The following is a 60,948-nucleotide window of genomic DNA, read 5'->3' as shown; positions in this document are numbered from 1 at the left end:
CGGGGCAAATGATAGAATCATAAGAGATGTAGAGGTGAAAAAAAGATACTTGGCTTCTCAAGGGTATTGTTCCAACACTTTTTTTTATCCTTGCAGATTCTTGTATAACAGCCTTAATTTGCTTAGAGTGCAGAGTGAATCTAAAATTCCTTTAGGTGTTTTGGGTCCCTCTTTGCTTTATGCTTTAAAGCTTCCTACAAATCCAATGAGAGATATATAACAGACATATATCTACAGGAATGGAACATAAGAATAGAGAGCTTACAAGCTCAGAAGTGCTTATTCTGTTATTATCCTAAACAAAAGGAAGATACTTCTGTTCTTCTTGTTTGTTCTGAGGGTAGAAACCATGGTTTTTAATGCTGATAGAGCCTTCATCCTTCTTATCTGCATTGGAATCTTAGCCGTTCAACTAGATAAAGTTACTGGCTTAAGAAGTATAGACCTTGCCCTCAAGCAAGGCCAAGAAGATCATTGGATATCAGCACAGAATCGACGTATTCTTAAGGTTGTTGCCACAGAGGGAATGAACACAGATCAGAAGAAGTCAGCACAAGTAAACAAGAAGTTCAATCCAAATGAAGCTAGCAAGCGGAAAGTACGAAAAGGATCAGATCCTATCCACAACAGGTCTTAATGCATTCTAGTTAGTCTAAATAGAAAGATGGTGAACAAGTTGACATCGATAGAAAGAATTAGCTTCTAGCAAAGAAGAGGAAACTAGAAGGTAGTGGATTCTTTCTGTTCTATCAGGAAACTTTCACGAGGGTCTGTTGGTTGGTTGATTGCTTCTTTCCCCCTTTTTTTCCTGGTTTTTTTTTTCCCCTTTCTTTTTCTTTTTTCAAACTTGTTTCAAGAGGCCTTTATTATAGAGAGATGTGTATAGTCAAGCTACTAGAGGAAGTCCTAAATGGCATGCAGTGAGCAAGCATCATTTCTGTATTGTAAGCTGAAATCATAATCATTGACTGACAGAAACACATTATAGTTGATGGTGCAGGCTCTCAACAGAGAAACATATATAGTTGTCATTCTTAAATTTCCCTTAATGGAAAATATTATATTTGTTTGCATTAGTACGACAGATTCTAGCAGATTATAGTGAAATTCTTTTGTAATTCTAATGCTCTCAAGAGTGTAAATGAGTATTTTTTACACGTAAAAATCATATTATCATACTCCAATTATCTCAAACTAAAAAGAGAACTCGAATTCTTCCACCCTCAACAAACACACAAATGCAGTGACACAGGCAATAACATTCATGATATCATTCTCTCAACATCCATCTCTTGAAAGGCTTTCAACTAAAATAGATACAAAATGATATGTTGTCCAGAGAAAAAGGTAATTAATTCTTCCTGGTTAATTTTCTAGTTTTTTTTCTTAATGAAACACTGCCTACAAGTGATATTAACTAGAAAAAAAGAGCAGCTCTTATGTCTTTCTACAGTTAGAGCTTACATCCCTGATGACTTTAGGTTAAATACTCACCATTTTTCAAGTTCTTTTAATCTTTCTCAAGAGAGCAATATGGAATTTTTTTTTCATATTATTAGATCTCCAGTAAAATACCTAGTTGCAATAGATAAATACAGAAATTGGCGTAGAATCTCACCATGATCTGGTCTGGCCGTAACCTCTAAACCACTGCATACTTAGATTTGTTCTACAAAACCAAAATCAGTGCAAAGATAATGAACTTCAAGCAGCCTAACATATCATCAAATCTTAGCTTATCTTCTTGGATGCTGACAACAGCAAAAGGGAAAGTAGTGGTGTGTGAGAGAAGCAATTTGGAGGAGGGATTCCAACCATTTTTATTTCACATAACTTGGGCGTAGACATCAGCTGAAGAGTTGTTTCAATGAAAGTTTTGGAGAAAAAGTGGTCGTTCTTTACCTCTTTGACAGATTACAAGGTTCTTCACGTATGTCTTGTCAATATGAATGACTATAAACAGAGGATATATAATCATAGGGAAATGATAATGACGATGATGATGATGATAATAATAATAATAATGATAATAATAATAAGTGTAGGGAAACACTAGAAGTGCAATAAAGATAACATCTTTAGCAATTATATAGTGACAAGAATGTTCCCAAGAGCATCTGCAGAAAGTGAGACATTGGGATTGGGTCAGGGGAGGGGACAAAGCAATATTAGTGGAAAGGTAAGGAGGCAGGATCATCAGAAAATTTTATCTAATGTAATATTTCAAACTTTTCGTTAAAATGAATACTGCAGTGAATCTATCTACTGTTTCCCCCCCCACACAACTTCTCTCTCTCTATGCAAGCCTAGAATTTTAACTATTTTCCCTAAAGCATGACATGACCAGGGTGACCTTACTCACCTTGTACTCCCATTTATACTGGCTCTACAATAGGAATTCATAAGGTGGCAGCTAAAATGCATGAATGAATATTCCCATTGTGCCCCATTCATTGACATTGACGCGCTAAATAACGAGCTAAAACAGCTTGCGATTAGCAGATAGAACATAGATGTTCATGTTTTAAAAAATCAAATGTAAAAGCTCTAAAGAAAGAAGGCCAACAACTTATACACATGCATCGGTGGTGGTGTGAGGAACTCTGAAATTATTTCAAGGAAAATTCAATCTAACACAGTTATATTTGTTATGAAAGCAACCAGATGTGCAGGGATGGCACTATGCTGTTCAACAACTCATTGATATACGTGATACCATTGGAGCATTTGCATAACAAGACATAAATAGTATGAGAAGAAACAGCCTATTCCTAGAAGTTTCTTATCATGATTTCACCTCATTACACTGGTTTGCTTCATTTTGGAGCTAGCAAATTATCTACTTACTTGCAGAATGAACTCAATTGTAGTGTGACCTCCTGGTGCAATTCCCATGTTAATTTTCCACATCATCAAGCAGAAACAATTGTTAAAAGGTTACAAGGCAGATTAAAGGACACTAGGCCATGAGGCCATACTAACACAACGGCAATATTTTGAACTCTTATGATCCCATTATGTTGAGCTGGGTTTCTTATTCTTGTTTTACATTCTCAAGTAGAATAACAATCCGGAAGTCTAAGTAACTCAGATGGAATTTGTTGCTAATCAAATCCACATTATAATTACCACATATATTAGAGAACTCAAACACCCTATTATAGCAAATTAATTAATTAATTAAAAAAAAAAAAAAACAAACAAACAAAGAGAATACACATTTATCATAAGAGCTTGTTCTCAAAAAATGAACCTGATCAACACTAAAGCAAACTCTCTAATTTGTGTGCACCTGATTAATCTTCAATCCCAGCATGTATTCATAAACATTTTCACGAAGGCAGAGTGACCCTTTGACCTGGAGATAAGAACCAAAGGAAAAATGGTGACGTTTTAGTCAACCATCTCAACCAATGGAGGAGCAATTTGCAGTGAAGTGGACAAAGGACAAAAAAATGACGGCAATTTTCTGGCCTTACCCTTTCACATCCTCTTGGCAGTTTACAATTTGACTTTTAATTACCGTCTATAATGATACAAGCATGAGAGATATAAAGTCAGTGATCAGGCAAAAGAGAAGGGGGAAGAAGGGTGGGGGAGTAAAAGAAGAACATATTAGCCTGAATCATCTTCAGATATATTTCCCTGCTGACATTAAATGCAGCCCTGCAAAAAATATGACGTCCAGACACAAGGCACTCACTTCCTCAAAATTTTCTTATGCTGAATGCACTCACTTCCTCAAGATTTTCTTATGCTGAATGTACGATTGACAACAGAAATTCGCTTCACATATTAATGAATTGTTGACAGTGTTCACCACTTAATAGTAAGCTCATTGTTAAGAGGTTGATGAATTCCTTTTAAATTTTATGCAAAAGACAAGGGAATGATTTCAGATTCACCAGATGTACACAATTTATTTCTACTACATGTCCAATGCTTCCATGGCAATGAATATATATACACCCCTTTATGGATGAATATCGTTACCATAATTAACAATTTACATATCTAATTCAAGAATACAACTCTAGTGGTTGAATAATTTACAATGACATAGACAGGACAGTTTCACCCACACCCAATCAGAACCTTTCCTACCTCTGTAATAAAACATTTAGTATCAATAACATAAGTGACCAGAATATTGTTTCATCACTTCCTCAAGTAGCAGTTATTTCTTCTAGTAGAGAATGTCTTTCAAGAATTGAAACAGTCTCTTCCTTAGCACTGGAAATACAAAGCAAAACATAAGCCAGTTAACCCTCATGGGCTTTATTAACACAGGTAGGATTTACATGAAAACTCCATGTTAAGAATTTCTGTACGTCACACAAAAGTCTATAGTTCTGCAGTAACAACAAATTCCATGTGCAAAACAAAAGAAGATATATTTACATATGGATGGGCGTTAGTTCATTACATATCTAATTATAACATTCATAGCATGAATTGTTGCTTAACAAATGAAACTTGAATTTCAGAACAGTTTAAAAAAAATTAATTATTTTTATTCATTTTTTTGAGCAGAGGACAGTATATTTCTCATGTTTCACTGTATTTTTCATATCAGAAAGCATCAAAAATACAAAATTCAACCATTTCCTTCCAAATATTTATAAATGGAACTTATAATAATATTATTATTCTTTTAACATATTTACAATTAGTAATGCAATGTTCGAAGAATGTGTTCACAGAATTATGAAGATGTATATTACAACTAATACACTGCTTCTACTAAACAATATTTATCAAAATTTTCTTCACAACATTCAGAGCTGTTTGATTCCAAAGCTATGATTATCATATTTCTCATTCCTTTTTTCTCATCAATTCACAATATGGGAAAGTGTTCTACTAACTCCTACCTTCCAGGTCTAAGAATCTTGTACTTTCCTAGCCTGGTGAGATCCACAACTGTTGAGCCTGCTCGACCAGATGGAAGCTCGCCCCCATCGTAAACAAAGTCACAGTGTTGCCATAGATTCTCAAAATCTTTGATGCAGACACTACTTGGCTGCCCACTCAGATTTGCACTTGTAAGGGCCAGTGCACTTCCTGAACCACGAGCAATAACCCTGATAAAGTTACAGTCAGGCACTCGGACTCCTATACTATCCAATCCTGGGTTCAATGACTTCTCAAGAATACTTGATTCTCCTGTACAAGATTCAAATATCTACTCTTAGATCACGTCATAGTTAAATCATTAACAGCTGAAGTCCAAATGTCTGAGTCACAAACCTCGCGTTAGGACAACAGTAACAGGCCCTGGAAGTAGAGAATCAAGCAAGCCATGTGGCAAATTGTCCGTGACCGCGAAGCGCTTTATATCAGATACATCCCCAACACATATTGCCAAAGGGCTTGTATGTATACGTCCTTTAATCTCATATATCCTATTAACTGCTTCCCTAGAACTGACACCACAAGAAATGAAGCCAAAATATAAATCCTCCAAAGTGATGAATGCACATACAGAATTGAGACGGGCTATTTTCCAAAACTGTGTAGTAAAGATGAATTTTCTTTCAAAGCATAATGATTAAGACACCAAAACAAATAAAAGGCTGGATGGACAGAAACTATATAGAAACATTCTTAAATGCATTCAATGTTTGCATATAGTTAAATGATTAAATTCACTCATTCCTAATGACATAAGCTTTTGGGATAAGTGATAATTTACACTACTATCAGAGCAAGTGGTCCTGAGTTTGAATCCTGTCTCCGCAACACCTCTCATAATAACACGTGAGGGCAGTGTAAGAATTATTTTTAAACTATTAAATTCACCGTTTCCTAAAAACTTAAAAATGATTGAATTCATCATAAAAAATTAAGCTTTTGGGTAAGTGATAAATTTTCAAATACAACCATGAAAATTCAGAATAATTCTATTCACCTCATATCCTTAAATGATTAGATTCTTCACCCATTTCTAAAAAAACAAACTTTTGGATAAGTGACGACTTATCAAACACAACAATCATGAAATTTCTTAATTTTCACAATAATTCTAGTCACCTTAAACCCAAGTTTAACAAATTCCGAAGCTAAAAAGACAAGAAACTAGAAACCAATACTTATTAGTTATATATATAACTATATAAGTCATAGGCAATCAGCAAGAGTACCCTGAACCAGTTAAAATTACATACCAAGCATCACAGGCGAATCCATAGAGTGTATCAGTAGGTACTGCAATAACCTTCTGAGCTTTAAGAGCTTCAATGGCCTCCTCAGCATAATCTTCTGTAGCAGGTCGAACCACACCCAACTTATTTTCAACACCCACATGGCAGTTCTCCAAATTCTGAGACATTTTTTTTTTATTTTTTATTTTTTATTACATAAGAAATCTATCTCACTGTGCAAAAATGGCGCACCAGATAAACACCACTTAATAAGTTCCACATGGGTTACAAAGCTCTTGTGTGTGTGTGTGTGTGTGTAGTGAAAATGTGGTAAAGAAAGGGGACCATAAATAATAGAGAAAGGGAAGTGACATATATTGTGGTGGTGGTTGTGGTTTTTTTTTTTTTTTTTTTTTTTTTTTTTTTTTTTAATTTTTATTTTAATTTTGAATAAAATTTTTTTACTTATTTATTTATAAAAATAAAAATAATTATTTTTTAATTTAAATTACCGTGGGTATTATTTATTTATTTATTTATATAGAATTATTGTTGGGGATTTAAATCTTACGTGTGTAGTAGAAAAGACCATAAGATACTAATTAATTGAAAAAAAAAAAAAAAACTCTTATCAAAATAAGGTAACTTTTTATATTTTTAGAGGAGGCAAAATAACATAGCTTAAGAGTTTATAAATTTTGATTTTTTAAAATAATTCCATAATTACAAATTTGAATCTAACATTCTCATTTTATAATGTTTTGTTTGCTAGTAAATATTTAGTTAAAAATATAATATTTTTAGTTAATCAAATCAATCTACAAAAATTTTTATAAAATATTTTACACATAAAATTTTCGTAAAACATTTTATATTTGCCTTTTTTGTTGAAAACATCAAGTTTGCCTCTTTCTTAAGGCTGATCTTCTGCAACAAAAAGAGTTAAAAAAAAGTTTCTTGCTTCATTACAATATTAAACTGTTGCAGCAATCACTCCCTCGTTAGATGTTCAACCAAACAAAATTTTATTGATTTATTTTTAAATTAAAAACAAAAATGCTTGTATGCCTAACTTTGGTTTTGAGGATCTCCCTTTAATTAGGGAAAAAAATAAATATATTCAACAAGAAGTAATAACAGTTATCATCTATAAAGGCTGTCTTAGAACAGACTCAAATTCTTCAGTTTTGGATGTCCAATAGATATACCTATTATTGATGGTTTGGCTCCTTTTCCCCCCTTTTTAATACAATACTTTTTTTTTTTTGGTTTTTGTTTAGTTGGTGGTTTTAACGTTTTAGAACTAAATTTTGTAGTTTTAAATTATACCGATATTATATGAACACGACAATATATGAGGTATTATATTTTTTTAAAAACTAGAGTATGGCAATGTGGAATATATTCGGACATATTTTAGGTTATAAAGTAAACCATTAAAATATTAAAAATCGTATCTAATATTAATTTTAAAATAATAGATAATAAAAAGGTAAAATGATATCCATAAATAAAAAACAAAAAAATAATAATAAAAAAGTTTTAACAATAATCTCACAAATAAATAATGTACAGTCCTATATAGAAATTAATGTATTAAATAAAAAATCTAAACTAAGAAATAAGAAGCCCAACCTATCAATCTGGAGTCTGGACCCATATCCAAAATCAAAAGTAGTGTCTCAACCAAAAAAGCCCAAATCAACGAAAGGTCCCAACGGTGCAAAACAGAACGACAAAGCTAAAACCTAAAACCAAAGCTTTAGAGAAAATAATATTAGGATCGGAAAACGCAAGAAGCAACGACGAGGTGCGCCTGCCACAGAGAGAGAGAGAGAGAGAGAGAGAGAGAGTCAGAGTCTCACCGCCGTGGTGGGTCGACGGTCCTTGGATCGCCGGAAAGAATGCCAGGTTTTTTCAACAGTTCTCTCTCTCTCTCTTTTTTTTTGCTCTGCCGTGTCCGGCCGTGTCCGTGCCGTGCCCAGAATAAAAAAACAAATTTTTTTTGGCTGGGTGCATATTCGACACGTTTGTATCCGTATCCGACCGTGCCGTGTACGTGTCGGACACGGGTACTTTGCCAATTTTACCGTGTCCATGCATTTAAATTTATCGTAATATATGTATAGTAGCATGCTTTTTAGGATTGTAGGCTAATTAAGTTGTTAATGTGGATAATAATGCGGGAATTGATGCTTTGTTGAGTTTGAATTTTTGTTTTTTATTTTTTGGAAAATACTAAAGCTTCAAACAGTTTTACAAATTTTTATATGATGTGGTTGACCGGTTATTAGTAAGTGAAAAAGTGATGGGTCCAAATGAGAATTAGTAAAAATTTGCCTCGGCAATAATTTGTGGCTGTACTATTACTTTTTTTTTTTTTTGTTTTTTTGTTTGGGGGTTAATTTCTGCTTTTGGCATAGTTCAGGATGGTAATGTATGATTGGTCTTGCCAGGGCATCTAGATGTCTATTAGGATCTTGAGAGCACAGAGGTTTCATTTTGTTGAAGATGTCTTTAAGTTCGAATAATACACAAGTAACTGAGGTTGGGAATTGTGGTGGCCGTCGAAATGATTCTTGTGATAATGAATGTAATGAAAGTTGTTTGAGAAATGAGGAGGATGAGGGAGTGGGGGAGGAGGAAGATGAGGAGGATGAGGATGAAGATGTGGATTTCAACCCGTTTCTAAAGGAAGCCCTTTCACCGGAAGCTTCTTCGAGCTTGAGCTCTGAAATTGATGGTTTGGATGGTGATGTTGTTGACAGTGGGGGAAAGACTTTTGATAATAGTGTGGGAGTTAATTTGTCGAAGCCAAGTAGTGCAGTGCAAAACTCGGCTGTTGGAGATTCTGAGCATGGCGAGGAGGAAAGTGTGATGCAAGCTTCGGTGTCTCTTGAAGGAGTGTGTGAGAAGGAATTGAAAAATTCTGTTTCCAGAAATCCTAAGAAGAGAAAATCTTGCTCAAACTCTCAACCAAAAACTGATACTGTTCAAACAAAGGACAATGGCAGTGAAAGTGATTATATTGATGTTTTGGTAGGAGAGTTAAGTAATTCAACACAATCCCAGATGCCCATAGTAGATTTAGAGAATGAGGATGCTATCTGCAAACGTACTAGGGCTCGTTATTCCCTTGCAAGTTTTACACTCGATGAGCTTGAGACTTTTCTTCAAGAAACTGATGATGATGATGACCTTCCAAATGTTGACGATGAAAAAGAATACAGGAAGTTTCTTGCAGCTGTTTTAAATGGCGGAGATGGTGATGGTCAGTCAAATCAAGAGAATGAAAATGTTGATGATGAAGATGAGGATGAAGATAATGATGCTGATTTTGAGATAGAACTTCAAGAGTTGCTTGAGAGTGATGTTGATGAAAGTCCTAGAGATAAAACCAGAAAGGAGTTTGGGGGAGCTGGGCGGCGGCCAGAGACTAGGCAGAACAGGTGCCAAAAGAACTCTTCCCAATATAAAAAGAAGCTTTCAGTACAGGCAAAGAGGCCATTACGTCCCCTCTTGCCAGTTTTGCCAAATGGACCAACTGCAGTCTTCCCTACTAATTGTGGGAAAACTTTGATGCCTCATTCATGCACAGCAGAGGATGGTTCTATAAATGGATTTACACTCCATCAAATAGGCCAGTTACATTGTTTGATACATGAACATATGCAACTTCTCATTCAAGTATTTTCTCTGAGTGTTCTTGACTCTTCTCGGCAACAAATTGCTTCCCAGGTTCGGGGACTGATTTTTGAGATACTTCAAAAACGCAATGAAGTATTAGCCTGGAGAAGTGTCCCATATCCTAGTATTTGCTTTAACCCTCCATATGTTTGCTCATCAGTGCCAGATGAACATCCCAAAGTGGCCCCAGCACGATCCACCTTAGAGTCATGTCCTCCATTTAATGCACAAAGTGTATGCTATCCTGTAAATAACCGGATGTTGGCTTCTCAAAACATGTCTCCTTCTAAAGGAAGATGTGTACGTGTTTTCAATGAGCAATTGGGTTCTTTCCAAAACATCGAGGACACCTTTTGGGTGCCTTCGATAAATGGTCCGGTACTGTCCATCTTGGATGTGGCTCCACTCAATTCAGTTGGGAGATATATGGACGATGTTTATACTGGTATGTTATGTGGAAGCTTTCAAGTGTTTTTCATGCTTTTACAATCATTTGCTTGTTCAGAAGTTTAACCTTTATATGCTTTGCCATTGGTATGAAATTCTTTTCACAGCTGTTCAGGACTATCGACATTGTCCTGTGAAATCTAGTAGTGATGCTCCCTTTGAAAGAGAACCACTGTTTCCCCTTCGTTCTTTCCCGTTGTATGCTGAAGCTAATTCTGAAGTTTTAAGGGGACCCATTACCTCTGCTGTTAACATGGTTTCATCTACACCCGGTCAACAACCGCCTAAAAAAACAATGGCTGCTGCACTTGTAGAAAGCACCAAGAAGCAGTCAGTTGCTTTAGTTCCCAAGGAAATTGTAAAGTTAGCTCAGAGATTTTTTCCTCTCTTCAATCCTTCATTATTTCCACATAAGCCACCCCCTGCAGCTGTTGTAAATCGGGTGCTTTTCACCGATGCAGAGGATGAGTGAGTTGCATGCTTTCTTCTCTGTTTGGTAGATGACTGTTTGACTGTTTTATTGCTGAATTGGGGGCTTTACTTGATATTGATTACCCACTATTTTCAGTTTTAGAATGCCTTCATTTTGAGGTGCATTGCTTTTCGTAGTTATACTTTTGTCATGGTATAAGAGAAAGACCCATGAAATTTAAATCTAGAAATCATCTGACTTTAGGTGTGGATATCAGTGGTACAGAAATATTTTGATAAAAATTATGGAGTTGATAGCATGTTAGGAATTTAGGATTCATTTTTTAAAATATAACATCTTAAATAAACAATTAAAATAAAAATCTTAGGATTGCTTTCTAACAGGAATCTCTCCTATGATTCGCAATTTTTGCAATCCTTAATGCCTTATTCACCTATTAGAATAGGTATATTGTTTGATACACTGGGAGATGAAATCATATCTAAAAGAAGCCTTTGCTGCATAGTCAATTTTACCAGGTCTGACTAATGGTGGAACAGTAGCTTTAAGATCTCCATACATGATTGAAGTTATTTCAAGTATACAAGTATGTAACTAACTAATAGTTTTTTTCATTTTAGTCCTAGGTGGGCCCTATTTTTTTTTTTTTTTGATAAGTTCCTAGGTGGGACCTATTTAATTTCTGTATATTTTTTTAATGGAAATTTCTGTAGTTGATGATGGCGTTACACATTAACCTTTATGTTGCACAATTGTTTCCTGTACGTACTTCCATGTGCCATGGTCCTAGCAATCTAATATCTATAATAACCTTATAAGGCAGGCTTGTGAAGTTTCACATGTTTTATATTGGGAATCAATGCAGGCTGTTAGCACTGGGGTTGATGGAATACAATACAGATTGGAAGGCTATTCAACAGCGCTTTCTTCCATGTAAATCGGAGCATCAGGTAATTCTAGACTATGAATTCCTATGATGCACAGGTACAGATACGAGTATGGATATGATACGGGTATGGGTACAGGAATACAACATTTTTTGAAAAACTTAGGGTATGATATGTTAGGGATACATGTATTAATAACTTATTAAGAATTTATATTATATATTGTTAAGCATATATCAATTTAAAAGCAATAATGGATAATAAAGTGAATCCATGGATTAAATGATGTTTAGAAAACAAACCAAGATCAAAAGAGTAAATAATAGATAACTAGGTAAGTGTTCAACATTGAAACCAATATATAAAACATATAAATAAAAATTCTTACAAGTTTGAGCTATCTCTCATTATTGGGGGTTGGATTAGAACGATATCCAAGTCATATCACGGGTGTATCCTAGATGTATTGGTTTTTTTTTTAAATGACTGGGTATGTATCTTAGAGGTATTTGGTATGATACCGGTACGATATGTATTGGAAACGGGTACGTGAGCAAAAGTGGAGTATCTGTGCATCCTAGATGAATTCTAAACACAGAATTTTTCTGGTAATCATTGTTTAGACAGAATTCTGTGGTTGCTTAGACATTTGTGTTTCTATTCCTCCTGCTCTTTCTGCAATGGAGGGAAGGAGCTCTTAATGGCAAAGGACATAAAAACAATTTTTTTTTTTTTTTGGTTTTCTTGTGTTCAAACTTCTAAGGGCTTGAAACTCTATTATATCAGTCAAAAGATGAAAGGAAATTAGTTACCTTTTTTTTTTTTTCATTGATAAGCTACACTTGCACCTAGTAGTTTTTAAACCAACGACTTCACCCTCCACCCATTCTTGTGGAAGGAGGAAGTACCATTTGAGCCAAATCTCATTGGCAAGAAACTAGATGCGTTGCAAGACTTAATTGAAATTATTGTTTGCTTGATGGCTATGGTAATGTGTTTTGTGAGTGTATTATGTCCCACAAAATTCTCAATTAAAAATTTAAATAATCTGAAATCTTATCCCTATCTTAAAAACCTGAAATCTGATTCTCACTGATTCCCGTCTGAAAAATCTTTTTATTTTTTTTAATTATATATATATATATATATATATAAAGAGAGATTTCAAACAACAATAAAATCAGAAGCAATAAATTCTGAAATAATTTTGGTTGTGTTCCCTGAATCAGAGGGGCTGTGCCAGTTATCCTTTTAAAAAGTCCCATTTCCAATCCTAGCTCTTTGGTTAACTAGTTTTACTAGATGTGAGTTTTTCTTACCTATGAGTCTTTGTGTGTATTCAATATCCTCTCTCTATGAGGAAATAAATTGTTTTACAGTACTACTTCTTAAGGATTAAAAAAGAAAAAAAAAACTTGATAAGAGATTAATATAGTCAATTAATTTTTTGGTCATTATGTACATTGTTGAATAAAGATTGCAGTTGGTTTTAGAGTTTCACAATCATGATGTTAGGGAGTTATAGTATTTGTTAGTTCGTTTAAGTTCGAAGGTTAGTGTCATGTTGGTTTGAGGTGTGTTGTAGTTCATCAACATAATTGTCATGATTAAGCAATAGTGGACTATTTTAATTGACATGTATCGCTTTTGTTGCAGATTTTTGTTAGGCAAAAGAATCGTTGCTCATCTAAAGCGCCAGAAAATCCCATAAAGGTATCTCAACAATCTTGAGCACAACCAAGATAAATTATAAATTATCTTAATCTCATCTTATTTCATCCTAATTGATAGTCATTTTAAGCTATTTTTTTAATTGGCTAGTTATACATGCACCCAATGGGTCTTGAACCCATGATTTTACCCTCCACACAGAACTTATAAGTGGTGGGGCTATAACTTTTTTGTTTTAATTGTATAAAACAATGCTGCTAATTTGTGGCTTCATCTTTATCTATCTCCAAAATTTATTGTTCTTGGTCTAATTTTTTTGATAAGTAATAAGAGTTTTATTGAAAAAAAAATTCTCTATGGTCATGATGGTGAACACAAAGTATCTTAAAACATTGCAAGAAGATTAAGTGGAAGATCCAAAAGAGTGGATATGCATTCTTTGACTATTCTACCAAACATGTCATCACCTTGATGGTTGAGAAAAATTTATGTTACTAGGATGTTTGAATATTTTAACTGGTGATTCATTGGTCTTATATCAGTTCAGGAGGTGATCTTTAGTTAGATTGTTTTGATAGATAAAAAAAAATATGCCATTTGGGTTATGTCCTCCTTTTGTTCGTCGGTAGACTTTTAATGTAGTTGTTTACTACTTCATGCAGGCAGTTCGGAAAATGAAAACCTCTCCGTTGACTGTGGAAGAGATAACTTGTATTCAGGAGGTAAATTCAACCTAGAGATTTTTGAATTTATTATTTTTCTTAAGAGGATTTCTGTTTGATTGATAGCTATGTGATTTACTATCTGATCCAAATATCCCAGGGACTTAAGGTTTATAAATTAGATTGGATGTCTGTGTGGCGATTTGTTGTCCCACATAGAGATCCATCCTTACTACCTCGGCAGTGGCGTGTTGCCTTTGGAACTCAGAGGTCATATAAGCAGGATGCAGAAAAAAAGGAGAGGCGGCGGTTGTATGAGTCAAGACGAAGAAAGAACAAAACTGCAGATTTGGCAAGTTGGCAAACTGCATCTGAAAAGGAGGTTTGTTACCTTTGATCTAGAAAACCGCATTGAAATTTAATTCTTCACATCTTCCCATTGCTTTTACACAATATTCTAATTAGTTTTTCATGGATCAGATAACTTTGTCTGAATTGCTGATAATAATTAAAACATGCATGCACAGCCGCAGACTATGTCTCATCAAAATTTGTGGTTTTCACTGTAAACTAGTTGGCCTCTGCTTTGAGTCACTTAGTGCAATCTTTGTTCATCACCTATTAAGCTTTCAAGTGTAATGGTAATGTTGAATAGAATGGGAAATATAGTCCATAAATGATTGAATTAGAAAAACAGTAACCATGAATTTACTTGCTAATATAATGCTTACTTGTAACCTTGTTAATGTGTAAATGTGTTCGTACTTGTATATGATTATGTGCATGCATTAGTCTATGCATTTGTGTGGTCTTCTTGCGCTGAGCACGCCTCAGCATTACTCGTTTTCATTGAGGTAGAACTGTAGAAGAGTTTGGTCTCAGACTGGGCTTGGCTCGTAAACCTTACTATAAAGCTTAGCTTCATCTCGTCAATGATAATTTAACTCTGTACAGTTGTACTTGCTACAGGATGATCAGGCTGAAAATGCTGGAGAAGATAATAAAAGTGGAGATGAGAGCACAGATAATGCAGGGGAAGGTTATGTTCACCAGGCGTTTTTAGCAGATTGGAGGCCGGATGGCTTCAGCCTCAATTCTTCTGCACTTCCTTGCTCAAATGTAAAAGACAAAAGCATTCCTGGGAATACACTATCACAAGAGGGTTCTCATATGAGGGAACAGCAAATTTATGATGGGTCTAGAGAGGCTCAACTCCAGACTGGTATCATGCACAAGTTTTCACCTTCGTCACAGTGTACCCAGCACCCTTATATTTCATCTCAGTTTGCTAGTGCTAGAAATGGTACAGCTAATATCATGGAGCCAAATCATCCAGCTTCTGGTATGACGTCAAATAACAGAAAATCTCAATTCTGGTTTCGGCCTTATCGTGCTCGTAAAAAAAGTGGTGCTTCTAATTCTCACTTAGTGAAATTAGCGCCAGACTTGCCTCCTGTGAATCTTCCACCATCTGTTCGTGTAGTCTCTCAGACAGACTTCAAAGGCTTTCAGTTTGGAGCATCTACCAAGAAATCTGTGCCTGGAGGTATTTGTAATTCTGGAATAGAAAATTTAGTTTCTGGAATTCCTCATGCTATGAATTTGGGAACCACCCATTTAGTAAAAACTGTACGGAAAAAAAATAGTCCACTGAAAGACAATGTTAGATATTCCCATATAGAAGAATCTGAAGTTGCTAAGAATAAATGTATTCCTGTGGAAAGACAGATTGATTCTGATCTTCAGATGCATCCTTTACTGTTCCAGTCCCCTGAAGATGGACATCTGCCCTATTACCCATTGAACTGCAGCACTAGCACTTCTAGTTCTTTCAGTTTCTTTTCAGGAAATCAGCCTCAATTGAACCTAAATCTCTTCCATAATCCTCACCCAGAAAACTATGTTGAAGGTTTCAATAAATCTCTGAAGTCAAAGGAATCTGCAGTATCTTCTGGTATTGACTTCCATCCACTGCTACAAAGAACCGAACAAGTATATACTGACTCAGTAAGTACTGAGAAAGCTTTTGATGCTGTCCAGACTGAGTCACTAGTAAGTCATGGTCTGGCTACTAGTGTTAATCCACCAAGTCCTATGGAGAAAGCTAATGAACTGGACTTAGAGATCCACCTAAGCTATACATCCAGAAATAAGAAAGGCATGGAAAATAGAGATGTGACTGCATGTAATCCAACTATGTCAGTAGTGGCAGCATCACACTCTGGGTCTACAACGAAATCCCAAAACATCAATGGCCCACATTATGAGCAGGATGATATTTGTCCCACAGTCAGTACTAAGCTTGTTTCAGGTGGCCATGGATTGGCAATACCAAGTAATAACATCAGCAGATATCCCATGGATGATATAGGTGACCAGTCTCATCCAGAGATTGTGATGGAACAGGAAGAATTGAGCGACTCTGATGAAGAAATTGAAGAACATGTAGAGTTTGAGTGTGAGGAGATGGCTGATTCTGAAGGAGAGGATGGATCAGGCTGTGAACAAATTGCTGAGATTCATAATAAGGTGACTCAACTCTTTCTTATGAGAAATGAGAAGCATGCATCTTTTTTTGTTAAGTGCTATTGCCCTTCCAAATTCTATATATTTGCAGACTGAACCTCATTTTACATAAAATTTTTGGGTTCCAAGGTAAAGTTTGACCTTTTATATCTTGAAAGCTTCATCATCATCCCTCACAGAAGAACTAAAACTACTATAGAATTTGCGTTCGCAAATTTTTCTAGATGATTGGTTAAACTGGGTTTCCCATTTCAGACGTTTCAGCCATTTTGCTCTATCTTTGGTCCATTTCTTCTTATAAAGTTGGCATAATCAGTTGAAAACAAAATAATTTCTATTAATCTTTAGTATGACTCTTCTGATTGAATAATTGTATATGATTGAATCCTGCTTTGGATAATTTGCATAGCTATAATAATGAAACTAGGACGATTCAGTTTTCATGTTAGGCAAAGATTCAAATCTAAGACAGCTAATTCAGCCCCAGCCATTCTTTCACTACTTAATCCAATACCCCAGGTGCCTCTTCAAAAATATATATTTATATATATATGGAGCTCACTCTAATGATGCTGCTTTTAATTGGCCAAGATAAATCAAATGCACCTTGTGTTTTGATTTTTGATATTGTAAATGTGCTCTCCCTCCTTTTCTAGGACTTCTATATTCTATCTTGGCCTAAAGCATATCATAGCGTTATGAACACTGGGTGGCTTTACTAATTTACTTTACAAATTTTATTTATGCCATGTTGACATTGTTCTGGTCTCTATAGTTTTTGCTATCTCACCATCTCTCTCTCTCTCTCTCTCTTCTTTTCTGTGAACTTCATTTATTTTTGTTCTGGGAGAGTAGCTAATTATTCCTGGATTTTTCTATTTTGTCTCCTGTTAATAGGAGGGCCAGAATATCGCTTTGGAAAATCTAGCAACAGGTGCAGCTAGTAATGATACACAATGCGAACCAAGGACCCATTGTCATCCTCAAGGCGATGTTCATGTCCTTGGAAAGGACATCACTCCTTCCCTTGAGTTGGGTTTGTCTAATCAAGGGATGGATGATTCAAGTAATTTTTCATGGTTGAGTTTAGATTCATGTGCACCAGATCGTCTTTTGAGCACAAAGCCTAGTCATGAAGAAAGTACAACCGGTGAAGGTCCTATGTCCAAAAATTTATCTTCGCTTCGTCCCAACAGATCTTGCAAGAAGAAAAAAACAAGCAACACAGATGTTACAGTGCAGAAACATGCTGTGGTCATGGCAAAACAGCTCAGCCTTGGTCCTCTGGCTACTCCCACAATGAAAAAATCAAGGAAGCGTGCATGCAGATCTAATACAAGTTTGAACATAGGATTGACTTTTGAAAGCTCCAGTGGTGATGGTAAAGATAGACTTGGTTGATTGCTGATCTGTCCATGCTAACCAGGGTTGGTTGTATTTCCTCGGATTTCGGCACCCAAGAGGTGTCGGAGTGGAAGTAGAGAGGTGAGGAAATTTGATCTTCATGGAGTCCTCATCTTCCCCAACACTTGAATTAGGGGATTCTGGTGATTCAAACATCTGCATACAAGGCTAGGATGAAGGTCTCTGTCTGTTCGGTGAATATTTTTGTGAATTGAATGAGAAACAGCAGGAGTGATTTGGGGAAGCTGGGGTAATGGGCTCTAGGTATGCATTTCACATAGGCAGTTATTATGTTAATCCATTGGTTGATGTAATAATATCAGTCAGTTTGTTTTGATAGTTAGGTTTGTGTACAGACATTTTGCTTGTATATTCTCCATTGATCTCTCATAACAATGAGAGTAGCTGTTTTTGCTAACATAATGTAGTTTCACGGAATAGCAGAAACTGTTTATAAGTCATAACAATCAAAGAAAATTTCACAGTTCTACTAACAGGTTGTAGTTTCTTTTGGTGTGTACTCTTGGTGGATTAGAGATGCACTTTTCCTTTGACCATTTGTTTTCAAGCTGCACTTTTTTATATTCATACCCTTGTATCCAGCCTTCAATCACCCATAATGCAGTGTCAGGATGAAATTAAAACAAAATGTGGGAAGTGTTTGCATGGTCTTATGAATTGATATTTACCCTAATGATACTTTCAAGATTCAAGACCATGGGTACAGAATTTTAATGCACATGAGAAAACAACTATGGCTAACAAAATAAATAACATAGAATTTCGGAATGCATGATAATTGGGTGGGCCACATGCATATATTTAATTAGCTCCCCATTACAAACAACACTTTACACCGTTTGAAAGTTCCCAACTCTGAATCCCTAGTTTCTTTTCAACAGTTTGTCTTGACTATACAAATCTCATAGTAACTACATTATGACAAATATATGCGCGAGGGAATATATATGGATAGCCAATTGTAGATAAATAAAAGCCATGAATGAAGAAGGAAGCTTGAGTATGGAAATTTTCAAATATATTGTTTAAGATAAAACTAGTAACACAATTTTGCACACAATTTACTGAATTAGTAGGGTGTGATAGTGAAAAATAAAAGTGATGTTAGTGGTGGGTTTATGTGAAAAGTGATTGTCCGCTACTCACAGCTTGCTATCTCAACAAACTATAGAAAAAGTTGTGAAATAAGTTATGTTTAGGATAAACTTGAAAACTTAATATATTAATAAGAAATGATAAAATATCTCAAAAAAAAAAAAATCAAATTATAATTGGGAGGGGGCAAAAGTTGTATGATCATTGTTAGTCTATTGGACTTAGATTTTTTTTTTTTTTTTTTTTTTTTTTTTAGCTGATCATTCGAACCCCTAGCCTTTTGCCTATGCTCGCGTGAGAAAGATTTACACAGCCCCTATACAAAATAATTAATCCAATTAGTCGTCCTAATTTACACAACATGCAATAGAATGAGGAGAAATACCGAAGCCTATGACACTCACAAAACCAATTGAGAAAATGGGTTGATGTATGATGAACCAAAATGATATTAAAGTTGTTATTATTATTATTATTATTAAATGCATTTTGAAAAAAAGTACAATTTCAAACCACAACCCCAAACCAAATAAAGTGGTCACTTTTTATTATAAAAAAAAAAATGTGGTCACTACCGAGCACATCTAGATCTAGTGTAGTGAGTTATATTGTGCTTATATTTTGGCCTTAAAAAAAAAGCATTTACCCTAAAAATGTTTACATTTTTGATATCCAACATTTTATATATTGAACTTACTCTATAAGTGAATATTTAATTTTAAGGGTGTAAAATTTTGGCATAGTTATTTAATCTACTCTGGATTTCTCTATTCCACATGACTTTTGATGAATAAATTAAATGCTAAATTGCTAATATGAACCTCTCTGTGCCATGTGTGGAGTCCATTTGGATCAAACCATGTTGTTTTCCTCAAATATCACCATGCAATGTTCATTGAAAGTAAAAATGACTGTCGGTTAGACACCTTAAAAAGTTAAAATATGAATCTCTCTTGTACTATCTCACAACTTCTTCGCAGTTTTGACATAATAAAATCTGTCATTACTTCCCTCAAGTTCAACTATCATGTCGATTCTCATGAACAAGAACAAGGATTCCCTTAAGATGAATATTTATCATCATTGTTTGTTAACAATTAATAACAGTCGTAGATTTCCCTGACATGAAAATAAAAAACAATAATATTGTAAATCTAAAATAGAAAAAAAAATTACGTATATAGCACAAGTATAATATGTTTATATTTTAAATTTTGAAACAAAAATATTGAAACATTTTCCATTTAATTTTTTGGATACATTTCCAAAAAAAAAAAAAAAAATTGGAGATAAATACAATGAAAAGAATGTAAATATAATAATAGATAAAAGGATTGTTCTTTTTCAGTTAGCTTGAGTTCTAATATAAAGGAACATATATTATTTCACATGAATTTTACCAACACTTTTTTTTTTTTTTTTTGGCTAAGAGAATTTTACCAACACCTAGATCCTCAAAATAACTAGAATACATTGCAATATAAATAAGGATTATGATTATGAATATGATGAGGGCCGTGCATGACGACCAAAGAGAGAACGTAGCTATAGGATATATAATTTATTTTCTAAAATATTCATGAAATTATATATTATGATTAGTCATACGTTAAGAAAAAAGTTTTTCTCATAAGAGAATTTCATTTAAATGTATTAAACTCTTAATTAAGAAATGTTTTTTTATATAACCCTTTACCAAACCAACAAAAGGGCAATAATTTTTTTCCCCTCTAAAATAAATAATGTCATGCTGCTTTCTTTTTTAAGTAATGAATTTTGTGTTCTATATAAATAAAAAATTTATATATTTTTAAATTAAAATTTTCATTTACTCATATTATGAGTCAATTTACTAGTGATAGATTATATTGGGGATTAGGTTTTTCCAATCATGATAGTTAGAAGGGAATGAGAAAATAGAGTTTCACACCATTCAAAAAATTTCAACTTGTAACAGTATATTTTAATGTAATCTTTAATCTCAAACCAATCAATTTCTTTTGAAGTATATAAAAAATGATTATGATCTCTCTTCTTAAATGCATTGCTTATCTCAATACATTTATAAATATATATCGAATCAAAACATACATTTCAGCATCAGAATCAGCCTAGCTCGTCGGATGTGGAGGCGGGAAAGGGGTTTTGGAATGGTATTTGGAAGCTGAAGGTCCCTAACAAAGTGAAACATTTTCTGTGGTGCGCGGTCCGTGAGGCGTTGCCCACTAAATGTAATCTGCACAGGCGTCAGGTATTAAGTTCTGGTATTTGTGATGCTTGTGGTGACTATGGTGAAGACGAGATTCACGCCTTGTGGTTCTGTGATGCGGTGAAGCCCATTTGGATGTCAGATGCTCGGTTTTCTTTTCTTCGTGCTCATCATTTTTCAAACTTTGGTGATCTGTTTCAGTTTTTATGTTCGCATGGATCCTCTAATCTGATTGCTCTGTTCGCTATGGCTGCTTGGGGTATCTGGGAGAGGTGAAACAGGGTGAGGGAGGGGCAGAAAACTTGGGGTTCAAATTTGGTGATGCACCGAGCTTCAGAGCTTTTGCAGGAGTATCGGGATGTACAATCGGTGAATCCACGGATGGCTGTCCGGAGTATGGATTTGCGTTGGAAGCCACCTGATTCAAGTGTTTACAAAATAAACTTTGATGGCGCTTTATTCCTAGAACAAAGGTGCGCCGGCTTAGGGGTGGTTGTGAGGGACTCGGCTGGGCTTGTCATGGCTGCGTTAAGTCAGAGAGTGCGGCTCCCAGGTTCGGCTGATGTGGTGGAGGCTTTGGCAGCTCGAAGAGCCATCTGCTTTGCTCAGGAACTCAGCCTTCACAATGTGGTGATTGAAGGGGACTCTTTGAAAGTTATTGAAGCCATTATCGATACTAGGCCAGTGCAGACTTTGTATGGACATATTATTGATGAGATTAGACTGTTATCTTCTTCTTTTATCTGTAATTTTTTGCATGTCAATCGTAAGGGCAATAAGCTAGCTCATGCCCTTGCTAGACGAGCAGTTTTATCTGCTAACATCGATGTGTGGATAGAAGAACTTCCACGGGATTTGGAGGATGTTGTTTAGTTTGTTTTTTTCCAGTAATAAAGTTTCATTTACCTTTTCCTCAAAAAAAAAAAAAAAAAAAAAAAAAAAAAAACAATGATTAATTAGACAGATTAGGAAAACAATTTGTTGATAATCTATTGAGATTATTTTCAATTATTAAGAGCACTTTCTCTACAAAAACTACAAATTTGTCCACCCAGAACTTTTAAAAAATAAACAAAACTTAGTAAAGTCTCATAATTCTACCCAATTGAGTCTATCTTTATTGCTAGTTATCTCTTATCTCCTATGCTTGGTCATCCATTTCGAAGGTCAAATTAAGTGCTTGATAACAAACCATAAAGGAATTTTGTTCTGAATTCTAGATCTTCATAAAAGGGCTCCTTGACTAGTCCACAGTCCAAATCTAATCCAGACTATCCAGTGTCCTTCAGTTTTTGGATAGCTACACCCAAATTATGATGAAAAGCAACAGAAGTGCCATACTGAACATATGGTATTAAATCTACAAAATAAAGAATACTTTCATAAGATATAGAATATGAGTTATGAAAATATCTATTAGAATTATATTGTACAAATGAATTAAAAGAAACTGAAAGACATCTCTAATTAAGAGGAGAGTCTGTAATATAATTAACCTAGTAAACATGGTGAAGGATGAATTATAAAGCAAAATCCATTCCACTGAGAAACCAGATAGCTATACATGGCTAAAATTTCCGGGTCAACTAGTAGGAACATCTCCATATGAGTGCCAAGCAAAATAATCCATCCTTGCATTCTTGAGGAGAAAAAGTGAGCAACAAATAACACCATGGAACATTAGTTTACCCAAATTTAAAAAAAAAAGAAAAAAAAAAGTGAGCAACAAATAAAGACCATGGGACCATCCAGTCTCTTCACTTCTTCTATTAGAAAACAAATAATTTTTTTCTTTTAACTATTTATATTTATGTACACAATTTAAGATTGAAATCAATATCCTAGTAAACACTAAACAATAAACATAGAGCATTGCATCAGTAGGTGTAAAAATTTATGTTAATCTTAGCATAATAATCTACTTCTTCTATTTTACATAAAATAATCACTTTTGAACAACACCTACATCATATCATCTATTTCTACTTCATTTATTAAATATTATTTTTTTATCAATTTTTTATTACTCTCTCAAATCATATATCTCTTTTTGTGTATGTAAGTAAAGAAGTACTAAAAAAATAAATTTGCATGCATATAGTATTCATGTAAATATACATGGTTACTATAGCTTATCATATTTTACACAAACTTTAAATAGATATGTGTTTCTAAAAAAACAGATTGAGGTGCAAATTTTTTGGAGTTGGATGTGCAAAATTTAACCATTATGCTATTATCCATTAACTTATGTGAGTGCTCAACAAAGATTGTGACCGTTAGCACATGTTTGTAACAGAGTTGTGACTGTGATCATGTATATATATATACACACACACCAAGGAATGAATTCACATGTCCAAGACATAACCGTCCTCTATAATAAGAAATTATAATTGGCTAAAAAAAATTTTAGTTCGCATTTTCCTTTTCTCGGTTACATGTTTTTCTCTTAAATGGATATAATGGACATTAGACATAATAATTTTAGCAATATCTAAAGCAAACTAACCAAGTAAGTAACCAAAATAAACGGAAAACTTCCTAAAAAAAAAAAAAATCAATTATGAAACAGAGAATAACACAAACATCCATATTCTTTACCTTTTTGCCAAATTCACCCATTCCAACTTTTGATCTGCATGTGCTTTAGATTGGCACTGAAGAACTCTCTTGGACTCATTTTCTTTCTTCTTCTGTGGTTCATCTTATTTCTTGGCCGCATTCTTTTACTCAAATAGTTAGGGATCTAAGATCAAATTGAGAAAATAAAGAAGAATAATTAAATTATCTCAAAATCATCAACTACACGTATCTACCAATGATATGTCAAATTTTCAACCAAACATAAAAAAGACAGGAAAAAAAAAAAAAAAAACCATGAGCTAAGGACTCACCTGAGCAAGGGAGCAAGAGAGCGAAGTGGCTGTTGAGAACAAAGGATTTTTACTTCCTAGAGGGAACTTGGCTCTATTTTTATTTTTATTTTTGATGAATCGGGAACTTGGCTCTTAAAATAGGGTAGAAAGTGAGAAATAACGCAAAGACCGTGGAATGGGCAAATAATTCAGGGGTGATGAGTGACATGTGTCACTCCTTCATTGGTGTTGGAGGATTGCATCTTTTTAAAGAGCTCGAGCTTGTTTGGTAAGAGATTTTAAACAATAGTTTTCAGTGTTTAAACATTGAAAACTTCAAACCAAAAAAAAAAAAAAGCGTTTGGTAGGTGATTTTATCCAGCTTTCAGTTTTTAAATAATATTGCTTAATAACACTTTTGTAAATATTTAGAAAAGTGTGAGATCTATAGATTTGACAATATCCAACCAATTTATGTGCCAAAGGCTTTGTAACTGAATTGACACCTCCCCATGCACAAAGTGATTGAGGGTCTAAGGGGGAAAGGATTCGAGCTGCGGGGTTAGCAGCATGTTGTAATTATTTCTCAAAAAAAAAAAAAAAAATCTTACCATTTATGTCAGAAAAGTTACATTTTTTCTTAAAAACACCTATACATACTAAACACACAATTATATTTTTTTCACTTTTGAAAAAAATGTTATTAGAAATATGATACCAAACACATTTTTTGCATTATGAGTATTTTTTTTAAAGAATAATTATGAGTACTTTAAACATGTGTGTAGGGACACGATTTTTAACGACCCAAGGATGACGTTGGGTTCGTATGTAATGGGCTCGAACAATATGATTTGTAGAGAATGGGTTTGAAAGGCTTGCCCTTAGTCGCCGGGTAGCGGTCTGGTCCTGATTTTATGGGAACTCATACAAAGGTGGGTTTGGCCAGAATAGCTAGGCTTTACATCGATATAGCTTGAGGGGTTTGGCTCCTCGGACTTATTCCGAGGAGCATCACATTCTTCCCCCTTTTCTTGTAGGGTCCTCCCCCCCTCTCTTGTCTCAGCTCTCTTTCCCTTTTATACTAGTATTTTCTTCCCGTTCTTCACCTATGTGTCAGTTTTTCTTTGATTGGGGTAATTACTCGTCTTATCAATCCATACGTTAGAGTGGTTGGGAAAAGCTGGATAGCATGGTATGAGTATGGGCTTGTCAGGCGCTGGGCTCCGCATTATGGTGTTGGCAGCTTTCTCCCTTGTACTGCTCTTGTACTGAGTTTGTTCTTTTCTTCAGGCGTTTTTATGAGATGTTGGACATGAGGTCGTCCTCGGCCACATCCTTGGGCCTTCAAGGAGCTTTCATTGCGCGTCCTCAGCAGTAGGGCTTATCGGACTGGGCTTTGGGCCCTTAACACGAAGTGGGCTGGGACCTCAGATTTCGGGCCCCACAATGTGTTTTCATAACACTTTTTAAATCATAGTTTTCACATAATTTTGAACAATAATACTTAAAATCTGCTACCAAATAGCCCCTACCTAGTTTTTTTTTTTGTCATTTTCTTCATTATCTCAGTTCTACAGTTTTTTATTTATTTTTAATAGTAATTCTAAGGATCAGTTTAGATACAACTTATTTTTGCTGAAACTGAAAACTGAAAACACTATAGCAAAATAATTTTTAAATATATGTATGGTGCCGTGAGACTTATTTTTAAGATATTTTTTTTGAATAAAGCAGTTGTAGGTCTCATGAACAGTGCATGAATAGTACTGTTACAGTGCGTAAACAGTAATAATTGTCTTTAAAAGCTGGAAACGCGTGAAAAAAAAAAAATGCCAAACACAGCATAATTCCTATCCAAACACTCACTAATACTGTGGGGTACAATTTTTACTATAATTTTTTTTTACATAGCCGACTGTGACGATTACTTGTTATTTTCGTATAAATTTATCATTTTTTTTTTTAATCATGCGTCATACGTACCAGGCCGGTATCTCATGGACCCACACGTACAGACATTGGTCTCATAGGACCATGTGCACTTCTTGGTCATGAGAAAATAATGTTGAAGTCTTGAAGAGTTGGTGAACTGGTTGAGTCTGGGTTCTGACTTGTACGTGAAAGTTGTTACCATGGGGACCAGGAATCTTTTTCAGTTTGAAAGCAAGATATGAAAATAAAATAAAATATCTCATTCCTTTTTTTTTTTTTCTGTTTCAAAAATAAAATTTTATAATATATTTTAATGAAGAAAATTTTATAATACATATTTTAGACATATAATAAAGTTTTTTCACACATTCAATTAAGTTCCATAATCTCAATAAGTTACATACCTTTGAACACATATCTTAACTATTCTAGATTATTATTATTATTTTTTCTGATTAACACATTTTCTATATATATATACTCCCTCCGTCCCACTTTGTTTGTCCTGTTTGAAAAGTCAAACATTTTAAGGGAACATCATTTATTATCTTGTCTACCTTATAAAAATATATAAGTTTACAAAACTACCCTTAAATAAATTTATCAACTTTTAAAAAAAAAAGTTATTCTTAATGAGGCTTAGGGGTATAATAGGAATATTAGTAAAGTAATAACTTTTATTTTTAGAAACAGGACAATATTTTGGGACATCTCAAAATGGAATAGAGGACAAACAAAGTGGGACGGAGGGAGTATATATATATGATAATATTGGTATTATGTCGTGTAATTGGAGTTTTACGGTTGAGATGTCCCTTATGAAATCTTTTAATTTTGAGTGAAAATTGAAGTGCTACTTTACAAAGTATATCATTCTCCCATTAATCAAAAACCCAACGATTGACTATTGTTATGTGCCAAAATCTAAATCAAGCACACTTGCATGGCCTCGAAATCCATAAGGTTCTAATATTAGAGATGAATCATTAATTGGAGTCTCAAGGCAGTTGGGCAGAGCAAAGAAATACCGATTGCTTACATTGAATTGAATTCGGATTTTTGGTTATCCGTGTGGATGCTCCCAAAAAATTGAAAATTTTTAGACAAGCCTAAAAACAATATTTGAGCTCGAGCTCGTGAGAATGCTAAAAAGCTTGAACTCGGCTTGGCTTGATTAATTAGTCAAGCCAAGCTCGAGCATAATATCAAGTTCAAACTTTAGCTCGAGTCAAGCTTTTTAGCTTGGGATCCAAAAAAATTGCATTATTAAATGCAAAAGATAGTCATTTGATAGAGACATTGAGAGTGACAAGTAAGAATCTTAGGCCTTGTTTGGATGGTGGAAACACTATCACCCATCACTCAAAAACCATTATTCATCACTCATCACTTATCACTTAAAATTCCCCAAGTTACATCCCTGGCATGTTTGGCACTACAACCTGATTGAGTTTTCATTCTCAAAACTGAAATATTTTCACTTATGTGGGACCCACGGATTGACTAAGTTCAGACTCTCTTCTTCTCCTTTCACTTCTTTTTCTCTAATCTCTCAGACTTTCTCTCTAGTTGGACTGGTTCTTTTCATTTCTCTACTCTTTCTCTAATCTCTCAAACTCTCTCTCTCTACCCGGACCAAATCAAAATTTCATTTTCCACAACCACACCACAGATCCAAACCTCACATCCACACCCACATCTCAAAAATCCAAACCCCACACCCACATCTCAATCCGAACTCCACACCCACAAGATAGAAAGGAAAAAAAAAAAAAAACATTGATCTTTTTGAGGAGATGGAGAGAGAGCTTGGCAGATTCTACCATATGTGTCGTCAAGATGACGACCCCCACCCTAGAACCACGAGACCCATTGTCGAGATGGAGACGAAAATGGAGAAGAAGGAAGACTTGAGCTTCAATTGGAGTAGCAGACCGAGACAGAGAGAGTAATGGGTTATGTTAATGGCAGATGGGTATAGAAAGAAAACAGTGGCGTGGGAAGAGAAGAGGAAGAGGAGTGGAAAAAAAGAAAAGAAAAGAAAAGAAAAGAGAAGAGATGGTTTGTGAAGGAAAAGACAAGACACAGACATGGGCCTTACAATGTGAATATATTTACAAAAATGCCATTGTAACTCTGTTTCCATAACTCAAAAACACCAAAATTTTGCTTTCATTTTCACTAACTCATAACTCAATTTGGTGAGATATGAGTGATGGAAACAGAAAATGGAAATTCATTTTAACAAGCCATGCATGTGTGGGATCCATAGATTTTGAGTGATAAGTGATGAAAATAAAGTGATGAGTGATTGAAAACACAAAATCCAAACACCCCCTTAGTTATGATAGAAATGGATTGTGAAGTTATAGTTTTGATAGAACTGGATTGTGAAGTTAGGCAAAGACTAGAAGTCTAGAAAGAATTACATTTGTAACTGAATGGGAAAGACTTACATAGTAACATATTTCACAAATGTACAAAGATTGTGGGTGGGGGAAAAGCCATACATGGGCCACTTGGATAAAAAAATTATTTAACTTAAGTCTAAAAGTGTTCCATGGTCAGTTTAGAGGGAGTTTTTAAAAAAAATTAGAGGAAAGAAATTAATGGGTAGTGGTAAGTGGTCTCATGTGAACTATGTCATTATTAATATATGTGTAATGTCATAATAATGAGTTTATTTAGTAAACATATATCAAGTTATAAATGAGCCTAAACTCGACATGTTTTGTATTGAGCCCTATTGTTCACGAGTTTGTTCAAAAACAGTTTTTTTTTTTTTTTTTTTTTTTTTTTTTTGAGCTCGGCTTGTTTATCAAACAAGCTTAAAACTAAGGCTCAAGCTTGACTTATTTATAAACAAACAAACATGAACAAACTTTTTATTGAGCTGAGCCTGAGTTGTTTAATAACATTTAGGGAAAAAAAGTAAAGCCATTCAAGGTGCTACATGGAGGGCCAACCCTTCCCTTAGGCGAGTTAGGCAATTGCCTAAGGCCCCCAAGTAAGGAGGCCCTAAAATTTTAGAAAAGAAGGGGTAGTAGGGGCAAAAAAAAAAGTTTCAGATGAATTACAAAAATCTGGCACATCCTTTTAACCAAAAAACAAAAATTTTGGTAAATCCTGTTAAACATTAGTTCTAAACAAAATCATTGCCCAAAAATAACATTATTATCATCTAGAAAACCAAAAATCAACCAGATAAACTACAAATCCGATCTAAGAGATTAACCACAAAACAATCACAAATCAAAACAAATAAAACAACTCAAATCCCTAAAGTTTTTAGTTTTACCGTTCCCTTTGTAGCTCTGCTTCTCTCTCTGCTTTCCGCCTCTCTCATCTCAATCAAGCTTGCCTTTCTCCGCCTCTCTGATTCCTTCTTTGCTCTCTGCCTCTCTCAATTGCTCAGTTCTCTGCCGCCTTTGCTCTAGGTTTTGAGTTCTCTGATATCAGGTATTATTTCATTATTTGGGCGCTTGGCATTTTTTTTTTTTTTCTGATGAATGGGCGTTGGGCTTCAGTTTCAGCCTTTCTCTTCACGTTGTTTGGGCCTTCAAGGTTTTTTTTTTTTTTTTTTTTTTTTTTTTTTTTTTGGGTTATAGATATTAGATATGATTTGTTTTGTGTTTTTTTGGAGGTGGGTCTTATTAATAAGCCTTGTGTTATGGCCATGCTTAAATTTTTGTTATGCTTGTGCTAAAATTTTAATCTTGTGTTTATATATATATATATATATATATTTTAGTTAGTAGTAATATATTGAGTAAGTCTTTATTTATGCAGGTTAAGATTGCTAAAAACTTGTTATTATTTGGTGAAACTATAACAATACTTTTTATATAAATTAGGTCCTATTTTTCATTTGCTTTACACTTGAAAGCATTTTTTATTTTAGTCTTTATAAAAAGAGTTAGAAGATAATGAAATGATACAATTGCAAGATAACAATGATGTTCATTTTGCAATACAACAAATCTTGATAATGAATTTCAAAATAATTTAGAAGAAAATGAAAATAATGATGAAAATGTCACAAATGAACAAGTTCACCATAATGATGTTCAACTAGAAGAAATGAAAATAATAATGACATGTTGAATTATTATCCTTTAAATATTTATGATCCAGGTAATTGGAAAAATATTGACACAAAATTAAGAAATTTATTAGTAGAAAGAGGTCCAATTAGAGACAATGATATAATTTTTCCTAGAGGTGATGACACTAGACATTTTTCTACTATTCATTACACTCGAATATTATCAAATGGGGAGAAGCATGATAGAAAATGGCTAGTGTATCCAAAAGATACGGACCAAGTATTTTGTTTTTGTTGCAAGTTGTTTGAGTCTAAACGTACTGGCCAACTATGTAATGAAGGAACTCGAGATTGGAAAAATATTAGTTCTAAAATTAAAAACCATGAAACAACTAGAGAGAATGTTAGAAGAACTTGAATACAAAAATTTAATTAGTTAATTTGCATCTCAAAAAGTAAGAAAAATAGATTTTAAATGAAATATATTGTAATATAAAAATATTAGCCAATGGCCTTGTAGCCAAGTGGCACCCAAGTCCCTTTGTAACCTCTTGCTCGGGGGTTCTATCCCCCACACTTACCTAGCAAAAAAAAAAAAAAAAATTTAAATAAACATTAATTTAATTAATATATAAGTATAAAAAAGGACCAATTTTTAGTTCTCGCCTAAAGCCCTAAAATGTTTAGGGCTGGCCCTGCATGGAGGTGTACTAGCACTACTATCAGAGGCACTAGCAAGCGTGGGAGCTCACATGGCTTCTGGTTATTAGAAAGTGGCTGGTATTCATCTAAACTTTGGTTTTGGGCTTGGGCTATTGTTGGCGGCGGGTCAGGGCTTGGATTTTTAGTTCTCGCCTAAAGCCCTAAAATGTTTAGGGCTGGCCCTGCATGGAGGTGTACTAGCACTACTATCAGAGGCACTAGCAAGCGTGGGAGCTCACATGGCTTCTGGTTATTAGAAAGTGGCTGGTATTCATCTAAACTTTGGTTTTGGGCTTGGGCTATTGTTGGCGGCGGGTCAGGGCTTGGATTTCTTCACTCTCTCCCCTTCTCTCTTATGGGTGGGTTTGTGAATCAGTTGCAAATACTGGTCTTAATTTGGTATCAGTTTGTGAATTTCTTATGTGTAATTTTATTTTGTAATTTTTATTAATAAAAAAATAACATATCATTAAAAAAATATCAAGTCAGTGTTCTGCTAGCTACTTAAATAATACCATTAGCGGCAGTTAGTAAGAGGACTAATACAACTCAGTTTTAAAACTTGAGGGACTAATTGTGATCATTTGAAACTTGAGAGACCAATTGCACGCAAATGGTAAACTTGAGAGACCAACATTATAGTTTCGCATAATAATTTCAGCAATATATAAACCAAACTAACAAAGTTACCAAAATAAACGGAAAACTTCCTAAAAAAAAAAAAAAAAATCGATGATGAAACAAAGAATAACAAAAACATCCATATTCTATACCTTTTTGCCAAATTCACCCATTCCAACTTTTGATCTGCTTGTGCTTAGATTGGCACTTAAGAACTCTCTTGGACTCATTTTCTTTCTTCGACTTGGGTTCATCTTATTTCTTGGCCACATTCTTTTACTCAAATAGCTTATGGATCTAAGATCAAATTGATATAATAACGAAGAATAAATAACCTCAAAACCATCAACTACACATATATACCATTGATATGTCAAATTTTCAACCAAACATAAAAAAGACAGGAAAAAAAAAAAAAAAAAAAAAGACAATGAGCTAAGGACTCACCTGAGCAAGGGAGCAAGAGAGCAAAGTGGTTGTGGCTGTTGAGAACAAAGGATTTTTACTTCTTAGAGGGAACTTGGCTCCTTTTTTATTTATTTATATATATATATATATTTTTTTTTTTTGATGAATTGGGAACTTAGCTCTTAAAATAGGGTAAGAAAGTGAGAAATAACACAAACACCATGGAATGGACAAAATCAGGGGTGATGTGTCACTCCTTCATTGGTACCATGGGCACAATTTTTGCTAGCAGACTAATAAAAATTGTGGTCTTAAAATTGTTATATTTCTTAAAAAAATTGTATAAGGGAAGAAAATATCTCATGTATCATACATAATATCTCATGGACCCACATGTTGAGACATTGGTATCATTCTCGTATGACCATGTGCACTACTTTTTTTTTTTTTTTTTTTGAGAAACCAGCATTTGAATTGATTAACTGAAATTAGCCAAAATCGGCTAAAAGTATAGCATTGACTTGTGGTGGAACATCCTTCATCCACACAAAGAACCCGTCAATATATCTCGCATGTTTTGCTAAAGAATGAGTTATTGAGTTACCCGATCTACGGGTGTGTGAAAAGGAAATACAATTGCAGGAATGTAAATAATGCTTAATAGATGAAATTAAATGGCCAAAAGAAGAGAAAGATTCCTCTTCCTTTCTTAAGGCAGAGATGACCACCTCTGAATCTCCCTCAACAATAAAAGAGGGTAGGTTGAGGTCCATTGCTAGGGTGATGGCTCGGACTGCTGCTAGTGCTTCCACTTCATCTGATAAGGATGAGAGTTGAATTTCCTCTGCCAAGGAGGCAATTTCCCATGAGAGTCACAGACAACCACTCCCATTCCAGCCTCTCCCTTATCCTTAAACATCGCTCCATCAAAATTGATCTTAAAGAATGGTGAAGGAGGAGGCTCCCACTTAGGTGGTTGCCTTTGTCGCCGAGGCAGAAGAGTATAAACAGCTGGTTGCGCCTGAGTGAAATCTTGGAGCATCTGTTTGGCTGAAGGAATGACTTGAGTGAGCGGGTAAGGCTTGTTCCTTGTTCTAAGCTAGTTGCGCTGAGACCAGATTGTCCATGCCAAAGCTACAAATAGTTTAGGATTCCTACCATTCTCCAACATGAAGCATGCCAGCTCATAGAAGTTTGTAAACTTTTTTGACCTGCAAAACAGCCATAACGTGTCAGCTTCCCAAATGGCCGAAAGTTCAGCACAGTCCCACAGCGCATGGTATCCGTCTTCTGGTTTCAAATTATAGTGGTAGCAAATATCTTCAACTAAGACTTTCCTGCAAACCAGATTGGTCTTCACTGGTAAAGCTTCCTTACACGCCCTCCAGAAGAATTTTTTTACTTTATTTGGCATCGGGAGGCCTTATATTCGACACCAAATGCTTGAAGTATCAGTCTAAACTTGATGAGAAGGCCGTGGACTAGCTTTTTCTTGAACAAGGAACCTATAACCCGACTTCATCGTATACACTCCATTGGATACATGGGGCCATATGAGTTTGTCTTCAACGTTGATGGGGCTAAGTGGGATTTTTAGTATTAGGTCAGCTTCCAAAGGAGCAAAGAAACCAGCCACAACATCCATATCCCAGCTTCTACTCATTAGGTTGATTAGGCAGTTTACTGTAGCTTCATGTAGACCATCAATGACTGCAGACAAGACCTTCGGGTGCTCTAAGCTAGGTAGCCAAGGGTAGTCCCATATCTTGATAGATTCTCCATTATCCACTTTCCAACATGCCCCTCTCCACAACACCTCCCTGCCCTTAAGTAAACTACTCCAAGCGTATGAACCACTAGCATACTTTGGGGCCTCCATGAAAGAACAGTCCGGGAAAATTTTACTTTTAAAGACTTTGTGGAGAAGCGAGTCTTTATTGTGTAGGAGACGCCAAGCTTGTTTGGCTAACAAGGCATCATTGAAGAGAGCCAGATCTTTAAGCCCATACCACCATTAAATTTGGATTGTACAAGTGTCTCCCATTTGACCCAATGAATTTTACGTTGGTCTCCTCGTTGTCCCCACCAAAATTTCCTAATAAGACTCTCCAATTCAATACATAGCCCTACAGGTAATTTGAAGCAACTCATAGTATAGGTGAGAATTGCTTGTACGACTGCTTTGATCAAGATCTCTCTCCCAGCCTGAGATAATAATTTTTCCTCCCACCCTTGCAACTTCCTCCAAACTTTTTCCTTAATGAATTCAAAGCTGGCTTTTTTCCTCCTCCCTACAAAAGATGGTAACCCAAGATACTTCTCAAACTGTTTGATCTCCGGTACCCCCAAAACTTGTTTGATATGGTCCATTTTTTCTTCAGAAGTGAGCTTACTGAAGAAGATGGTGGTTTTATTTCTGTTTATTTGTTGGCCAGAATAGCTCCCGTACACCTCCAAAATCTCCAAAATATTACTGCATTCCTGATCTGTGGCTCTGCAAAAAAGTAGACTATCATTTGCAAAAAGAAAATGTGTTAGTCTAGGGCCATTTTTGCATAAAGCAAAGCCCTTGATATCTCCATGGTTGGCTGCTTGGACAATCAGACCATTCAAACCTTCAGTACATAGCAAGAATAGAAAAGGAGATAATGGGTCCCCCTGTCTGATACCCCGGGTTGGAGTGATCAAGCCTTTAGGTTCCTTATTAATTAGGATGGAATAGGAAACAGTAGTAATGCAAGTCATCATCAATCGAATCCATTTTTCATCAAACCCCATTTTCCTCATCACTGCTTCCAAATACACCCACTCCACTCTATCATAAGTTTTGCTCATATCCAGCTTTATGGCCATATAATCATCTTTTCCAGTATGCCTCTGCATGCTATGTAAGGACTCAAAAGCCACCAAAATATTATCTGAAATAAGACGACTCTTTGTGAAAGCACTCTGATTTTCAGTAATAATATTTGGTAGGATTTTTTTGAGTCTAGTTGTTAAAACCTTTGAAAAAATTTTATACAGTACATTACAAAGGCTGATAGGCCTCAAACACAAATTCCAGATTTTTAACCTTTGGAATGAGAGTAATAAAGGTATGATTAAGGTTAGCAGGCAAGGATGCAGAATTTAAAAAGTGAAGCACAAAAGAGGTGACATCCTCACCTAATAAATCCCAATAAGACTGATAGAAAATAGGGGGCATACCATCCGGGCCGAGAGCTTTTAGGGGAGCCATTTGTTTAATTGCATCATGCACCTCCGAAGCTTCAAAATCAGCCACCAATTTTGCATTCATCTCCTCATTAATAATGGTGTTTATATACTGGGTGGTATTTTCCAAGTTAGTGGGGTTGGCCAAATTAAATAACTCCTGATAATAAGCCACAATAGATTTGACCACTTCTTCCTAGCTTTGGCACGAAGTGCCATCACCTTTCTTCAGAGCATGGATGGAGTTACGTCGAAATCTTTGAGTGACCCGTGCATGAAAGTACTTCGAATTCCTATCACCATATTTTGCCCACTGAACTTTGGATCTTTACAGCCACATCCTAGCCTCCTTATCCATGAGATTATTGAGTTCAAGCATTAGTTCTTTAACCTGAAAATTTTGTCTAGTCCTCATGGCTTCTTTCTCGGCTTTCATAATCTCCTTTTTCTTTAATTCCAGTTCTCTCCGTATGCTACCAAAACTCTTCATACTCCACTTATTCAATTCAATACCACACCTCTCAATCTTCTTTATAACTCTAATACCTAGGTCTGTAGAATCCTGCTCGGCCCATACAGCTTGAATAGTATCCGTGCACCCTTTCTCTGCCAGCCACATTTCTTTGAACCTAAAAGGTTTGGTTGCAGTCGAAAAAATCAGATCCCGTGGCACTATCCATATTGGACAGTGATACGAAGTAAAGGAAGGTAAATAGTGGACTATAGTTCTAGCAAATTTAAGCATCCACTCTCTAGTAGCCAAACCCCGATCCAGTCTCTCCCACACCGAATGGCCATCATTAAGGTGCTTCTTCCAAGTAAATTGAGAACCCATAAATCCAAGGTCCATAAAACCACACTCATCAATAGCATCTCTAAAGAGTTGCATCTGTGCCTAACTTCGGATGTGCACTACTTGGTCACGAGAAAGTAAATGTTAAGAAGTTAGTGAATTGGCTGAGGGCCAAAATGGGAAATTAACCCTGATTTTCAAACATTATAATTAGTAGGCCACTTTTTCAAATTATATTTTTTACTAGCATTTTGAGTCTAAGAGACTCGATTTAGGGCCTATAAATCGAGTCTCAAAGACTCGATTTCCATGGTCTGATCAGGTCTGATGTGGCATTTTTTCCACGTGACGACCATCTGGAAATCAAGTCTTAAAGACTCGATTTATAACCTCCTCACATAATCACCCTCCTTACACTACAAACCATTCACCTTCTCATCAGACCAAAAACCAAAGAATCATCAGACCAAAAACCAAAGAACCTAGGCAGACCACGCCACCACTGTGCGCGACCCAAGCCGCGCGACCTAAGCAGCGCGACCCAGGCCACGAGACCCGGTGAGTTGAGGTGCCGGTGAGTTGAGGTGAGCTTTTTCTCCTCAGATTCTTTCTCTCTATGATCTGATGGGTTTTGGGGTTTTTATTTTTTTAATCTGGATTTTAGGTGGTTGTTGGGGTGGGGGGGGGGTGGAATCTGGATTTTAAGTGGTTGTTGGGGTGGATTTGGTTGGATTAATGCTTGGATTTGTGGGTTGTATTTGGGACTTTGGAAGTTTGAGAAAGGAGAGTGGGAGAAGAACTAGGTCTGGGTCTCCAGAAACTTGAAAATATTTGTACTATAAATGTTGCAGATGTAAATTGAGTCTTAGAGACTCGATTTACAGGTGGACGCCATGTGGAAAAAGTGCCAACTTAGACCTGATCAGAACATGAAAACCGACCCTCAAAGACTCGATTTATAGTCTAAAATCGAGCCTCTTAGACTCGAGAAGCTAGTAAAAAATATAGTTTGAAAACGTGGCCTACTAATTATAATGTTTGAAAATCAGGGTTAATTTCCCATTTTGGCCATGGCTGAGTGTGGGTTCTAGCTTGTACGTGAAAGTAGTTATCGTGGGGACCATGAATCTTGTTCAGTTTGAAAGCAAGATATGAAAATAAAATAAAATATCTCATTCTCTTTCTTTTTCTTTTTTTTCTTTTTTTTCTCTGTTTCAAAAAAAAAAAAGGGATAATTACACATAACCCACCTGTGGTTAGGGCGAAAATCACTTTGCCTACCCGTGGTTTGAAAAGTATTACTTAACCCACCTGTGGTATGTTTCCGTCAATCTCCGTAACCCACCTCAAGCCCAGCCGTTACAAAAACACCTCTTAACACCAAAACACAACATAACGCGAATCAAAACACCCAAAACTCAGGAACTTTTCAAGAGAGAGACTTGTGGTGAGATCAAAGTGTTCTTTGTGGTTTTTATATCTCTTTTTCAGCATCACTCACCCGCAAATCCCTACTCTCTTTCAGTTTCATGGGGTTTTCTCACAGACCCATTTCGCATTCCACCCGAATTCCCACAAACCCAGTTCAGATTAGTGGGTTTCGTACTTGTTCTTCGTGACACTCTTACTCTCACCCGTTGAGTTCTAGCCATGGAGCCAAGTTTAAGAATTGGGCCATTCTGAAATGCGATTTGGGCAACTAGGTTTTGATCATTTTCTAGTTTCTACAGTTTCGAATGGTAGGTCGGGTGGCTATGGAGGTTCTAGTGGCTATGGGCAACTGGGGTTTTTTTTTTTTTTTTTTTTTTTTTTTTTTTTTTTTTTTAATTCAAGGAGTTAGCCAAAGGGTTGAGGGAGGCAATGGGGGAAAACTTCTATCTTTCTTTTCTCTCTATTGTGAACCCATAACCACTGGCCACCGTGATTTCTGCAAAAAAATAAATAAATAAAGCACACCCAAATGCAAAAACCAACAAAACCCACAAATGGTGACACAAAACCACCAAATGGAGAGCCACAACTCATTAATGGCGAGAAGATTTGTAACCACTTATGGAGAGCCAGAACCACCGTGATGAGATGAGACCACCGGGCCAGGACAGGCTAAAAAAGAGATATAAAAACCACGAAGAACACGTTGATCTCACCACAAGTCTCTCTCTTGAAAAGTTTTTGAGTTTTGGGTGTTTTGATTCGCGTTATGTTGTGTTTTGGTGTTAAAAGGTGTTTTTGTAACGGCTGGGTTTGAGGTGGGTTACGGAGATTGACGGAAACATACCACAGGTGGGTTAAGTGATACTTTTCAAACCACGGGTAGGCAAAGTGATTTTCGCCCTAACCACAGGTGGGTTATGTGTAATTATCCAAAAAAAAAAAATTCTATAATATCTTTGTTTTTTTAATAAAGAAAATTTTATAATACATGTTTTAGACATATAATAAAGTTTTTTCACACATTTAATTAAGTTACATAATCTCAATAAATCAGAGAATAAAATTATTTTTTCACATACCTTTGAACACATATCTTAACTATTCTAGATTTTTTTTTTTTTATTAACACATTTTCTATATATATATATATAATATGATATTATTGGTGTTATGTCGTGTAATTGGAGTTTTATGGTTGAGAATTGAGATGTCCCTTATAAAACAAACTTTTAATTTTGAGTGAAAATTGAAGTGCTACTTTACAAGTATATCATTCTCCCATTGATAAAAAACCCAATGATTGATTATTGTAATGTGCCAAAATCCAAATCAAGCACACTTGCATGGGCTCGAAATCCATAAGGTTCTAATATTATAGATGAATCATTAAAGTTTCGTTTGGGAGGAGTGAATGGAATAGAATGAAAAGAATCATTTTATAATATTCTTTCATTCCCTTGTTTAGGAGTTTTAATAGAGGGAATGGAAAGCTCATTCCCTTATTTGGGAGTTTAAGGCTTTGTTTGGGAAGAGGGAATAGAATGGAATGGAAATGAATGAAAAAAAAATCATCTTAAAATATTCTTCCCTTCCCTTGTTTGGGAGTTTAAGTAGGAGGGAATGGAATGGAATGGGTAAAAGAGAACACTCATTCTTCTCTATTCCCTTAAAACCTCAAATTTTCATTCCCCCCAAAATTGGGAGGAATGAGAGGGAATGAAATTAGATTTAATGATTTTTTTTTACTAAAACTCCCAAAATACACCTATATATTCAACTCTTTATTTTAAAATAGGGGTCTAATAGTAATATTGTCATAAAATGATTCCATTCCATTTTCTCCATGTTACTTCCAAATAAGATTACTTACATTTCATTCATTTTCATTCCATTATTTTAAAACATCCAATCAAGGTTACTTTTAATTTCATTCCATTTCATTCCTTTATTATTATTCCATTCCCTTATGAACTCCCAAACGGAGCCTAAGTAGAAGGGAATGAAATGGGTAAGAGGGAACACTCATTCCTCTCTATTTCCTTAAAACTTCAAATTTTCATTCCCCCTGAAATTGAGAGGAATGGGAGAGAATATAATTAGATTTAATGATTTTTTTACTAAAACTCTCAAAATGCCCCTGTATATTTAACTCTTTATTTTAAAATAGGGATCTAATAGTAATATTGTTATAAAATGATTCCATTCCATTCCCTTCATATTGCTCCCAAATAAGATTACTTACATTCCATTCATTTTCATTTTTTTATTTTAAAACATCCAATCAATGTTATTTAATTCCATTCCATTCCATTCTTTTCCATTCCTTTCCCTTACTTAAATACATTCTATTCCATTCCATTTCTTTCCATTCCCTTTTGATCATTCTATTTCATTCTATTCCCTTCCCCTATAAACTCCCAAACAGAGCCTTAAGGAACAACAAAGTCTTGCACGGCATCTTAGAGCATTAAAAATTAGCAAACGAAGGGAACAATTGAGTACAGAACATATAGATTCTTTAGTGCGGGAAAAAATGCATGCCTGGAAGAAAACCCAGGTTGGACTGACTGGTCTATTAGATCCACATTGCCTGTCATACATGTCAATGATGCCAAGGGAGCAAAATCTAGTTGCATGCCAGCAAGAGCTGCTAGGAACATTTGCATGGAATAATGAAATGACAGAGACCTACCACAGTGCAACAAAAATGCAGGGACAACATATGGTCAACCAACCATGGGGCCACATGCACAATGGGGGAACAAGTTTACTCTTTCCCATTTTAGCAATGCCATTGAGGGAATATTGCTGTATGCCTGAATATCAACAAAGATCACAACAAATTGATGAAAAAATGGCATTAAAGAATATGCATAAAGACTTCAATAATTGTGTACTAAATGATAAAGCCTGTCCTGCAGAGCTGGATGGTAGACCAATGAAAATGGTTCATAAATCTCAGCTAGCTGCTAATTCTTTGAGCCACGAAGGTTATACTTGTTGACGAATGGACACTTATCTCTATAGTGTTAGTAAAAGATATGTTTGTCATTTATTTTGGAGATCGAATTAATTTCTATTGCTTTTCATCCACTCCTCAATTAATTAATAAATTAGCCAAAGAAAATTATATTGCTCAGTCATGGGACATATATGGTCTGTTGCAACTAATTGGATCTTTCTAGTGTGATGAGACATAATCAAGCTCACATCTAGTGCTTGAATGCATGTCATGTCAGCCTACATGTATCACATTGAAGTCATTGAATAATGAATTAACTATTAATTGAAAAGTTTGCATATCTTACTTAAGGAAATTCACATTTTCTGGTCGTGTGATGATGAAAGGAAAGAACAGATCTATAAAATCTTCATACTCTCTGTCTCTCATACTTGTCCATTCATTTTTTTAGTGTAAGAAGCACAGGTGTCCATTCATTTTTAAATAACTTAAAAACCATAATTTAAGTTCCTTTTCTTATTGGTGGGGTTTTGAAATTTGGTTATTGGTATAAATAGTACATTGATTAATAACTTGAGTCCATTGTGGCTTATATGGACAAATAAAAGTTATCATGTTTCATCTCTAGGTTGCTTTTACATTGTATACCTGTATGCACATCCTTGATTAGATCCATATGTGTATTGACATCATCATGTTCCTTTGGCAGTGAACGTGGAAACTGAGAAGAAAGTATGTGTCAGCAATTCAGTCAACTAAAACGTGAAGTACGTATGGGGATTCAACATGATGTAACTCAGCAATAAGGAGTACCAGATAGAAATAAAGGTATACATCAATTTTTTTCTTATAGGGATATCAAATGTGAAGAATTTTTTTCCTCTTCTTTGCAAAAGGTGAGAAATTTCAAATTATCCACAGTTTTCACCATTGAACTAGTGCTCTACCTTGAAGTAGTGGCCCCATGCAATATGTGACTACACAACCACCGTCAAAATTTTCATTTCCACCACAATATTGGTAACCCACTCAATCTGCACTTCACTAATACTGCTACTACAACAGAAATTTGCAATGATTGTCGAGCATCTATCAGTTCAAAATGAATGGTGAATACTCCATAAGTAAAATGAGAAATTTAGAATTTCAGCTTACACAATTTAACAATAAACCAGGATATGTGTTGTCATTTGTCACTAATATTTAACTTATACAATGTTCATTATTGTTAAATAAGCTGTGTGCCATAGATCTGTTGGCTATCAAGAACTGTGTACTTTAGGCATGCACATCAAATCTATTAACAATCCACTTTTTGCCATTTATATAAGTCAATGCTCAATAGTTTTCATTCTATATTGTATCCAAAGAGAAAATTACAGTCCAACATAAATATGTAAAAGACATGTTTGCTATTCTATCTAGTATCCATTTTCAGGAAAACATCTCTGCCCTGAACAATGTGAATGAAAAATACAATAAATTTCAATTTGAGCTTTCTGATTTATTGTTTCCCTTAACAACAAATTTTATCCTGAATGGCATTTGACATCCACATAATTTGACCGACCAGAGATCATTTTTTATAATATCTGTATGTATAGAACTTGTTTTGCAATTTGTTTGAAATTCTGATTTACATGCAGAAGAACACCGTGCAATTTGTGATGCATAGCTGTGTAACTGATAATGTTTAAAATCAGAAGCCGTTATTTTGTGTTCCAGACTCAAGCTGAGATAGGGGAAGCCAAGTGGCTATGTACGGCTTCCATCGGCTGTTTACTAATTAGCAGTTTTTAACAAAGATATGGTAGGGATATTCTTTGATACTTGTAAAAGATAACATATATTTTGTGCCTTTTTTTTCCTTGTACAGATGGGATATTTGCACATAGTTTGCTCAAAAAATAACTGATTTCAATTGTTTTCCTACTATTTCATTTTAAGGTGGTGATTGGCTGGGTTCGAGCTTTGATTCTAGGGTACTGAATGCAGCCAATTAAAATTAAATCAAAACCATGTAGCAGATCTGATAATGGCTAGTGTATTCTTTGACAGAATTTCTTCTACTTTATGCTTAACCTGGTACTGATCCCAGCAGAAACTTTTGTATGTCTAAGCCTAGCCACAGCTACACATGACTGTGTATTATACTACACAACAACTTGAATTCAGATATGAGTATATGACATGAACGTAGACTTGTATGGTATGGAGTGCCAGAAGAGCTTGAATTTGGCTGATTCTTTAGGCCAAGTTTCCAAAAGGGTTCTTTTTACCTGTTATAGAATTTTATCCCATTTTAAGCTTTGAAGAGAGATTTAATTGCTAAATTTTCATGATGCAAAGTGAAAAATACTCCGAATCACCATCATCTGTGCAAGTCATTTGGGATAACATCATCAGTGGTTAGTAAGAAATTTGTATCTTAGTGGGGGAGAATATTATAGCTTTGATTATTTCTTTTGGTCTAAATATGCAAATATGAAATTATCGATTACTTTTGCTGCTTATTTCATCAACAGAAAATTGAATTTGTGTTGCATGTCTTTTTTATTCTTCTGTGAGCCGACTTATATGCTTACTGGGTAGAACTTGTATTTTCCTCTAGTAAGAATCAAACTTATTAGTTAATCTTATTAATCACAAGTTCAAGTTGCCATCTTGAACGTCAGAGATGGTTTACAATTTGTTTCAGAGAAGTATAGGTACCCACTACACCAACAAAAGAACCTATAACTAAGATCCCCACTATTATTATTAACTCTAACCCAAAACTTCGGGCAGTTTTGTTAATCTTTAGGTAACATAGGCATGGTAACAACATTGAGGCTGTGACACTCAAAAAAGCACCAACAAATGCCATAACGTAGCCAAAAAATGGTACTGTCAATGCCACAACTGCTGTGCTGATCACAATTGCTGTTCTGATGAGGACACTACTTAATCGACTGCTTCCAGAAGGAAATTTGTATTCAATAGCATCAGCAATAGGAGTTATTATAACTGCATACTTAGCAAGGGGATTCACTAGTGTAGTGTAAATTGCTATTTTTGTATTAATTTTTCTAATTGGAAGATTTAATGTCACTTGAGAGTTCAAATTTTCTCCGTACATCAGGTAGCCTAGGATGCCCATTGATCCATAGTTGATGGTGCTAGTGATAAAACAGACCAGCAAAACCTGCAATAAGAGACAAAAGTAGTGAAAAAGAACCTGTTAATGCTTTACAATCTTCAACCTTTTTATTTTAACGTTAAAAGAGCCTGTAGTGGAATCAATGATTGTACTTTTTTTTGCTGAATATTCAATGAAATTTCCTTTCATTAGCTGAGGTACAATGACTTTGGTTTGTTTTCTTCCCCCCCCCCCCCCCCCCCCTTTCTCTCTCTTCTTTTGATGTTGTTTTGGTTTATATATACAAGGACATTATTAAAAGAGTATTTTGATGAATCATTATCTCTTTTTATCTCCCATGCTTGCATGAAGATCAATAACTATCTCATCTTAAAATGTTCAAATTTCAAGTTTTTTAAAATTTAAAATTATACACAAAACATGAGTTTATGGATCAGATAGTAAATAATATTCAATTAACATGAAACTTGGTATGGATATCAACAAAAATGAAAATATGTAATCCAAAGTTTGGATTTGTAAACTATTTATTTTTTAAAAAGTTAAAAACTATTGTAACACTTGATATAAATTTGTGTTTCTTTTTGCACCACTTAATATCTTTTTATTGAATTAATAATTTCAAATATTTCACTAGATCTTAAGTTTGCATTCTCCTTAACATGCACACCAAATTTCATATTAATTGGATTCTATCATGCTATTTAGTATTTACTATACAATCCATGAATTCATATTTTATGTATAATTTTTTTTAAAGAAAAGAAAAAACATGAAATTTAAACATTTTATATGAGATAACAATTGCTCATGGAGTTTATAAAAGGCAAATGTACTCCAACTTGTTGATTTTTCAAAATACAAATTTAATAAAAAAAATTATTGAGTAGTGTAAGATTATTAAACGGAAACCTCTTAGTATTTCCAATAGAAACGTCCTATTGTCGGGGGGATAAACACCTTGGGGAGCTTCCTTAAGTAATTAATATAACATATAGAGACACACTTTAACCCAAAAGGCCTAAGCCCAATGGGTATGTGCTCAATTTTGTTATATTAACCACTCATTCTTCTCATCTTTATTCAATGTGGGACTTCACTCACATGTGTAACCCAACAATCTCCCCCTCACGTGTGAGTCTCTGCTTCTCTATGGGCTTCAAGACCTCTCTATGGGTCATGAACAAATCCTACTCACTCCCCCTTGCCTAATGGGCTTTTCACTTAATCAATGCATCATCCATGAGTCTCTTGTATGCCATCCATGGGAACTACGTGTCAACCCCGCACGCACATCCATGGAAACCCCGCACGACCATGTCCATGGGAACCTTGCATCACACCATTATTTAGCACCATTAGCAATATTCATTTGTTGGGCTCTTTTTTTTCTTCTCCAAGATCTTTGTATATGGGCCATTTAGGCTTTTTCTTTCTCCATTGGGTAGGGACCATGAACACCTCACCACCTTTGCCGCACACCACCATGGGCTCTGATACCACTTGTTGGGGAGATAAACATCTTGGGGAGCTTCCTTAAGTAATTAATATAACATATAGAGATACACTTTAACCCTAAAGGCCTAAGCCCAATGGGTATGTGCTCAATTATGTTATATTAACCACTCATTCTTCTTATCTTTATTCAATGTGGGACTTCACTCACACGTGTAACCCAACACCTATGTTTAAATCTCTCATTCCCAATGTTGTAACTATCGAATTATATATATATATATATATATATAAAATAAATCTACCAATTATTTTAATTATTTTTAATTTTGATCTATAACTTTGAGAAAACAAATTAAATCAAATGGTTCTATTTCTCAATCTTTCTTACTTGCTATTTGCTAAATAGGTAGTGGAGTACTATTTCTTACCTTAGAGAACTGGCTTTTATCTTTCATGGAATTGCAGAGTGTTGGGAAAACTGCATGACCAGAATAACAGAAGGTGAACAAGCTTATAGTAGTAGGCAAGCCACCCACATTCAAAAGCTTGCCCCCTTCATGGAACCCCACACCATCAACTGCACCAGCCCAGAAAACACAACCAACCACAATAACAGAAGCCATGACCCCTCCGGCAGAAAAATAGGACAAGATACTAAAACTCCTCAACCATGTAGTTGGCAGAATTATAAGGGCAGTAAGCAGAATAAAGCCTTGTTTCCCTCGAACCTTTAGGCCTGCAATTTTGAACCCCATGTCTGGAAACAACTTGTCTAAATTGTCACCTTCTAATATCAGAAACGTAACTGCAACTAAGTACAGCTCAAGATACAGGAACATGGATACCATGGCTCTTCCTTTGTATCCAAAGGCTGCCTCACCTATATCAGGATAATTTTTGATGGTAGGGTTTGCAGACATACACCGTCGTAGGAGTAATCCTGTGTACCAGAAGAGAATTGCTACTAGGAATAGAAATAGCAAGCTCAGCCACCCTCCTTGTGAAAGTGCATATGGAATTGATAGTATCCCCACACCTGGAATAGATAGATATTCATGCTAAATATCACTATGTTTGTGGTCACAGACATTTGCATGCACAATTTCATGCTAAATAGATTCAATACGTGCATCAATGGTCAGTCATGACATCTGAATACATAAATTCATGATCTAGAATAAACCATGCAGCCATAAGCAGTCAAGCAGTGATTCACAGGAAGAATCATAAGCTTATTCACAGGAAGAATCATGTTTAGTTTGTTTCTAAGTAGCCCTAAGACACAAAACGGTATGTTTAAAGACAACATTTTTCACAACTATTGACATTCCTTATTGTGATTGGTGCATGATAAAAGTACTCTAAGTGGTAAACTAAGTGAAATGTGATGTTACTCTAATCACAATAAACTCCGTCAACAATTATTAAAAAAAATTTCTGAAAAATGTTGATTTCCTAGCATTACTCAATATAAAAAGCATACTCTCTAAGAGAGAGAGAGAGACCTGATATGGTATTGACCCCATTGAAGCAAGTTTTGAGAAAGGTGGTGCCTTTGCCTGGTTGCTCCAACTGTGGGAGCTGGTTTTGGCTCTCCACTCCCTCTGCTTCTAGGTGTTCCATCTTTTTTTGCCCACTATACAAAGTGTTGGTTCATTTATAGAGAGAAACTGATAAAGCTTTTGGGATAATTTTCCCTTTTTATTTAATAATTGACTACACAATTGGTTCCTGAAAGGTGATAGTGAAAATGCTTAGCCCAAAAAAAAAAAAAAAAAAAAAAGTGAGTGAAAATGAGTAGATAGGCATTCGATTTCAAAAATAGCAAGCAATACTAGGACAGAAAAAAATCTCTAAAAAAAGGAAACGCACTCAACATGTCACAATAATTCAAACCTTTCCTTCTATGGCGATTCCTTCAACTTTAGGTCCTCTTCCAAGGAGAGGAGACGTGCTTCTTTGTAATACTACTCATACTTTTTCTATACTTTTATTCTTATAGATACGAATACAATGAGATTTGAATGAGAGTGTGATAATTACTCTTTATCATCAAAACAAAATATGAATGGATTTCTTTATGATGTGGTGTCGACAGAAATCAATACCTATACTTTTTTATTTAACGACAAAAATATTTTACTTGTTGAACTATCGAAACACATTTTATATATACATATTTACTTGCAATTAAGTAGAAGCTTTACTTAAAAAGCATACGTTGCTTTTATTACAGTCAAAGAAATTGTGCACTCTTTTAGGATGGGGAGAGCTCTCTTTATCATCAAAACAAAATATGAATGGATTTCTTTATGATGTGGTGTCGACAAAAATCAATACCTATACTTTTTTATTTAACGACAAAAATATTTTACTTGTTGAACTATCGAAACACATTTTATATATACATATTTACTTGCAATTAAGTAGAAGCTTTACTTAAAAAGCATACGTTGCTTTTATTACAGTCAAAGAAATTGTGCACTCTTTTAGGATGGGGAGAGCTTAGTCTGTTTTTTTTTTTTTTTTTTTTTTTTTTTTTTTTTTTTTTTTTCTTTTAAGTTTGATAGGTACATTGTTATGGCGAAGCCAGGAAAATTTTTCAAGGGGGCCTATGGACTTGTACATAACTAATGATTTTTATATATTGTTTAAAGAGAAAATTCAAAAGCCAGGGGGGCATGTATGTTAAAATAGAAAGAGATAAGAGGAGAGTGAAAGGTGATGGGAAATATAATAAAAATAGGGTAAACATGCTTGAACTTTGTTATATCTCTTTCTTGCTTTTTTTAAAATAAATTAAGTTAACTTTGGATTTTTTTTAATTTTATTTATTATGATAGTAGAAATGTAATTTTTTTCTTCTTTTTTGTGATAATTCTGGGAAGCAAAGTTGGAATGCAATAGCAATTTTATTGGTTTATTTTGTGATAGCATATGAATTTATTAGGATGTAAATGTAAAAAAAGGTTCAAAACTTTGTATAGAGAATTTTTTTTTTCTCCTAATAGCTAGTAACTTCACATGGAAAATAAATAAAGGTTATTTACTAAATAAAAAAAAATAGAAGTTATTTACAGACTTTATAATTTATAGACATCACATTCCTACATAGATGTTTTTTGTAAAAAAAATTGGTTATAAATATTAATACATAAATATTAAATACCCCACCCCTCCCCCTACGATTCGAACTGAGACCACTTCATTTCTTTATGCTAGGGAGGTATCATGCCGGTTCAACTTACCAGTGGTACATTGGTTTTTAAAATACATACACACACACACATATATATATATATATAACAGTGGTACATAAGTGTTTGTTACTATTGTGTTGATACTTTATAAAATAAAATTAAAAAAAAAAAAATTGTCAATATAATTCTCATTATTCCTAACCTCTACCTCTCTTAATAAAATTAATGATGCTATTAAGAAGATACCATTAAAGAGGCAAGTTGATGTACCTGACTGACTGAGTTTTGCATTTTAATAATACGAGGACTACTTTCCTCAATATTATTTCTTCTCAGAAAAAAAAAAAAAAAAATCCTCTATATATATATATATAAATAAAAGGAAGCAAGATGATATGGCAAACAATAAATATTTTGATAACGATAGGTTAGCAGTGTATCAATCATGAAGTCTTTTAATAATCTATGACCTAAAAAAGATGGAACTTTTGTAAAGTTACACTATGGGTAAAATTTAGAATTTTTTTCTATTTAACCTTATTATTAGAAGAATTTTGTTAATTGACAAGTTACGAAAGAAAGTGGAAAACTAGCATCTCGAGTTTTTAAAACTCGAGTTCAATAGCAAATCAAGTTTTAAAAACTCGAGTTCTAGAGTTCTAAGACACTTGGTGTGAATAAAAATTCAACATGGAATCCACACGGAACTCGAGTCTCTAAGACTCGAGTTCCAATGCGTAGCTATGGAATACAACGCCACAAACGTACCTGACTTTAGAAAGAAGAAGCTCCAATCAAGAACCAACCCACCAATCTCCAGCAAATGTTCAACCCTTCAAAACCCAAAAAGCAACAAGACCCTTTTCAATACAAACCAAGACAACAAAAAGCAAGCAATGCCCACATACGCATTAGACCAGCTAAGGGAGTTTTGGTTGAAAAATCAATAAAAAGACTCAATCTTGTTCGTCTCTCTTCCATAGCTTTTTCTTTCAAATCATTCACATCTTTAAGAGTTGTGTGTAATTTGTTCAGATCGTTTACTCGATGATGGAGACCGTGAACTGTATCGTAGATAGACGATTGAGATTTGCTTGATGGAGACTGGATTTGTGTGTGCTGTGGGTCTTCTTCTTTGTTGTGGATTTTTTTTTTCTGGGTTTGTACTTTTTTCTTTCTTCGGGTTCTTTCTTCTTTTTCTGGGTTTGTACTTTTTTTGTGTTTGAAATCGAGTGTAAAAAACTCGAGATTCATGTTTTTTTAGACTCGATTCTTAAAAACTCGAGATTTATGTGGCATAAACGTGTCCAACTCAGCAAACTCAGCAAGTAGGAAACGAGTCTTTAAGTGTTGAGTTTTATATGGAACTCGAGTTTTTAAAACTCGAGATGCTAGTTTGCAATAATCTTTCAAACCCGTATTAACTTACTATATTCTATCCCTTCACAATGTTAGTCTGCAAATATCCCTGTAAAATTTAGGTGGGTACATTAGATCCTATAATTATACCTAAGTTTTACATGTAACTTTGCAAAAGTAACACCTTTTTTAAACTATAAATTTCCAAGAGATCTAATTGTTAAAATTATATTAGTGGATTCTTAAAAGAAAAACATTAGTGTCATGTCATCATTGAAACATTAATTTATTGCTTGCCCGATCAACTTGCCTACTTAGGATCCGTTTGGATAGAACTTATTTTACTGAAATTGAAAACTGAAAATTTTGTAGCAAAATAATTTTTAATGTATGAATAGTGCCGTGGGACCAATTTTTAATGAAAAAGTTGCTGAAAAGTGAAGTTTGTGGGTCCCATGAACAATGCATGAGACCCACAAACTGATGAAAAGTGGCTGAAAAGTCAGAAATATAATCAAAAGAAGAAGAAGAAGAAAAAAAAATAAAAAATAAAAAAGGCAGGAAACACCAGATGCAGTAAACGTAACGTGTATCCAAACGGATACTTAATTTTATTTTTAATATAATAATATATTGAGAAAGAGAGGCTAGGAGTAGTGCGAATTATAGGTTAATAATTGAAAGAGAGAGAGAGATCTTAACTTAAGTATCAGCACAATAGTAACATCTATTATTTACAGTAGGAAATAAAATTTATTGCTTACCAATAAATTTACTCAAATAAAATAAAGTGTTATTCTCATTACTCCTAACCTCTGTTTGGGATAATTTATTGGTCAAGTACAACTTTTAAAACAATTATTTTTTAAAATATAAATGTATTTTTTATCCAATTTATTATTTAGGTTAAATAAATCAATAAAATTAGCCTTACCCTTAGCACTATACTCCTACCTGAGATATCATAAAGTTAAATAAAATTGTCATTAATAATTCTAAAATACAAAAACTTAAAATAGTTAATAAATATCTAATAGTAATTTTTTATGCTTTGCAAACTTATAAAGAGACAATTTAATTCATTAAAAAAAATCCTATGAAAAGTTATTATTATATATTTATCCAGTAGTCTGATACTAAAAAACCCAAACACTATAAATTGCACACCGACATCGATCACACAGATCAAAGTAAGTATACCCAAAAGCACTCTCCCGCTCCTTTAGGCGTTTGTAATTTCATTTCATTACATTACATTAGAGTATATGATTAGAGTCTTTTGGAATTTCATAATGTTAATTAGAGGGAAAAGCTATATCATTGAGCACGTTTTCGAGTGGAAGAAAATTGTATCTAAAATATTCTATATATACAAGGACAATTGATTGCTATGCTGGGCCAAGCCTACTAGTCAAAAATGGTTTTCTGTTGTTTGATCATCATGTACGTGCATGCATTGTATATAAGATTGAATATGTATTTAAAAAGTACCTCTCCAAGTCCAAGCCTTAATGCTTAGTTTGTTTCAAGGATGAGAAAGTTGAGGGATAGACATGGGAGAAATTTTTTATGTGTTTGGTAGGGAAAATAGAGATACAGAAAACTCATTTGTTTGGTTGAGTTAGGTTTAAGAGAAAAGTGAGAGAATAAAAAATGTAGTTCATATTTTATATATGTTTATTCTTTTATACCCTTATTACAATGATATATATATGTAGGGTCACAATTTGGGGTCCAAACCTAAAATGTATAAAGTCTTGGTTCAATGAGCCCAATACAATGAATTTGTAGAGAATGGGTCAAAGAACTAAGTCCTAGTGAATTGGACAACGGCTAGTATTGGACTAAATGACAATCAAGCACAAATAAGAGATATTGATATCAATGGACTTTCAGTCTGAAGAGGCCACAATTATTGTATATTGATTACAGTTGGATACTAAGACAGTTTAGATTGCTACAGTGTTCTCTCTCTATTTTTTCTATCCCTTTTCCATGAAGAGTCTTCCACCTTATATATCTTCTTTTGAGTCATATTCACCCTCCACTTATTGATTATCTAAACCCCTACTTGAATACTTGTCCCATCAGCCACCTTCCCCAACTCTCTGTGAGTTGCGGTAGCTAAGATAGCACTGTTCAGAGGTCTTCTCCACATAAATGCGGCCAATAAAGTAGCTATTGTGCATTTAATACGGTGGTATTAGCCTTCTCTTAGATATTTTTAGGTTCTCTTCCTTCTTACATGTCCATGAAGCACATCCCTATCATTGAACCTTCTCGGTAGGACACTTTAATTGCTGGATTATATATTTTGAACCATATTCATTAAGTCCACTATGTACTCCTCGGATAGCCATTCATTTGCTCTCCACTTATGGAACTTGGTTTGAGAATATCTCATAATGATTTGTTTCTCCTCGGACCTATTTATCCCCTCGGATAAAGCCCAAGGCCCAATATACGATCTTGGGCCCTTGCCCCTACAATAGCCCCTCAAAACCTCGGGTTTCTTTTTATCCGAGAAGAAGAAAGAGGTTTTGATTTTTTAAGAACTAATACCATTTGATTTTGTTGCTCACACGTGTGGAAATTCAGTTTTCTGTGCGTTATGGTTATCTCTGACGTTTCGCTGCCCACGAAGCATCATTAATTGCTCCAAGCGGCGTGTTGTCCCCCAGATCCAATGGCTAGGACTCTTCCTGAAAATTTGAGCGGGATAACTCCCTCTCATTTCCATCTCCTATATAAAGCCTTGAGGGTATGTATTCTCTTTTTACTTTACCAATCTTCAAGCTCCCTAGTGATCTCTAGTGCTCTAACTCACAGAACTCTCTAAACTGCAAAGCTTTTGAAACCTTTTCTTCGAGATCTCTTCGTAAGTCTTTTAAAAATAACAGAGATAAACATACTTATTCTCGTAAGTTCTTGTTCTTTTATATTCTCCCTTTTAATCTCAGCCATCCTCCTCGGCCTTCTTTTCTTTCGTTTTAGAAACTTCTTTCTGAGGTATTTTCGTTCATTCAAATGGGTAGATTCAAGTATTTGGTAGATTCTCTGGCTAGCATGGAGAGCTTTAGGGCCAGGTACCACATCCCCCCAAGAGTAGGTCTACAATACTGTCCTCCAGAAGGTGTACTTTTGGATAGGAAAAGGGGTGAAGTTGTCATTCTGATGATCGCCTTTATAGATGGAGGAATGACACTTCCTATGGGTAGAATAACTAGGGACTATCTACTCAATCATAGATTATGTCAACATCAATGTGCTCCCAATATGTTTAGGGTCTAGACTGTGTAGATACACTAAACGACCAAATGAACTTCAGTCTCACATGGCACGATGTTGCCCATCTATACGAGTGTCACTCCCTTTCAGGAGGATATTACCTTAAATCTCGGTCCGATGAGGTGAGAGTAATATCCTGCCTCCCAAAGTCCAACAAAGGCATGAAGGATGATTACCTAGTTGTCTCCGGGGGATGGCACGACAGTCTTCATTGCCCAGTTAGGGCAGGAACACCAGGTGGGGTACCTTAGGACTAGGTCTTTCGGCCGAGACCTTAATTTTTTGATCTCTTTTTGTTCATTTTTGATAGTCTGCCTCCTCGGATAATGTTCATTGTTGGTTTAACAATGTTTGCCTTCTTGGATGTTTTGCAGATAAAGAGCACGTCTCTCCAAAGCTCAGCTTTGTCAACGTCCCCGGGCTCAACTTTTTGGTGAGATCGGAGATATTCGTGAGTGAGGACAATCAGCTGCGGGCCGCTCACCTTATCTTAGGTTACGAGCCTTTGTCGCACATCTACCAAGACGCAGGCCAAGAACTAAGAGCAGGTAACCCCCGTCTTGCTCGGATAGATGTTTCCAAGCCAGAGTTCCTCGCAAGGCGGGATCTACCTCCCGTGGTATTGCCTGCTCAACTGAACCCTCCGCGATTTGCAATACCGCTTCAACAAGTTCTACTTGCAGCCGTACCAGCAGCAGAAGGGATAGCCTCCTCCTTACACTTGTCACTTGAGGAGGAGATAGACAAATTTCAATTTGCTGAGGAGGAGAGAATTCCCAAGAGGCCTGTGGAGATTTTGGACTCCGAGACAGAGTCCGACAGGTTTTCTACAGCTCATCAGCTAGGGCAGACTGCTACTTTCACTGAAACAAGCTCCGAGGAAGCAAAGGTTATGGACCTTAAGAAGAGGCCGAGCTTAAGGAGTCTGATGGCTAACAGGGGTAAGGGAGCAACTCCACCTGAAGCTCCTAAGACCCAAACCTCTGCCAACCTTCCTCCTTCCCCTCCTCTTCCTCCTGTTGACCAAGGTCAGCGCGTCAATCTCGACTCGAAGAAGAAAAGTCCTCTTCAGGAGTTGGAAGAGAGGGAGATGCCTCCACAGAAGGGCGCGAAACAACAAAAAACAAAAGACCCTCGAGACAAGAGGTCGAAGTTTGTGGAGAGCCGAGACAACGTTGAGACACGTTGTCAGCAGCGCACGTGGGCTCCTGTGATAGAGATGGACGGGGCCCCTATTCCCTATGAGTCCATGATAAGGGAATCCAGCAGGAGGCACTTTATGTACCTGGCCCAAGCCTTAGGGCAACCCCTCCTCCTCCCAAAGGATATGGATGCCCTTAGGCGGATGAGGAAGCCTGACTTGTTTATGTCTCTAAAAAGAGACCTCGCGAAGGTAAATACAATTTCATCTACATCTCAACTCATTTCCCTTTTCCATTCATATATACTCTTTATGTGTAATCCTCTTGTTGTTTTATGCAGGTCACTCAACAAGTCTTCGTGGCTGAAGAATGCATCAGAAGCGCCCACAATAAATTCGAGGCCGAGTCTAACTTCCGGTGCAAGGTGGAGAAGGCGCTTGGGTCTGTCAAAGAGGAAAAGACTCAGCTGGCCGAGAAGCTCAAAACTTCTGAGCATGAACGTCAAAGTGCCTTGGCAGGGCTTAAGACCGCCGAGTCTTAGGCTGAGGACCAGTGTAAGCTTCCCTTCACCACAGAGCTGAATCTAGCCACGGAGAAGGCTACGGTTCTGAGCCTGAAGGCCAAGCTGGAAAAGGCTAAGGTAGAGGCCCAGGCGGTCAAGGACGCTGCACAGGCTGTAGAGATAGTAGCCTATGAGCGGGGGATGCTCGAGACAGAGTAGAGGTTGGCTGAAGAGGTAGCTGAAGTGTGCAGGGACTACTGCACTGTGACCTGGAATGAAGCTCTTAACAGTGCAGGGGTCCCGGCAGACTCTAAGCTGAGGAGGGCAGAGAGAGTGTATTTTCCAGAGCCCATCAGAGAGATCCTAAACAACCCTTCCTCAGCTGCTTTGCCCTTACCTTCTCTTGAGCAGGTTCCCAGCGCTTAAGATCTTACCGTTGACGTTGGGACCTCTACTGGAGCAGGTATGGTCTAGCCAGTGACGCTCCGTCCGAGGATACCTTCACCATTAGGGACGTGATTTCTCAGGCTAAGGTAGCTGAGAAGCCTAAAGATGGGGATGCCCGGTCCAAGACTGCCACTACCAAGGAGGATCCCCATCCAAAGAAAAAGTAGTTGTAAGGTTTTACTTTTCTTTTTCTCTTCCCGAGATTTTTGTAGCTTGTAATATAATTTTGAAGTTAATGAATGAATCTTTCCTTTTATTCTCCGAATCTTTATTTTTTGCGCTCTTAGAATTTGTCATTATTATCACAAACGAGTTTAATAATGTATTTAGTAATAAAGAGTTGCTATCCACTTATACCATGGATTAATCCTTATACAATGAGTACTTAATTTAGGGGAGATAAGTAATATACCTCGTATCTTGAGTTCTATTTAACATTTATAAGAGTGCTCTTGTGTGTCAAAAGTAGTTAATTTCCTCTAAGCTTATGGTTCGAGAATCCATGCAGGACTTAAGTTCTATTTAATACTTGAGAAGATGTCCGAAGTAGTTAATTTCCCCTAAGCCTGTGGTCCGAGGAACCGTCCAGGACTTAGGTTCTGTTTAAACACGTGGTTAGATATCTAAAGTAATTGATTTCCCCTAAGCCTGTGGTCCGAGGAGCCATCCAGGACTTAGGTTCTATTTAAATACTTGAAAGGATGTTTAGATGACAAAGTAATTAATTTCCCCTAAGCCTATGGTTCGAGGAGCCATCCAAGACTTAGGTTCTGTTTAAATACTTATAAGGATAACAAAGTAATTAATTTCTCCTAAGCCTGTGGTCTGAGGAGCCATCCAAGACTTAGGTTCTGTTTAAATACTTGAAAGGACGACAGAGTAATTAATTTCCCCTAAACCTGTGGTTCGAGGAGCCATCTAGGAGTTAGGTTCCGTTTAAATACATGAAAGGATGTCTAAAGTAATTAATTTCTCCTAAGCCTGTGGTCCGAGGAGCCATCCAGGACTTAGGTTCTGTTTAAATACTTGTAAGGATGTCTAAAGTAATTAATTTTTCCTAAGCCTGTGGTCCGAAGAGCCATCCAAGACTTAGGTTCTATTTAAATACTTGTAAGGATGTCTAAAGTAATTAATTTCCCCTAAGCCTGTGGTCCGAGGAGCCATCCAGGACTTAGGTTCTATTTAAATACTTGAAAGGATGACAAAGTAATTAATTTTTCCTAAGCCTGTGGTCCGAGGAGCCATCCAGGATTTAAGTTCTGTTTAAATATTGGGCTAGATTGAGAGACAAGAAGCACGAGGCCTTCGTACAACAAAAGAACTTATTGAGAGAGGAAATTTTCATTAATAATAGTACATTTTCAGGTTATTTACATTCCAAGAGCGTGGTATAACATGCTCATCTAAATCTTCTAGAAAATATGCCCCAATACCAGCCACTGAGGTGATGCGATATGACCCTTCCCAATTTGGTCCCAGCTTCCCCCATACTGAGTTTTAGCATTGCCCAGAACTTTCCTCAACACTAAGTCCCCAGGCACTAATGGTCTCAGCTTTACTTTGGCATCATAATCTTACTTGAGTTTGTGTTGGTAGTACGCCAGTTGGACCATTGCTTTTTCCCTTCTTTCTTCAATAAGGTCTAAGCTTTTTTCTAGCAACCCATCATTGCTGCTCGGACAGAATGAGCTGGTTTTTAGTGTTGGAAAACCCGTTTCTAAAGGAATAACAGCCTCGGCTCCGTAAGTCATCGAGAAGGGGGTCTCTCTAGTTGACCTGCGGGGTGTGGTTCGATACGCCCACAAGACATGTGGTAGTTCTTCCACTCACCTTCCCTTCGCGTCATCTAACCTCTTCTTAAGTCCATTCACTATGACCTTGTTAACAGCCTTGGCTTGCCCATTCCCCTGGGTGCAGGCTGGGGTAGAATATCTATTCATAATCCCCAATTCGCAACAATACCTCCTGAAGGCCTTACTATCAAAATGGAGACCATTGTCCGAGATGAGGGAGTAAGGGACCCCGAACCGGGTGACAATATTTTTCCAGACAAACTTTTTGACGTCCACATCTCTGATATTCACTAGAGGTTCAGCTTCGACCCATTTAGTAAAGTATTTAGTGCCGACAAGCAGATATCTTTTGTTCTCTATTGCCTTAGGAAATGGCCCGACGATATCCAAGCCCTACTGAACGAATGGCCAAGGGCTAGACAGTGGATTGAGGATCCCTCCTGGTTGATGTATGTTTGGCGCAAACCTCTAACACTAGTCGCACTTCTTCATGTATTCATGTGCTTCTTTCTGCATGTTTGGCCACCAGTAGCCTTGGGTGATGGCCCTATGGGATAAGGACCTATATGGCTTCCACAAATTCCTTCGTGTAATTCCTCCAGGATTAGTTCTGAGGCCTCAAGATGTACGCAGAGCAAGTATGGTCCAGAAAAGGAGCGTTTATACAGCTTCTGGTCCTCGGATAGCTAGAACTGAGAAGCTTTTCTTCATATCTTGTCAGCTTTGTTCTTCTCTTCAGGTAAGATGTCTTCTTTCAGAAACAGTACCAAAGGGTCCATCCAACTAGGTCCCACTTTGACGTGGTGGACATGGATCACTTCTCTTTTCGTCACCGAGGGTTTGTATAAATCTTCCACAAGGATGACCCGAGGTAAACATTGAGCCGAAGAGGTGGCAAGTGTGGCCAAAGAGTTGGCATGTGTGTTTCCACTTCTAGGGATGTGCAGTAAGCTAAAAGAATCGAAACGTAATCGTAGGCATTTAGCTTGGTCTAAGTATTCTTGCATTCTTTCATCTCTTGTTTCTAACTCCCCATTTACCTGGCCTACAACAAGTCTTGAGTCCGAAAACATGTTTACAACTTTTCCGCCCAGTTTCTGAACCATAGACATTCCTTCCAACAGGGCTTCATATTTAGCCTCATAATTTGAGACCGAGAAGCCCAGTCTTAGTGATTTTTTGATGGTAATCCTTTTAGGAGAAACCAGGACTAGCCCCACACCAAAGCCCCTTTGGTTTGCCGCGCCATCAACATATACCTTCCAGCAAGTGGGCCCTTGTAGAGAGATTGCGCCAATTGATTTTTCATCCATGCCTTGCGCCCCTACTTTTTCTAGCGAGGGTTCAGCAAATTTAGCCACCAGATCCGTAAGGACTTAGTCCTTCACGGAGGTATGAGACATGTACTTAATGTCAAAAGCCCCTAGAATTGTGCCCTACTTAGCAACTCTCCCTGTATAATCAGCACTCCGGAGTATGGACCTGAGCGAGAGTTAGGTTAGAACAATAACTGTGCGTGCCTGAAAATAATGGGGAAGCTTTCGTGTAGCTTGAACCACTGCCAGGATGGCCTTTTCTAGTGGTAGGTAGCGAGTCTCAGCTTCATGCAATGATTTGGTCACGTAATAGACTGGTCGTTGTACGCCGTTGTCCGTTCATATCAGCACTAGGCTTACTGCATGAGGGGCCACAACAATGTAGGCGAACAAGACCTCGTCGGCCTCGGGACTAGACATGATTAGTGGCCAAGACAGATACTCTTTAAGTTGTTGGAAGGCCAAAGCGCATTCTTCGGTCCATTCAAATCCCTTCCATTTATATAACAAGAGGAAGAAAGGTCTACACCTATCTGCCGACTGAGAAATAAAACGATTTAAAGCAGCAATCATGTTGGTAAACTTTTGGACCTCCTTGGGATTCCGAGGTGGCTGCATGCTGTGGACAGCCCTAATTTGATCGGGACTGACCTCGATCCCCTTGTGGGTTACCATATAGCCCAAGAATTTTCCTGATCCTACCCCAAATGAACATTTGGACGTGTTGAGACGCAGCTTGTGTCTCCTCAAAATTTCAAAGATGTCGTCGAGGTCTCTCACATGTTCGGACACCACTTTGCTCTTTACCACCATGTCATCTATATAGACTTCAATGTTCTTACCCAGCTGTGGCTCAAAGATTTTGGTCACCATTCTCTGGTAGGTGGACCCTACGTTTTTCAAGCCAAAAGGCATCACCTTGTAATGGTAGTTTCCAATGGGAGTGACAAAAACTGTCTTTTCTTGGTCGTCTATGGCCAGGGATATCTGATGGTATCCTTGAAAGGCATCTAAGAAGCTCATTTGAGGGTGCCCAGAGGTCGCGTCTACCAATTGATCTATCCGGGGCATAGGGAATGGATCTTTTGGACAAGCTTTATTCAAATCCGTGAAGTCTACACAGACTCGTCATTTTCCGCTCTTCTTTTTTACCACTACAGTATTGGCCAACCATTCAGGGTAAAAAACTTCTTTGATAGCCTTCCTTTCTTAAGCTTCATCACCTCATCCCTAACAACATTAGCATGCTCTTTCGTCGGACGCCGGAGGGGTTGCTTCTTAGGGGTAACGGATGGATTAACGTTTAGGTGGTGGCAGATGAAGCCCAGATCAACCCCTTGGGCCTCATAGGAATCCCACGCAAACACGTCCACGTTTTCTCTGAGAAAATCAATTAGTTCTTCTTTCTCTTGAGGAGGTAGTTCCAAGTCGATCTGAAAGAATTTTTCCGGATCAATGCCCACAGGAACCTTTTCTAGATCCTTGTATTTTGCCTCCTCGGCTGATTCAGCACCGTGCAATGCCGGGGTGGTTGATTGCTATAAGCCATTTTCAGTAGAGGCTGAGGGCTTAGCATTGTGTTGGCGTGAGATGGCGGCCACCATGCACTGTCTGGCCATGGTCTGGTCCCCCATAATCTCTTTGACCTGGCCCTCCGACGAGTACTTCACCTTTTGGTGCAGGGTAGAAGAGACAGCTCCCAGGGCATGAAGCCAAGGCCTAGCTACAATGGCCGTGTAAGGTGAATAAGCGTTAACTACAATGAAATCAACCTCCACCACATCCGAACTTGTTTGTATGGGCTGTCTAATTTGGCCCCTTGGAGTAACGGTCTTCCCTTCGAAACTTACCAGAGGGGAATCATATGCCGTTAAGTCCTCGGGTTTTAAATTCAGCCCCTTGTATAGGTCGGGGTACATTACTTCCACAGCGCTGCCTTGATCTACTAGCACTCTCCTCACATCATATCCTCCAATCCTGAGCGTGACAACCAAAGCATCATCGTGGGGTTGGATAGTTCCGACCTTATCTTCGTCCGAGAAGCCCAGCACGGGTGAGACTATCTTCTTGGCCTTTTTGGACTCCCGATCGTCATGTTTGGTGGGAAGTTGAGCTACAGACATTACTCTGGAAGGACAAGAGCCGGTCTTTCCCAGGGCGGCAAGAATGACATTTATCGTGCCAATAGGCAGTCTCAAGGAGGTGTCCCTTCGTGTCTCAATATTCGCCTGTCCTTGTCGACCACTGAAATGATGTAGGAGGTGACTTAATTTTCCCTCTCGGACCAGCTGGTCTAAGTGGTTCTTCAAGTTTCTGCAGTCCTCGGTGGTATGCCCTGGTTCTTGGTGGTATTGGCAATACAGGTTTTGGTTGCACTTCATGGGGTCTCCTGCCATCTTATTTGGTCATTTAAAGAACGGCTCATTCTTGATTTTCCCCATAATCTAATGTATCAGATCTCGAAACACAGTGTGAACTGCCTGCACGTTGGCAGATCCGGATTGCTCTGCATAGTCTCTCCTCGGTCAGTTGTTGTTGTTAAATCGGTCTGATCTGAAGTCCCTCCTCTCTTGAGGAACAACCTTCGCTTTACCCTTACCCAACTGCTGGTCCTCTTCAACCCTTTTATACTTGTTGGTTTGGTCCATGAGTTGGCGTAGGTTGGTGACAGGCTTTCCTGTTAGGGATTTTCTTAAACCATGCTCAGTTGGGAGGCCGCTCTTGAAAGTACTGATGGCAACGTCATCATAGTTGCCCTCTATCTTGTTGTACATCTCCCAATACCTATTCGAGTAGGCTTTTAGGGTCTCACCTTCTCGCATGGACAAAGACAGAAGGGAATCTAAGGGCTAAGGAACCCTGCTACTCGTGATGAAGTGAGAGCCAAAGGCCTGGATCAGCTGCTTAAAGGAATCTATGGAGTTTGGCCTGAAGCCATCAAACCATCTCATCGCCATCGATCCTAGGTTGGACGGGAACACTTTTCACATTAAAGCCTCATCTTTGGAGTGGACGGCCATCCTTTGGTTAAACTGGCTTACGTGCTCTACGAGGTCCGTTCGATCGTTGTATATAGTGAAAGTAGGTTGATGGAATCGCCAAGGAAGCTTAGCCCCTTCTATCTTGCGTGTGAAAGGTGATTTGGTGA

At 36.3% G+C, this 60,948-nt stretch overlaps 6 protein-coding genes and 2 long non-coding RNA genes across 12 annotated transcripts; 4 read left to right on the top strand and 4 right to left on the bottom strand.

Moving 5' to 3' along the window:
* The first annotated feature begins 349 nt into the window (after nt 1-349).
* On the top strand, nt 350-637 carry LOC126719914 (CLAVATA3/ESR (CLE)-related protein 45). Its single transcript, XM_050422412.1, has one exon. The coding sequence runs from the start codon at nt 350-352 to the stop codon at nt 635-637; it is 288 nt and encodes a 95-aa protein (XP_050278369.1).
* Nucleotides 638-3,890: 3,253 nt separating this feature from the next.
* On the bottom strand, nt 3,891-6,456 carry LOC126718808 (uncharacterized). Its single transcript, XM_050421159.1, has 4 exons — nt 6,168-6,456; nt 5,251-5,426; nt 4,875-5,166; nt 3,891-4,233 (listed from the first exon to the last, which is right to left on the bottom strand). The coding sequence occupies exons 1-4, from the start codon at nt 6,329-6,331 to the stop codon at nt 4,167-4,169; spliced, it is 699 nt and encodes a 232-aa protein (XP_050277116.1). The 5' UTR covers nt 6,332-6,456; the 3' UTR covers nt 3,891-4,166.
* Nucleotides 6,457-7,801: 1,345 nt separating this feature from the next.
* On the top strand, nt 7,802-18,354 carry LOC126718807 (uncharacterized). Of its 4 annotated transcripts, none has more exons than XM_050421156.1 (9): nt 7,802-8,054; nt 8,600-10,275; nt 10,385-10,745; nt 11,576-11,660; nt 13,254-13,310; nt 13,931-13,990; nt 14,091-14,312; nt 14,885-16,459; nt 17,354-18,354. In XM_050421156.1, exons 2-9 carry the CDS (start codon nt 8,655-8,657, stop codon nt 17,855-17,857), a joined length of 4,485 nt encoding a protein of 1,494 aa, XP_050277113.1. In that variant the 5' UTR covers nt 7,802-8,054; nt 8,600-8,654; the 3' UTR covers nt 17,858-18,354. The 4 variants fall into 4 exon arrangements, with proteins under 4 accessions (XP_050277113.1, XP_050277112.1, XP_050277114.1 ...); XM_050421155.1 differs by having other exon boundaries at nt 8,572-10,275; XM_050421157.1 differs by having other exon boundaries at nt 8,567-10,275.
* Nucleotides 18,355-21,506: 3,152 nt separating this feature from the next.
* LOC126719913 (uncharacterized) lies at nt 21,507-22,058 on the top strand. The gene has a single exon (XM_050422411.1). It carries the CDS (start codon nt 21,507-21,509, stop codon nt 22,056-22,058), a length of 552 nt encoding a protein of 183 aa, XP_050278368.1.
* A 92-nt stretch (nt 22,059-22,150) lies between these two features.
* Nucleotides 22,151-24,265, bottom strand: LOC126718806 (uncharacterized). Of its 2 annotated transcripts, XR_007653056.1 has the most exons (4): nt 24,083-24,265; nt 23,790-23,934; nt 22,682-22,824; nt 22,151-22,545 (listed from the first exon to the last, which is right to left on the bottom strand). It is a non-coding gene; the product is annotated as an uncharacterized LOC126718806 (long non-coding RNA). The 2 variants fall into 2 exon arrangements; XR_007653057.1 differs by lacking the exon at nt 22,682-22,824 and having other exon boundaries at nt 24,083-24,250.
* A 16,504-nt stretch (nt 24,266-40,769) lies between these two features.
* Nucleotides 40,770-42,665, top strand: LOC126718805 (uncharacterized). The gene is made up of 3 exons (XR_007653055.1): nt 40,770-40,984; nt 41,803-41,966; nt 42,104-42,665. It is a non-coding gene; the product is annotated as an uncharacterized LOC126718805 (long non-coding RNA).
* A 102-nt stretch (nt 42,666-42,767) lies between these two features.
* On the bottom strand, nt 42,768-46,376 carry LOC126718803 (amino acid transporter AVT1I-like). The gene is made up of 3 exons (XM_050421153.1): nt 46,259-46,376; nt 45,182-45,789; nt 42,768-43,340 (listed from the first exon to the last, which is right to left on the bottom strand). Exons 1-3 carry the CDS (start codon nt 46,374-46,376, stop codon nt 42,828-42,830), a joined length of 1,239 nt encoding a protein of 412 aa, XP_050277110.1. The 3' UTR covers nt 42,768-42,827.
* Nucleotides 46,377-59,338: 12,962 nt separating this feature from the next.
* On the bottom strand, nt 59,339-60,196 carry LOC126719912 (uncharacterized). Its single transcript, XM_050422410.1, has one exon. The coding sequence runs from the start codon at nt 60,194-60,196 to the stop codon at nt 59,339-59,341; it is 858 nt and encodes a 285-aa protein (XP_050278367.1).
* Between the last annotated feature and the right edge of the window lie 752 nt (nt 60,197-60,948).

Source organism: Quercus robur, chromosome 3 (genome assembly GCF_932294415.1).
Source record: "Quercus robur chromosome 3, dhQueRobu3.1, whole genome shotgun sequence".
Lineage (NCBI taxonomy): Eukaryota > Viridiplantae > Streptophyta > Magnoliopsida > Fagales > Fagaceae > Quercus > Quercus robur.
The sequence above is the reverse complement of the archived record's forward strand: the minus strand, read 5'-3'. Positions and strand labels throughout refer to the sequence as shown.

Coding starts and splice junctions, on each gene's coding strand:
- LOC126718807 (XM_050421156.1), top strand. CDS start 8,655: ATGTCTTTAAGTTCGAATAATACACAAGTAACTGAGGTTGGGAATTGT. Junction 14,313..14,884: donor AAACTGCATCTGAAAAGGAG/GTTTGTTACCTT, acceptor AACTCTGTACAG/TTGTACTTGCTACAGGATGA. Junction 16,460..17,353: donor TTGCTGAGATTCATAATAAG/GTGACTCAACTC, acceptor TCCTGTTAATAG/GAGGGCCAGAATATCGCTTT.
- LOC126718808 (XM_050421159.1), bottom strand. CDS start 6,331: ATGTCTCAGAATTTGGAGAACTGCCATGTGGGTGTTGAAAATAAGTTG. Junction 5,167..5,250: donor TACTGTTGTCCTAACGCGAG/GTTTGTGACTCA, acceptor AATCTTGTACAG/GAGAATCAAGTATTCTTGAG. Junction 4,234..4,874: donor AAGATTCTTAGACCTGGAAG/GTAGGAGTTAGT, acceptor TTGTATTTCCAG/TGCTAAGGAAGAGACTGTTT.
- LOC126719913 (XM_050422411.1), top strand. CDS start 21,507: ATGCACCGAGCTTCAGAGCTTTTGCAGGAGTATCGGGATGTACAATCG.
- LOC126718803 (XM_050421153.1), bottom strand. CDS start 46,376: ATGGAACACCTAGAAGCAGAGGGAGTGGAGAGCCAAAACCAGCTCCCA. Junction 45,790..46,258: donor TGGGGTCAATACCATATCAG/GTCTCTCTCTCT, acceptor TATCTATTCCAG/GTGTGGGGATACTATCAATT. Junction 43,341..45,181: donor ATAAAAGCCAGTTCTCTAAG/GTAAGAAATAGT, acceptor CTCTTATTGCAG/GTTTTGCTGGTCTGTTTTAT.
- LOC126719912 (XM_050422410.1), bottom strand. CDS start 60,196: ATGGCAGGAGACCCCATGAAGTGCAACCAAAACCTGTATTGCCAATAC.
- LOC126719914 (XM_050422412.1), top strand. CDS start 350: ATGGTTTTTAATGCTGATAGAGCCTTCATCCTTCTTATCTGCATTGGA.